At 40.0% G+C, this 72,089-nt stretch overlaps 2 protein-coding genes and 1 non-coding gene across 3 annotated transcripts; 1 reads left to right on the forward strand and 2 right to left on the reverse strand.

Moving 5' to 3' along the window:
• Positions 1-6,434: 6,434 nt before the first annotated feature.
• On the forward strand, positions 6,435-7,166 carry Ct47c1 (cancer/testis antigen family 47 member C1). The gene has a single exon (XM_077106488.1). It carries the CDS (start codon positions 6,435-6,437, stop codon positions 7,164-7,166), a length of 732 nt encoding a protein of 243 aa, XP_076962603.1.
• Positions 7,167-15,461: 8,295 nt separating this feature from the next.
• Kiaa1210 (KIAA1210 ortholog) lies at positions 15,462-57,298 on the reverse strand. The gene is made up of 12 exons (XM_077106489.1): positions 57,238-57,298; positions 51,048-51,216; positions 43,784-43,910; positions 43,325-43,462; positions 38,876-39,031; positions 30,518-30,712; positions 27,641-27,749; positions 23,873-25,499; positions 21,195-23,464; positions 20,059-20,222; positions 17,115-17,220; positions 15,462-15,655 (listed from the first exon to the last, which is right to left on the reverse strand). The coding sequence occupies exons 1-12, from the start codon at positions 57,296-57,298 to the stop codon at positions 15,462-15,464; spliced, it is 5,316 nt and encodes a 1,771-aa protein (XP_076962604.1).
• LOC143639574 (small nucleolar RNA SNORA61) lies at positions 55,974-56,105 on the reverse strand. Its single transcript, XR_013154722.1, has one exon. It is a non-coding gene; the product is annotated as a small nucleolar RNA SNORA61 (small nucleolar RNA).
• Positions 57,299-72,089: the final 14,791 nt, after the last annotated feature.

Raw genomic sequence — 72,089 nt, forward strand, 5'->3', positions numbered from 1 at the left:
AAGTCTGTCATGATTAAGTATGTTTTCAGTGCTTAGAGTTAACTTAGAATTGTTTGCTTTGAACTGATATATGCCTATTGCAGTGCCCAGCATTAAGAATTGCCATTTTTTTAATTTTTAAATTTGTTTTAATTAGTTATACACGACAGTAGAATGCAATTTATGCACTTTAATATATCATACATAGATGGGATATAATTTCTCATTTTTCTGAGTGAACATGTTGCAGAATCATATTGGTCATGTAATCACATAATATACATAATATCTGTTTCATTCCACTATGTTTCCTATTCCCACATCCCTTCCTCTCCCCTCCCATCACTTCTCTCTACCTAATCTAAGGTAACACTATTCTTCCCTAGTGCCCCAGCCCTATTGTGAATTAGCAAGGTTATCATTTCTTGATTAAGAACATATTGAGTGAATTATTGAGTTATTTGAGTGAATAAAACATTGGAAAGGGCATAAATGTGTGGACATTCTTTATTTCTACCCTCGACTACATGAGTTGCACCCTTTGCCTCTCATGACAGTGAGGCACTGAGTTCGATTCTCAGCACCACATATAAATAAAATAAAAGGTACATTGACAACTATATATAAATAAATAAATAAATAAATAAATAAATAAATAAATAAAATTTTTAAAAAAATATAATCCCCAAAGGTATGCCCCCAGTGACCCAACTTCCTCAAGCCACAGTCTACTGCCTACAGTTATAATCCAATTAGCCCATTTAAATCATTGATTGTTTTGATTAATTATTAATTGATTCACTATTAATCTATTGTTAAACCATTTAATGGCTCCATTAGGTTACAATTCTTACATCTAATCATTTCACCTCTGAATATTCCTGCATTAACACAGGAGCTTTGGGGAACACCTCAAATCCAAATCATAACAGGGATCAAAGTGGAAAAATAAGACGTGTGGTCAGAGTGAGGAATACTTGAGACTAAGATTTTGTATGTGATGTAGATTTTCATTACAAAAAAATTGGGGATCCTTAGCATGGCTGTGGGAGTAAGTAGCTAAGGTAGGGTAGATGACAAATCATTGGAAAGTAAGTAGCTAGGAAACAGGGGCTTGGGTGTTCAGTAGTGAAACTGTCAGATCTGGGATGGATGGAAGGTGTAGTGAGGTTGTCAGGGAATCTTGAGTGTGATCATTATCATCATCACAAATTTTTAGTAAACCAAGTCAGCCAATTTTTAATATTTTTAAGTAGTTTAGTTAGGGGCAAGTAAAGGAATACCATGTGTTAAACTGAGATTGTTTTTCTTTCCCTAGTAAAGATGAGCTAAGAAAAGGAACCAAGTGACTTTAACAGTGAGTGTGTATAGTTTCCTGTTGCTGCTATAACAAATTATCACATACTAAATGGCTGAAAATACCACCAGTTTATAATATTACATTCTGGGGGTCAGAGTCCAAAATGGGTCTGACTGGGCTAAAATCAAGGTGTCAGCAAAGCTGTGTTTCTTTCTAGAGGATCTGGGGAGAATCTCATTCCTTCCCCTTTCCATCTTCTAGAGAACACCCACTTTCCTGGGCTCATAGTCCACCTCCAACACCTTCATAATATTGAAGGTCCTTATCTCTTGACCACACCTGTAGGGAGATGGCACTCCTGCATAGGGGCTTCTCTTTGGTGAGCACCCAGAGTATGTTCTAGCTGTGGCACAGTGACTAGGAGGCCATCAAATGTTCAAGTAGCTTCCTGTGGGGGAAAGAGGGAGTAGGTCTCACTTGAGAGGAGAAATCTTCCATTATCATCAGCATCATAGCAATATAACACCTGGCCATAAGGGCAGAAATCTCATGTGAAGCCACTGAGAGGATACAAAGGAAGAAAGGAAGGGTGATAGGAAGGCCCTTGGTAGACAGTCAGGTACTGGGCAGGTGGAAGAGAAATGGCACTAATGATGATGATGATTCCAAAGCCCCTTGATTCATTTCATGAATATTGTCCAAACACCTCCCTTGTGCAGAGCCCCATGACAGGTGCCATGGGCGTTACAAAGTTGAGGAAGGTCTTAACTTTCACCCTAAAGGGGCTGTGCTTTTCTAGAGGAGTTAAACCATGGCCACACATAATTCAGGATATCCTGGGTAAAGGGAAGCAGACACAGAATAGAAGGCTCCTCAGAGGTGGCAAGTTTTGAGCCAGACTGTATAGGAAAGATTTGGATTGGTCTTCCAGGGGTGTTCCCTACCATCCCCAACATTAAATAGAACCCTCTTCAGGTTGTGTGGTTCGAGGCCACACCCCTCTCCCATTCTGATCTGGATGATGGATTTATTAATGGAAAAGACTTGGCCACTTATGTTGACTGACAGAAGAGTAGGGTTAGAAAAGAGAGAAACTTTCCCTAAGAAAATCTGAAATCTTGTCTTGTGCCAACTACCCAGCTTGGAAATAATCATATGGGTGATCTTGAGGAGATCAAATGGGTGAAATGGATAGACATGGAAGAAAGGCACCAACTACACACCAGAAATTGGGAGTGTGACCTCCTGGATGGGTTTTCATCCCCAGACTATCTCAGGCAGATGACTGAGGCTATGGAATCCATCCCACGTATCTAGGTTATATACCTGTCATAAAGAGAACACACATGTGGGAGCTGAGAGGCAATTTTCCCTGTTTCACTTCAGGGAGTTTCATGAAGCTTCCTGAAGGTACACCTACTCAGTTTTCTCTTTCTCCTTTGTTAGTTAGTGCCAAACTTTTCCCTTTCCAGGGTCTTGGAACCACCTTCAACCATATGGGGAAATAGTTTGATCCCACAGTGAAGGAACCATCTGTTTTGGGATCTTCTATACTTCTTTACAATACCTTGTTATGTGACAATCCCAGTGTCCAGTCTTACCTACTAACACAAAGAAGAGAATCCAGGTGTGTCCTTCATTGCCAGAGACTTTAATATTGACAGTAATCAATCAATTCAGTGTTTAGTCCCACTAATCAGTGCAGGAGGAAACTGGAGAGGAAATGATTGAGTATAAACTAGACTTTTGGCAAACATTTCAGAACACTGAAATTCTATGCAGCCAGCAGGACTTAGTTTCCAGAGATCCTAGACAATCCCCTCTCCCAAGGGGCACAGGAATAACAAGGTATAAAGCACAAGGATGTAGACCATGAGCAGTTCTGTTATATTTAGATTTCTTCAAGCAAGCAACAAACAAATCAAAGTTCTAAAGGGGCATTCCATTGATGCATGGAAAACACAAATAAATTTGATAAGTGAATAAATGTATGGTTAAGTGAATAGTTAATCAGTTTAGATAGGAGCTGAAGAGGATGGGAAGGCACTCACTAAGGGAGTAGGGAAGAAATGAAAGCACAAAGAGGAGTATGTGCTTGTATGGAATGCAGAAAGTCCATATAGTAAAGATTATTTGTAGTAATGATTAATTATCAATGGTAGTAATTATGGCCCCCAGCTGCTTTCCAGGTCCATTTGCCACTCTCCCCTACAGAAATAATTTCATTCCTCTGACAAGTAGGTGCACATGCATGGGCACACATATCCAAGTACTGTATTTATCAGAGCTCTCCAGCAAAACAGAAGAGTATATATAAGATAAGGTTTGTATATTATATATAATATGTATTCTATAATAAGATATGTATAAATATGATAATGGCTTGTGAAGTTATGGAGGTGGACAAGTCCCATGATCTTCTTTCTGCAAGCTGAAGACCCAGGAAGGAAGGTCAGTGGTGTAGTTTAAAGGCCTGAGAACAAAAGAACCAATGGTGTAGATCCAGTCTGAGTCTAAAGGCCTGAGAACAAGTAGTGCAGAGAGCAAAATTTCAATGTCCCAGTTAAAGTAGTCATGCAGAGAGAATAAATTCTCCATTATCTACCTTCTTGCTGTATTCAGGCCCTTGATGGATAGGATGATGCCTACCCACATTGAGGAGAGCAATCCACTTTACCTACTCTATTGATTTCTGGAAACATCCTCACAAACACACCAAGAAATAATTTTTAACCAGCCATCTGAATATCCCATGACCCAGTCAAGTTGACACAAAAGATTGTCACACACACACACAAACATACATATGCATGCACACACACATCCCTACCTCTGTTACTATATATCCTGTTCTCCTAATGATGTCCTTTCACTACCAGTTAAATTCTTAGTTTCAGAGCACTGCTGAAATACTTCATCATGAACACACTTCCAGGCACCAATTCACTTCCCTTCTCCCTTTTCCTAGCTCATAATTCTCTCTCTTGTGCTCCCATAGCACTTTTCACTCATCCCCATTTTTTTTCACTTGACACCTGTGCTATCATTATCCAATATTTGTCTTCCCTATAGATAATACAATAGAGCAAGCCAAGGGTGCTTAGACATCTGTGAGTCCGTAGCCACAAGTACAACTCTCAGAACAGGGTAGATGCCCAATAAATGTCAGTGAATGAGTGAATGACTAAGGTCTGAAATGTTCAACATGAAGTTTTATGAGTTGACAGATGTTGTATTTATTGCTAGTTTGCTATTTATTTGAGCAGTCATTGATGCTCAAAGTGACTTAAGAATTAGTATTCATGAGTAGCCTGCATGGAACAAATATAGAGGAAATATTTTTGAAAAATTTGAAAAAAACCTCATGAATTTAGAATAACTTGAAGTAGAATCTGCTAAAATGTGTTACAACTGAAAATGATTAAAAATTATGTGTGGAGCAGAAAAAGGGTTAGTGAACAAACATACAAAAATTTTGAAAATAGAACGTATTTAACGCCTATGGTCTATTCATTGAATTATTTGTCTTCAGTTACATTGCAGAAAACCTTTTAATCCCTCGTGTGCTATTTAGCTAGTAGTGCTGCTGTGGAACTTCATTTATTTTCATGAACTTAACCATTACTGTTCTATGAACTTAATCACAGCAATTCTATGGCTGAACAGTGGTAATGGAAATTTTTGTATGTGATGTTTTTTTAGCTCAGGGCTTATATTGAATTATTTTTGATCAAGAAAAATACCTCTCAGTTATTATTATTGAATACTGAATGGCTTTGGAAATTTATATTTGTTGTATGCCTGTTAATGCTTCTTAATAAATTCAACCTAAAATCACAAGACAAGCAGTGCTTATATATGAGATTTATACTGGTTAAAGTCATCTCAATGGCAATTAATGTTGGTTGAATAAAAGTAATGTCAGGTTACTTTATGTACTTCTCACACGAATGTGCAGTGGATATTTTATCCAATCTTAAAATTTCAGTATTTTTCCCAGACTTCTATATAAGTACAAATAAAATTTCCATATTTCAAACATACTTAACTGTACATTTGAATAACGTCCACCTAACTGTCAATTGGAAGTGATTACTCTGCAGTATAATACATGCTCAATAGCATATGTGAAGAAAAGAATCTAATTGAACTTTGTAAATTGTCTTTCAAGAGATGAATATGTTCAATTAAAATCATATGCTGGCGAGTTGATACTAGTGTTTGAAAGTACCTATCTCTTCGATTTGTATTAGTGTTTTCCAGCATATATCTGTGAAGATATTTTCAAAGATGAACAATGTAAAACCTCATTAGAAAAAAACAGATCAACATTTACAATCAATTTTGATGACAGAGAACATTAATACTGAATCTTAATTAAGCAAATGTCATCCTCCCAAGAGTTTCATTCTCATCTTAATGAACCCATATCATATTTAAAATATATGCAATTATCATTATGTTTTTAGTTTCAACAATAAAATATTTGTGGAAATTTGTTTTTTTCTCCTGTTATACAAGTACTTTCATAATAACCTCAATTCTGCCTGTAGGCCCTGCAGAAACTAATGTTAACTGTGTGCCCTTTACAGAATAAGTTTTCCCAGCTCAAGGTGCCTTCAAGTAAGACCATTATACTTTCACCAATAATCATCAAATCAAAATAGACAGGACTGGCGTGGATCTAAAGGGTTGACTTCATTACTAAGACTTCAAAGAAAAGGTAGGTAATACTGAATAGTCCTAGAACCTCAGAGCCTTGATCATTCATTGGATGTAGGGTATGTCAATCTTCAGTTTTCAGCCAATGAGTTTAGAGCTTGTTATGAAGGGATGCAGTCCTTTATTGACCCTTTTGACCCTGCCCTATCTCCTGTCTCTTGGAAGTTTTCATTCCTAGTGGGGGTCTTCGGAGGCACAGCCTTAGTTGACAACTCCTGGAGCCTGAGATTGACCCCCTGCCCTTCGCGTAGTGGGGCCTCCTTAGGAACCACCGTAGATTGTCCCCTCAGTGGGAGGCTCCTCCACGTTCCCCTCCCCTCAGACTCCACTACCAACGGCCTTCCCTCAACGGCAGCCAGCTAGGCCTCCACCATCTTCACTGTCCACATTGCCCCAGTCCGATTGCAGCCCAGTTGAGGTACCCACTGGTGTCATGTCTGCCACAGGGGATCGAGACCCAACCCAAGAGGGCCTAGTGGGAGAGTGGATGGGGGCTGCTGGAGTGGGTGAAGGGATAGACCTCGACTTGGGCCCAGATGGGGGCAACATGGCACCTGAGACCATGGAAGCCGAGGTGGCGGGCTCTGGGGGGATGGAGATCCTGGAGCCTGAGGGAGGCCTAGAGGAGGAAGAGGGAGCTCAGGGCCTAGTCTCGGCCAGAGCCCGGGAGGGTGGCGACGGCGAGGAAGACTCGGACATTGGGCCGGCAGAGGAGGAGGGAGGGGACCTGGAAGAGAGCCAGAACATCCTCGTGGACGCCCGTCAGTTCCCCATGGTTGGCTTCCGGTTCATGTTCCTGGATCTGGTCCACTCCCTTCTGCACCGTATCTATTACAACGACCACATCCTGATCCGCCCCTACCGTGGCCCTGTGGTGGTGCGATCCCGCTCGCCAATGGCGGATGGGTCAAGCGAGCTCCCGGTGCTGCACATACCCCAGAGGCCGAGAATGAGGGCCCAATCTCGGGAGGTCCAAGACGAGGGCCTTCGCTTGGGTCTAGGCCAGCCTGAGGTGGCCACCTCAGTCCTAGAGTTCCAGGAGCCAACAGACAACGCAGAGGCAGCCCATGTTTCCGTGGAGCGGACAGAGGAAGTGGCAGAGGAGGAGCAGGCAGAGGAGATGATAGATCAGGTCACAGAAATAAGGGGTGAGGAATGGGTGTAGGGGCAACTGCATGGGTACTTGCTTGTGGCCAGTGGCAGCAAGTGGGGATGGTGTGCTGGCTGAGGGAAGTGGCGAGATCCCCGGGCTAGGGAAGTGGTGGGTCCCGACCTCCTCCAAATTAAGGCCGAATGTGCCAGGGTAGAAGCCCAATTCAAAGCAACCTTTTCAGTTTTGAAAAAAATATGCTGTCCTTTTCCAACCTGTATTTAATAAGAGTTGGGACTGTCAATGCGATTTGCCAGAGGACTGATGAATGTCAGGTGTTCAGGAGGGAGCTCAGGAGGAAATGGAAAGAACCCTGGAGGAAAAGAAATAGCAAAGGGTGCACCTCCTCTTTGGTTCACAGCTTTTGAAAGTGAAAAGGGTCTTAGAAAGTTGAGCCTAAAAATGATTTCGGAGCACTTGGTAAAAAAGACAGGTTCTGGGGTTAAGGAAACAATTGGCTTCGCTGCAGAATTTGTCTTTGAGACAAACAAGTATTTTCCCAACAAAGTTCTGACCAAAACATTGAAAATGCAAACTGATCCAATCACTCTGACCCTTTCTTCCCTAAAGGAGAAGTAATCAGCAGCATTAGGTGGGAGATTTCCTGGGAAGAGGGAAACATGTCACTGTGGAAATGATTAAACAGAAGAAATATGAGGGCCATGGAAGGGTAATGTCAACCAGCAGGAAGGTGCCTGGCCACGTTTTCTTAGCTACTTCTTCTTACCTCTCCTGAGGGGAGATGATTGGTGCTGCTGCTGGGTATGAATTGGGCTAGTTTTTCTATGAGTATCTGATTTCACTGTTTGTATTATTCTTCACCAAAGAAATAACTAAATATCAGTATAGTAACTGGAGTGAAGATGATGTAGACTTTGGAGGTGAAGAAGAGAAAGAAGAAGAGGAAGAAAAAAAGATGGAAAATGAAAAACAAGAAGAACCTGAAAAGGACCCAGATCCACTGGATGGCAGCCCCAGAAAACCCAGGTATCTGTGTACAGCTTTGGGTATCACTCAACAGTTCGGGCCTTTATCTGCTACTGACAATTTTATGTTTTTGGTTGATTTTTTTTTTTTTGATTCTGGGAAATTGAGAAAAAGTTTATTTAAGATCACATTACATTTGATTAGCATAATTAGAATGTTACTAGAATACTCATATACCTAGTAGTATAAAATATACCGTATTGTGATATATACTTCATAGCTACTCATCTGTTCTTGTGAGGTCTTTCATCCTCTGGCAACCGCTACAGTGTGGGCTGGACCAGGTACTAGTGGGGTCTTCATTACTTGGCCATTGAATTGAATTCTCCTGTATTAACTAGGAGGCAACACCTTAAGAATGTGACTACTAACAAATAGCAAAAGTTAGGAACTTCAAGTAGGACCACATTTAATGCTTAATACCTAAATATTTGTTTAATTGTTAAGTTTTGTATTTTATGTTAGTCAAAAGGAAGAACCTTGGTCATAGTATGATATTTATCACTGAGATGTTAATTAAGTCTTAAGCTATGTCTTGTCTTTGAGCATATTTAAATCATCAATGTTTTTTTTTCTTTTTTGCATTTCACAGCTGTGTATTTCACAATAGTTCATTTCTCATATGGTAGATGTGAAAACTAAGGATCTGGGAGGGTAAGGGTGTACCATTTGTGGAAACAGCACAGGATTTTAAAGCTTGAGAGATTTATTTAAATGATAGAATGGACTTCAAGTAAAACAAACAACACACACACACACACACACACACCAAGAATGTCTGGTGTTCGGCAAGAGGGAGACAAGGTTGGTGTCATCACATAATTGAAGCCCTCAGTTGCATGAGCACCTTGATACCCAAGGGTTCGAGCTACTAGAGGAAAATGTGTTGTTCTTCTGTACTTGTTGAGATACAGCACAAATGCGGCAGGCAAATGTAGAGCCTATTTTCTTAGATATAGAAAGCAATTTATGTTGTATAATTGTTCTTCTTTCATTTTATTCATAGTTGGAAAGAATAGAAAAGGATGAAGAAAGAAGAAAGAATCTGATCTTCACTCTTTTTATGTGTTTGCTTTTCAGAAGCCCAAGGCAATTTTATCAATATTGGTTTCATTCCACAGTTCATCACCCCAAAAGTGACATCCAATGATACCCGAGTTTTCTATTTATTTATTACACTAATCTACTTATTTATTATGTTTTAATGGCATTTGTTCAAGTGAACAAATAGTTTGTTTTCAATGACTAACTTGAAATATAAGTATATTTTTAAAAAGATAACACTCAAATCTCTGTTTTACCTCTTTATCTTCATTTGAAATGGATCACATTCTACCACTTGGTAAACTTTATTTATAAAGTCTTTTATAGCAGCCTAAACATTTACAATGTCAAGTTTAAAAATGTTTTATGAGGAAAGAGATAGAGGTCAAACCTTTAGTTAAAACTATGTTAGTCATTATATTAGTCACTTAGCCATGTGTGGCCCTTGAGCATGTAAAATGTGATTAAGTCCTATTTAAGATGTACTGTGTGTGTAGAATAAATCTAACATAATTCTCCTATGTACACATATGAAAAAATCTGAGTGAATCTCACCATTGTATACACCCACAAAGATGGGGTCTTAATTAGATATAAGATATACTCCATACTTGTATAATTTTATCAAAATGCATTGTCTTGTATTACTAAGAAGAAACAATAAAAAAGAAAGATCACTAGACTCTTCAGAGTTTGTCCAAAGTGTTTTAGTAGTTCATGGATCCAGGTGATCATGGAGTAATGGGAACTCATAAGTGGGTACTAATGTTCTAAATTCATTTGAGCCTTGGAAACAAGGTTGTGATGGCTAAAATTCCCTCAAATGTTAATTCTCCTATTATAGAAGAGTAGTAAACAAAAAGGTGTAAAAGAGCATACAAAGAAAATAATTTATTCAAGATTTTTGCCCATATTGTTGATTTCATCTATCTCTCAATTCCATTTCATTTTCTTAATCTTAATAAAATATACTTCTTTCAAGCCCTCAAATAAAGATGTACTGTGTGAAAAACAATGTAAAATATCTTAGTAATAGCTAATGGTATATTGAGATGATAAGATATTTGGTTAAACAAAATATGATATTAAAATTATTTTCATCAGTTTCTTTTAAATTTTTAAATGCAGCTACTAGAACATAGATCGAGTTATATGTCTTTTGGACAGAGCTGCTCTAGAGCATGGTTTTGAAGGAAACTTCATGGATGGCTGAAGTTGCCTGGATGCCATGTGTTGCTGTTGATGTTGGGTCCAGACTTTGATTTGGAGTAGTGGCTAGATGTAGTCTCTGGACTAGCAGCAATCTCAGGTCACATGTGTAACCTCTGAATCAGCAACTCTAGGGGAGGGGACCACCTCTGTGTTTTAATCAGTCCTCCAGGAGATTCTGATATATATTATGATTTGAGAACCACTGGTTTAGAGCAACAGGGGAAGCAGATGAGACTCACCTAAGATAGGACCAGCCTTAATCACTGGCTTGGAACTGTTGTAGGTAAACTTAATGGGATGGCAAGGGCTGGGCTAGGAGGAGACATAGAGGGGCAAAGATTGGGTGATAGCAGCAAAAAACACAAAAGGAAAGAAGCTAGTTCCAGAGGGATATAACATGATACCAAACATGCCAAATCTAAAAACCATGCAAAATAATTACCATATATTGATAGTGAATACAAATATCTGGAGTAGAAAGCATGCATAAGAAGACAGCATGGTTGGGAAAGATAAACACCTCATTTAGGATAGGGTTACCTCCAGGGGAAAGAAAAGAAGGCAGATTTTACTGGGGAGGGCTTTACAGTGGATAACAACTGTACTGGTAGTGCTCCATTACTTAACTTGGGTGGTAGATGCATGCTTATAGGTGATAGATTCATGCAAGAAGGATGTATGGGATGAGCTCCCTATTTTGCCTCTCTACCAGCCATGCCCCTACAAAGGTATATTCTCTATACCTTGTATAGATCTGAAATATAAGTTAATACAAAACAAAATAAATAAAAAGAGGAAAGTGGGAATAGGATTAATCTCTAGACTCTGCTGAAGTGGGAAAAAAGGTGAAGTCATATTTGACCAGAGTAGGAGATCAGAAAGAAGGAGAGGGCACAGGAGTTTGAGATAAGCTAGCTTCATTTCTGTATTTAGTGTCACCTCAGGTACTCTCTTGCTAGCACTGATACCTTTGCTCATACTGTAGGAGCATGTCTTAAATTATAACTTATACTAGTATTATTTTTAACTGAATTAAAATACACGTGACAAAATTAACCATTTTAAAGTAAACATTTCAGTGATGATTAGTGTCTTCACAATTCTATGTAATTACCACCTCTATTTAATTCCAAAATATTTTCACCACCCCCAAATAATGTGCCTATTAAGAAGTCACTCTTCATTTTCTGCCAGACCCCAGCCTCTGGCAACTACGAATTTTTTTCCTACTGTATGAATTTACCTATTCTGGACATTTTATATAAATAGCATTTGCATCTGACTTATTCACTTAGCATAATGTTTACAAGGTTCATCTACCTTATAGTATATATCATTATTTCATTCTTTTTATGGCTGAATAATATTCCATTGTATGTACATACTGCACTTTGTTAATCTATCCTTGTATTGATGGACATTTAGGTTTTTTCCAACTTTTGGCTATAGTGAATAGTGCTGCTATAATAATTTGCTTACTAGTACTTGTGCAAAATTTAAACATGGGTGTATCTACTCCCCTTACCACCCTACCCCCTGCACTGGAAACTTCTGAATGATCAGGACTTTAAAGGGTTTTATTTATCTTCCTCTCCCAAAGCCCTAGACACTGAGTTTTCCACATAGTATTTGTTCAGTTAAAGTCTATTAATAAACTAAACTTAGCACATTCAAAACCCCTTTTTATTGTCACTAGTGCTGATATTTTAAAGTCTACTATCATGTAGAATTCCTTATGGCTAGAATTACACAGTGAGACAGAGGCACAGGGCCTCTAACCATCATTACTTAAATTGAAAGGGCAGGCCAATAGATTGTTTTCCATATAGTGTTATTTGAGGGTCTTCAAACTGGTATTTATGTTTCATAAATTGTTAATATGGTATTTCTCTTAGACTTAGACAGGAAGGATGTATGTACTGAGTTCCATACTTTAGAGGCCCTACTTTGGCCCTCTACCAGCCATGACCCTACATATAGGTCCAGGAGACTGTTGAGAACAGGGTTATTTCCTTGCTAGGCCATGTTTCAGGTAGCTGGGACCTCTGAATAATTTCAAGTCTGCTGTCAGGCTCTGCATGCTCTTCTTGGAACTCTCCTTGGGAGGTTGACTATCCTATCAGGGTATCTGCTCCCAGACCTAAGGGGTGGCTGTATGCCTGGAACAGAGCATGGAGCCTGGTCTTGGAGACAGGCCAGAACCAAGATCAGAGGAGCAGGGATGGGAAAGAGAACCATGGCAAGGAGGCGGGACTTTGGGGAGTCTGAAAATTCAAAAATCCAACCTAAGTCTTCAGGTCATTATTAAGGCATACTTGTTATTTGTAGTATTGGTTTATTTAAATGTACATTTGTACATTTGTAGTATTAGTTTTTTAAACATGGATCCCCAACTGAACTCTTATCTTAATCCAGTTAAATATCTAGTTAGTTAGGCTAAATATCTAATCTAAAACCCTTTTCCTTCCCTCATTCCATGCCACACCTTATTGCCTAAGTATAGTGGCCCCATGTTTCCAAAAATGCTGGTTCCAGGAACCCATCTTGCTTTAAGAGTTAGAACTATCCCTGAGCTAGGCTGAAGGACAACCACCAACAATCATGTCCCTTCCATTCATCTAGCTGCACCCCTCCACCCATCTCTCTCTTTGCTCCCCAGATATTCATACACAAAACTTCTTCAATAGCAGTCCCTCCCAATACAAGTGCCCACCTGGAGCCACTGGCTTGGTCAGGCACAACTATGTAGAGACCCTTTCTATGTAGCACAAGGTCTTAAGGACACTTTACTCCTCTGACAAACTTCAGGTCTGAGTTGCCAGGATTCTATTTGACTTCCCTCCCCAAGTCACCAACAGACTGAGACAGACTACCAAATAGGTTTTGTTGAATTTATTTGGTTTGCACATATCAAAAATCAAGAAAGCTAAAAGAAGCTGAAATCTTGCCAAAATGTGCTTTAGGCATTAGTAATTCTTAAACTCTTCATTTTAAAACAGAGCTTTGTTAACAGTGGAAAGAAATTGTTAATGGAAAGTTCTCAGAGTGAGAGTAACCTAATAGAAGTCCACTGTCAGAAAAGTGGGAAGGAAGATATAACAGCTACTCTTCCAAGATTAGCTGGAAAAAGGGCTTCTACTTTAATAAAGTATTCACTATGGGGATACAAAGGGAATAAATCAAGTCAACTGAAAATCTAGTATAGCCCAAAAGGCTAAGCTACAATATCAGGAAAAAAAAAGATATTTTATAGAGAAAATGCAAAATCTAGCATGTATTTGCACAGTGTCACATTATACCACCATCAGCAAAAACCAGCACCAAGTATCTAAATTAGCTCTGGCATCTCATTGCCTCTCTGGACAGTTTTGCACGAAGAAGCACCCCACTCAGAATGTAAAGGCACAGTTAAATTTCTAGGCCTATATTTCTGTTCAAGCAAAGTAGCCCCAGTGACAGAGGATGGTATGGTGATTGCTATCCTGAAGAGTTGTTTTTGAGTCTCTAGGAAAATGAGTTATGTTTACTTCACAGGTATCTAAGGGAGTGCCCCCCAAATGTTTGATGGGATTAGGGGTGGAACAAAGGGAAAGGACATGGAAAAGATTTAAGTGACTTCTGGTTCACCTGGATGAGGCTCTAGGGTGGCCTGCACCTTGGAAAGTGAGCCAATTGAGAAGCCAACTGGGGGTCAAGGTGCCCACATCTTTACTCCTGAGCCTGGGAGTTTAGTGAAGACCATGCCACCAGGATGGGAAGGGAGCAGTCAAAATGTACTAGGCTATTTCCCCCTCCCCTCACTGTGACCAACTCTCTCCTCCTGCTTCTTCCTCTCCCACTCTTGTCTTTTTGCATTTTCTCTTCCTCGTGTTGGGTGTGAGCAGGTCACTGGGGAGGTTGGGGCTTTCTGACATAGTAACTTGGGAGGTGCCTGTCTCTAGGAATGGAGGGTGGGGAGAGGCTGGTTTCATCATTTGTGGTTTCCTAGAAGCAGAAAGTTCATTTCTCTGTGGCTTTGTCATAGCAGTGTTGCTTTGGGCTAAATCCTCATGAAGCAGACTGCTAAGGGGAAGGGATTAAGACTACATGGAGCTCTCCATTATAAGACTGGAGTCAGAGGAGACAGGAGCCCTCTAGTGGCCCCAGACATGCATCAAGGTAGTGAGGTGGTGAGCTCACCACGTGCCTGATGGAAACAGTAGCTTTTGGCATCTGTAGAACATTGAATTTTGACAAGTACTTGGTGCTTAAGCACTAGGATATTATAATAGGAGGAACATTGACATTTCTGGGCAACTGGAGAAGGTCCCAGTGGTGTTGGGATAAGAACCCAAAAACTGATGAACTAACCATCTAGAGAAGTAGGATAACTTCCAAGAAGCATTGTGCTCATAGAGATGGGTACACATCTGCCAGGGCTGCCACAGATTGAGATGGGGCCTGTACTCTGTGTTACTGTCACCCAAGTTGAAAGATTGATAAGTGCTGTGTTACTATCACCCAAGTTGAAAGCACTGGAGGCCCCCAGGGACATGTAGAAGGTGTTTCAAGGGGTAATGGGTTGATTAGAAGACTGGCCTTTGCAAAATTTTTCTTGGAGATGCAGAATTTTCACTTCCACCAACCAAGTAATTCAGCATTTATGTAGGCTCATAAAACCTAAAAACCAATCCCTGGGCCAAATCATCTCAATATTTATTTCCATTAGGATTACTTTATTTGGTTGAGGAAAACAACCATCTTTTAATTGCTCTAACAAAGTGTTTATATTTTCTTCCTTTGAAGGCATATTCTCCAAAGTTAAATATTTCACAATTCTACAGCAGTGCAAAGATTTTCCCATAGTTTTATAGAGGAAATGCTGGGTTTCTAGATGCTGGCAGTGACTGTACTGAAAGTTAGGCATTAATGGCATTTATTTCATTCAAAGAGTTAAAAGTTTTAATTCCCATTTCTAAGGCTCTTTTGCTTAATAAAAATTGTCATAGTAAAGAAATCACTACACAGAATTACTACAGCTATTTGGCAATTATCATTTAAAATGCTGATGCTCCACCCAGGAGCTATTTATTGCATGATCTCTGCTATGTGGCTCCATGCTTTGGCTTTCTTCTTGGCCATAGAGAACCAAACAGGCTCATCTGGCTCCACAGGCACAACAGGCTCCAGTGGCTGTTCGGGCCCAGCTGGAAGACTTGAAGATCGTTTAGTTTCTTTATCTATCGCAGACATACGAAGTGTCTTCTGATCTTCAAAAGCAACTGGAACCACAGCAAATAAATCACAACCAGTAAGAAGTCCCAGAGATGTTGGTGTATTTTTATAACATGAAATAAAATGTTTCATGTTTTCAGATTTCCCCTGAGTCCCTTTCTCTTAGTACTTTCCACCTCCTGCCCCCTTCGATGTCAGGCTTCTAAAAGTCAGTGCCATGACTTTGGAATGTCAAAGGAGTAAAATCGACATGTGGCCATAAGGGCCTGGCCATGGGAAGTCTTGAGAAGTAATTACTATGTTGTACTGCCAATCTTTGGGTAGTTATTATGGGCTTGTCTTACACTTTTGAACTGAGACCAGAAGGGAAACATATCTGATTGATTCTTTTAAAATTTCAAATCAGGTAGTGTTTTTTTGTTTTTGTTTTTGTTTTTTTGCCAATCCACAATGTAGTATGAAATTAAATCACTGGTGACTCAATAGCTCCATCCAATAAAAGTCAATATTAAACAATATTGTAGCAACCACCCCATCCTGGCCAAGCACACTACCTCCCTATTTTCCAGTTCCACACCCTCCCTCATCCTGCTCTATGACTGATTGACTCAGTGACTTAGACTCAACCAGTATTTCTCAATCTTGAATGCACATTAGAATCTCCTATGGCTCTTTTAAAAAATACCAGTGCCCATGTGTTTTCTGAACCAACCTCATTAGATAAGCCAGGGCCATCTAATTTTTTTAAAACTCACCAGGTGATTCTAATGCTCAGGGAGAGTTGAGAATGACTTGACAGCAGTGTGGTGCCCATGAAGCAATGAACAGGTCAACTGTTGCTATTTCATGGCTAAAATAATGGGTTCCTGAATTCCTAGTCTAATTTCTTCATGAAGGGGATTAAGGGAGAAGGCAAAGATGGCATCATTTAAATCCATCCTCCCTTCATCCTACTCCTGCTGGGAAAATCCCTCTGGCACATAACTCTTACTGATGAGATCACATTATTTTATCACATCACAGTGGTCTTTCAGCAGTTAAAATTTCCCCACTTCTCACATCCCTACTGAGAATACAGAGGGATTAAACAGTTAAAAATGGTTCGATACCATTAGGCCTTCATAGTGGATTATTTTCAAAAATTTCATGGGGGATATAGCAGGTGGAAAAACATCACTGTGCCATGAGCTGGAAAATGACTTGGTATTTTTCTCTTGCATAACTTAGCCGCAAGAATGTTTTAGTGAGTGACAACAGTTTTGTGCCTCCACAGCTTCCTCAGTGAGATGAAAGGCTGGAAGAGCTTCTGAAAGTTATACACTGGTCTTAATGTTAGTCATAAGAAATGAATTTTCCTAAAGTAAGCGAACATCTGTTATCTTCTTATAGAAGAGTCATGACAGTGATTTGGGGAATAAGAGACATGTTAACTGAGCTTGCAATTGCAGAAATTTCACAACATTCTTCCAGAGCAGGTTTTTGTGAGATCAGGGGATGTGCTTTTACCTGATTTGGCAGGCTTAGGTGGCTTTGTTGGTGGCATCTTCTCCTGTATATGGACAGTAGAAGTCAAAATCTTTTTTACTTGGCTTTCATTTGCAGAGCCAGCTCCCTTTAATATAAAATTGAAAACAGAAAGCTTGTAAATCCTGACCAACCCCCCCCTCAGCAAATTGCTTATTCAGAAAATATATGGGGCAATGTATTTTGGGGAAGGGGGTAGGGGAACCAGGGATTAAACCAAGGGATGCTTAACCTTGACCACTGAGCCACATCCCCAGCCCTTTTTATGTTTTATTTAGGGACAGGGTCTCACTAAGTTGCTTAGGGTCCTGCTAAATTGTTGAGGCTCGCTTTGAACTTGCAATCCTCCTGCCTCAGCCTCCCAAGTTGGTGGGACTACTGGAGTGCACCACTGAACCTAGCCATATAGGGCAAGTTCTATCCTGGGCACTACAAGTAGTTCAACAGGATAAAAGGGAGAGGGGAGAGAGAGATCGACCATATAATATATCTATATAGACATATAAGAAAAGAAATAGCACTGAACCTTTCGTTTAGAATGTATGTTGACAAAACCTAAGCTGGCTCATGTTTACCACCTTTCATACCTGGAAGAAAAGGTTGTCTGATTATACAAATAGTGTAAACAGAATAACATGATAATTATTTAGCTTGAGAACAACCTTTTCCCCAGCACTTAACAGCAAGCTAGCAGAATGTGATGGCTACAATGAATCTGATCAATTCATTAATTCATTGAAGTGAGTTCCATAGGATTTCTACTTTGCAAAACTTTCTGACATGACTAGAACATTCTTGCATTAGAAAGTGTTGGTGTAAGTCTTTTCTAAATTTTCAAATTAACCTCTCCACAATTGGCACACTTTAATGACTTTATACATACTAGGATATTTCCCCCTGATAAAACCTTTCACCAAGGTGGACTTAACTTTTGTATGGTACTCCTCCCATATAAACACAAATGATAAGAAAATATCTTTAAGCAAAAAATTAGTTTTTCACATGATCCTTCAACAACTTTACTAAGCCCTTAAACGCATAGGAATTGCTGGATGCTATGATGCACACCTATAATATCAGTGACTCTGGAGGCTGAGGCAAGAGAATCGAAAATTTAAGGCCAGCCTCAGTGACTTAGTGAGAGCCAGTCTGAAATTTTTAAACTGAAAATAAAAAGGGTTGGGAATGTAGCTCAGTGGTAAAGTGCCTCTGGGTTCAATTTCCCAGAAAAAAAAAATGCATAGGACTTTAGATATATTTTGATATGTTAATTTGATATGATTTCTTGAGACAGCTTTGAGCAATTTTTATAAGGGAGGAAGGCATCATTCTATCATCCTTGATCCACATGTAGTACTATTAGCCTACTTCATTGCATAATATTTTTTCAAGCTTCAGGTAAGTACCACACCAAACCAAATTAACACCTAGAAATCCAAATGTTGAACACATTAAGGTGAATTGTTATCTACTGATATGTAAAGGTGCCCAGAAATGAAATGCTCAAGAAAAAGTAGACAGTAGGCTGGGGTTGTAGTTCAGTGGTAGAGTGCTTGGTTTGCATGCATGAGGCACTGGGTTCAGTCCTCAGCAACATATAAAAATAAATAAATAAAATAAAGATATTGTGTCTATCTACAACTAAAAAAAAATTTATAAAAAATAGTAAAGTAATCCCCCTTTATCCATGGTTTCACTTTCTATAGTTATAGTTACCTATGGTCAACTGCAGTCCAAAAATATTAAATGCAAATTTTCAGAAATTTACAAATTTTAAATTTCTTGCTTTTTTTTCAGTAACATGATAAAGGTTCAGGTCATCTCACTCCTACTGGGATGTACATTATCCCTTTACCTGGCTTATCTACACTGTATATGTTATCTGACTGTTAGTCACTCAGTACCCATTTTTTTAAACTTATTTTTTAGTTGTAGATGGATACAATACCTTTATTTTATTTATTTATTTATATGTGGTGCTGAGGATCAAACCCAGTGCCTCACATGTGCTAGGCAAGTGCTCTACCACTGAGCCACAACCCCAGCCCCTCAGCAGCCATCTTAATTATCAGATGAACTGTCAGGATATCACAGTGCTTGTGTTCAAGAAATCCTTATTTTACCTAATAATGGCCCCAACTTGCAAAGAGTAATGATGCTAGCAATTCAGATATACCAAGGAGAAATTGAAAAATGCTTCCTTTAAGTGAACAGGCAAAAATTCTTGACTCAATAAGGAAATAAAAAATCATGCACTGAGGTTGCTTAGATCTATGGTAAGGATTCGACTTCCATCTGTGAAATTGTGAAGAAGAAATAAGAAATACATGCTACTTTTGATGTTGCTCCTCAAACTTCAAATATTAGGGCCACAGTGCATGAACAGTGCTTAGTTAAGATGAAAAAGTCACTAAATTATGGGGCTCAGTACTATATATGGTTTCAGATATCTACCAGGGATCTTGTATCCCTGTATAACTATAAATACACTAGTCCCCCCCAGTAAAGGGGGGACTAGTGTATTTATAGTTTGATTCCCATTTATAAAAATACACATATGTATTTATAAGCATAAAATATGTGTAAAGATAGACACTCAACTTTTACCCCAGTGGTTACCTTCATGGGTTGTTTTTTTTTTTCATTGTTGTTTTGTCTATTTACACTTATTTCTCAACCAATTTCATGGAATCCTGCTCTAGAATATTTAGGACAGGATTTGATTTATTCATTACTTTTGGCACACCCTTTAAGAGCATCAAGTAGGTCACATTTGTACAAGTCTTTTCCCCTGCAGAGTCCTCCTGTCTTGATAAATGCTCCCAAAGAGAGGGGACCTGAATATCTGACAAAGTTCTCAGTGCAAACGTAATCAATGACTCCAGAAACCCTTTTGGAGTGTTTTCTGAGCTGCTTCACATCCTACCCCATATCTAGGATCCTTGGTCTCATCCTTGGCTCCAGTTCTACTTGTGGGTTTTAGCTCTTTTTTAGGAACATAGGTCTGGGAGCCTCTCTGTCTCTGCTTTGTCATGGTTATCCAAACTGCCTCTGTGATGGCACAGTCTGGCTGGTGACAAGAAGGCTTTCCTGAGAAAGAAATGAAAGGTATTAGAACTGAAGCAAGGCAGGCACAATAATGTCCCAAGTGGGATTCGTGTTAATTACCAAATGAAATTAAACAGATGTCAAGTAGAAAAGGATTCCTTTCTTTTGTGCCCTCCATATAACCCGGCAAGGCAGGAGTCCCTTGGGTAGTTAAGAAGCTGTTCTTAAAAGTGAGCATACTGTCCCCTTACTGGATCCTTTCCTTTTTTTGTCCATCTCTCTTCTCATCCCCAAATTGTGGCAGGACAATGGTCGTCAGGTGGGCTGGGAAAATTCCTAAGAGGCCATAGGCTTGGGTCATTGGTATCATTCCTCCAACTCCAAAGAAAATCTTTGAATTTCCTGCTTGATAGTCCCTCATGCAAGTGTGTGGTTACATAGGTATGTATTTACCAGACTATGTGTGGGTTGGAATGATGGTAGAAAGGTTTTGGGAGAGACTTGTGCTCACAAGATCACCTAGCTCTGGATTCTTAGACATTTCAGATAAAGGAAGAAGCTGTGTAAATACAAATATTTACAGTAAACTACAATTTCAGGCTGGGAGTCTGAACATCATGGTATTCTTGAATTGGCTCTGAACAATGTACATGGTGGTTTGGAGGGGTATAATACATGTAAAAGTATTTTGATAAAAGTTATAAGTCCATCCAAAAGTATGGTGTACAGAGGGTGGGGAGAGGGAGTGAGGAGGTGATCATGTGTCTATTATAAATGTGGGTAGATATCCAGACCAGTGCCCCCTTGGGAAGGGGAAGAGTCAAAATGAACTACCTCCAAGTCTATTCATCTATATTGAGGCTTTCCCCTGCTCCTACATCCACAACACAGCCCTAGCAAAACAATAACCTAATAGGCAAGGCTAGAACAGACTTCAGACTCATTCAAGGCTTTGCTTTCCCATTTTTCCTCCACATGGTACCTACTTGCCATCTGGAGAGATAAAAGTCTCACCTGGGGGTATGTAAACTGGTGGCCTCTTGAGCATGCTTTCCAATTTATTCCTGTTCTGTTGCTTCTCCGCAAAGTTAGCAATATCACTGAGGTCTTCTGGGGTACTCAGGAACACTTGGGGATTGCTTCTTCTCATTCGCTGTTCCTTGCCCACAGAGTGTGCAATTGGGCCCAAGGGCACTGAAGAAAATTGTGCCAAATTATCTCGTTTCTCATTCTTAAATTTCTGTGGAGAAGGAATTCTTCTCAGTCGGACTCCAAAAAGGTTTTCCACCTCAGCTTCACTGCTGGGTATGCTGGTATGGCCATCATTATGTCCAGTACCACTCTGAAGAACTTCCTCCTTAATGTAAGCACTCCCAGAAATGGGTGTTTTCCCAGGAAGAGTAATGTTGAACTTCCCAGGTTTGTTAGCAGAGACTGGGATGCTCTTAATGAAGTCTTCTGAAACTTGGCTGAATTTCTTGGTTTTCTTTGGAGAAACAGGGCATTTTGATAAGGACCAATTGCCTCGATTGTTCTCAACAATGGTTCCCTCAGCAGCAACATTCGTGGAACTTGAGTGGGTCTGTTGCTGGTATCCAGGATTTCCATATGCCTGGAAAGGATTAACAGGAAAGGAGGCCTCTGCAGGACTGCTCCAATCTACAGGAACATTCCCTGAGCCTGGTGATAAAATTGGTGGCTGCTCAGATCCATCCAAAGTTTGGGAAGGGTGTCTGGAAGGCATATGCTCTTCAGAGATTCTCCACTCTTCTGGGGAGTCATCAGAAACTGAGGAGACTTCCTGCTGGTACTCAAACTTCCCCAGGACCTGGGAAAACTGTCTGGTAGGTACCTGCCCTTTAGAACTGCTCCACTTGCTAGGGACATTCTCTGAATATGAGAGACCTTCTTGTGTGCCTTCAGGCCTCCCCACTGACTGTAAAGGGTGCTTCATAGGCAGCTTCTTCAAAGAAGTGCCTCCCTCAGAGTCAGCATTCTCCCAATCTGAGAAAACGTGGTGTTCCATTTTAGGCCTCAGCAAGGATTTGAAAGGATGACTTAGCGAGAGAGGATCTGCATACATGCCCCCATGAATAGAAGCACTCTCTGAGAAGATCTGCTGTGCCATAAACTTCACAAATGACTGGGAAGGACTGGGAAGCAGTGGTTTCTTAGAAAAATCTTCTTCACCAGCAGGATTCTCTAGACGTGAGGACATTTCCTGAACTTTAGACCTCACTGAGAACTGGGTGGGATACTCAGGAGGCAATGCCCTCCCAGAATTACCTTCCTCAACAGTAGCACTCTCAAAACTTGGGGACCCTTTCTGGACTATGTGCTTCATAACAGAACGGGAATGAGGGTTGGAAAGCAGCACGTCTCTAGTACTGCCTCCCTCAATGGTAACACTTTCTGGACTTGTAGAGGCTTGTTGTTCAATTTGAGGGTTCCCCCATGGCTGGTAAGTATATCTGGGAGGTACTGGACAGCTCCGTTCTATAGACGTGCTCACTGAACCTGAGGAGATTTCTTGCTTGACTGCTGGTCTCTTCTGGGACTGTAAGTGATGTCCAGGAGGTCTCAATTCCATTGAACCACTCCCTTCAGCTGCAGAGTTCTCTGGACCTGCAGAGGTTTGTTGCTCAAGTTTAGAGCTCACCCATGACTGGAAAGGGTTTCTTGGCATTGGCTCCAGAGAACCACTCCATTGTGCAGAAGCACTTGCTGAACCCATGGAGACTGGTTGCTTCATTACTGGTCTCATCAGGGGCTGAGGAGATATTTTGGGAATTGGCGGAGCTTTAGGGATGCCCCACTGGGTAGCAGAGCTCTCTGAATTTGCAGAGGCTGGCTTAAATGCAGAGAACAGCCATGACTGCAAAGGGTGTCTGGGAGACACTGACTCTGTAGAAACATTCCCTTCAACCTGAGGGTTCTCTGCACCTGCAGAGACATTTTCCTGAAATGTAGGGTTCACCCATGGTTGGAAGGTGTGTCTGGCAGACACTGGCTCCTCAGGATTGGCCCATTGTGAAGAAATGTTCACTGAGTCTACAGTCATCTGTGGGTGGAAATGAGGCCTCATCAAATGTTTTCCAGGGGGCAGGTCCATGAATATGCCCTTTTCAACAGCAGTGTCTTCTGAGAACATTTGCTGGACTTGAGGATTTGTTATGGACTGGGGAGAATACTTGGGGTAAAGTGATTCCACAGAAGTAATACCTTCTGAACCCGAGAACATGTTTTGTTGAACTTTAGGGTTTATCAAGGGCTTGGAAAGAAGTATAGTAGGCCCTTCAATAGCTTTGCTCTCTGGAAATGAGGAAGTTTGCTGCCCCACTGGAGGGTTCAGCCATGTCTGGAAAGGGTGTGTGGGAGGCCTTAGATCCACAGAAATGCTCCCCTCCACAGCAGTACTCCTCGGACTTGCAGAGATCTGTTGTTGGATTAGGGGTCTCCTCATGGACTGAGAATGAAGTTTTGGAGGCAGTGTCTCCATAGAAACCTCTCCCACAACTGCAGCACTGTCTGCACCCAAAGATAATTGTTTCTCAACTTTTGGTCTCACTGAGGGTTGGGAAGAACACCTGGGCAGCACCTCCATAGAAATAACTTCTTCCCTAGTTGTAATATCTGAATGTAAGGAGAGTTTTTGTTCAACTAGAGACCTCTTTAGTCGCTTAGAAGCCATTCTGGGAGGCAGTGGATCCATAAAAATGCCCCACTCAACTGCACTGTTCTCTGGACCTGTGGGACCTTTTGGCCCAAATTTAGGGCTCACCCATGGCTGGAAAGGACAGCTGGGAGATACTGGCTCCAAAGAACTGCTATATCCTGCAGAAAGGCTCACTGAACTTGAGAACACTTGTTGCTGAACTATCTGAGGAGGGTGCCTGGGGGGCATCTGTTTGACCGAAACTCTCCAGTCTTTAGGAGTGTTCTTTGAAAATGAGGACACTTCTCTTTGGTCTTGTGGCTTCCCCAAGGCCTGGTCAGAGTTTCTGAGAGATACATCTTCCTCCAAGCTGCTCCAATCATCAGCACTGTTGCATTTTTCGGCATAACTATTTGATTCTGTAGAGAATTCTGTATCTTCAGGTTCCTGTAAAACCAGCTTCTCCTGAGACCTGGAGGCGGCAGCAAATCTTTTTGATTCTGAGAAGACTGCTTCAAGCTTCCGCAAGGATCGGGAGAAGCGAATGGCGGCCATTTCCTCAGGACCTCTCCCCTCCTCAAGAATACTATCTGATTCTGAGGAGGCATCTTCAGGTTGAGGCTTTCCCAAGAACTTGTGAGAATATTCAGGGCCCTGATTCTGTTCCAAACCGCTCATTTCAACAAAACTTTCTGATTCTGGGAAGCCTTCTTTTTCACCTTCAAGCTTCTGTGGGGACTGGAAGGAATGTTCAGGAGCCCGCTGCTCCTGAACACTCCCCTCCTCTGAAGCACTATTTGAATCTGAGGACACTTCTTCATCTTCAGGCTTCTCCAAAGACTGGGAAAGGCTTCTGGGAGATAGCCTCTCTGTAGAAAGGCTTCCCTCTGCTACTGTACTTGCCACACCTGGAATAATGGCTGTAAAGCCCTGGAGAATATTTCCAGGAGACTTTTCTTTGCAGATAGTTGGAACACCCTGGGCTAACTCCATTTTGGACTGGGAATTTTGCAAACCATGGCTGGAAGCTTCTTCTTCCCCTGACTGGACATGTGAAGGATCCCTAAGCACCTGAGCCTCCACTGCCACTGAAAGAATGTCCTCTTCTTGGGCTTTAGAAAGTCTTCCTACCATTGGTAAAAGAGAAGCTCTGCCATCTGGCTTCCTGGCTCCACAGGCCCCATTTTCATGGTAGAGTGGTGGACCACTCACCATGGATTCTACCATGTCTTTAGGTATGGGTTGTGGTGCTGATGCTTTTTTGGCTTTAACTTCTAGGCCAACATTCTTCTTTACCATGTCACCTTTATCTGAAAGCAACTCCTGAGAAGTAGTACTTTCTGCCTGTGGAGTTGTAAACTGCTCCATGGTTTGCTTCTCAAAGGTTAAGTGCCGGAAAGGGCAATCACTGGCCGTCTTCTCCAAATGTGAATAATCATATCTATCACCCAGGATATGCAGTTGACAAGATGGTAGAAGGCATCTTCCTCTGCGCCCATACTCATTTATTCCCGAAATACTTGAACCTTTCCTTCTACGTCTTCTTCCATATGCTGCCAACATTGGGTAGCCCATGCTCCCAGTAGGATCTGTGTTTGAAGCCTGTTCGGCTATCTTCTGATCATAAATCTCAGTTTTGTTGCTCGGGTCCTGGTTCAAGGTACCTGCACCAAATAGAAATTAGGAAAGGAGAAATATGTATGCTTTAGACTTCCTAAAACAGGAAATGCTCTGTCCTAGCCCAGTTAGTACCTATTTGCTACTGAATTTGCTAGCATGAAGAAGCACTGTTCAAAAGACAAAGAATAAATGGGTCACAATTAACTTTCTGTGGTTGAAAATGGTTTCAATCAAAGGGAAATTTCAATTGCATGGACTGATTCCAGGATTAGCTCATCATCATTTAATAATAGTCTGGTCCACCATTAGGTGCACATAAAAAGAGGCAAATTTTGAACTTGTAATAATGATTATCTTTGAAGAAACTGACAGGGGCAGGGGGAAGGGAAATTTTACTTTCTCTTTAGTATTTTTATTTTCTAATATTTATCTGAACTGCTTGAAATTCCAAATTATGTCCATTTATGCTTTATTTTTTTAGAAAGGTATCATCAGAAATTATCTGAGAGGTAAGAATTTTGCCCAGTTTTCTTCTATTTTCTCCCTTCTTATGTTAAAATAATTCTATGTAATATACATGCACAGCAAATGTTTGAATACATGAAAAGCAATACTTGCAACATTTTAATAATTCAATTGGTCCACAGGCTTCAAGTTAAGCACAAGGTAGCAGTTATACAAATTGCTCCTCTCCTTTCTTAAGGAATTCCTTTTTCTAAGAAACTCGGTTTGATCCCGTGGTGGCAGGGCCCCTTGCTGCCTATCCTTCCTCATAATCCACTGCTTCCCTAGTTCAATCCTGTGGTTTTTTATGCAGCATACTGCACTGAAAATAGCAGGTTGTGCTCCAAAACACTTCTATCACATGGAACACCAAACAAAATATCTGCCCCCGTGGGTATTGACTCAGTTCTGTCCTCCTTTTGTAAAAAATCTGAAAAAAAAAATACTTCCTTCTCTCAGATCTCCCTTCTTCCCTCTATCCATTTCCTCCTTTCTGAATTGATTTTGTGGTTTTGTTTGTTTTCATGGGAAAATATGATTGAGGATATCCTGTCTTTGAACCCATGTGTGATTTTTTTTGTAGCAAAAACATTAAATAACTGTTCAACATAATTTGTGGAACAGGAATTTTGTTTTATCAGATATTGCTTGAAATTAGCTGGCCATTAGCTGGAGCCAATATCCACATTCACATACCCATGAACACACAGAGAGTTTTACTCTAGTGGTATCTATTGGTTGGGAATTTGACAGGTCTTGACTGCCAAGGACATCTGCCTGCAGCTGTACAAACCCTCTTTGTCCATGGATATGGGAACTGCTTTTGCTATTAACACAAAACCTTTTCTCTGTACTGAAAGGGAAAGGCAACTAAAAAAAATTATTTCAGGCCAATTCTGGGGATTTTTGTTGTTGTTGTTGTTTTTCTTTTTCTTTCTTTATTTCTTTTTTTGTACCAGGGATTGAACCCAGAGGCACTTAACCACTGAGCCACATCCCCAGCCCTTTTTTAAAAAAAATATTTTTTATTTGTAGATGGACATAATATCTTCATTTTATTTTTATGTGGTGCTGAGGATCGAACCCAGTGCCTCACACATGCTAGGCAAGCACTCTACCACTGAGCCCTTTTTTTGTATTTTATTTAGAGACAGGGTCTCACTGAGTTGCTTAGGGCCTCATTAAGTGGTTGAGGCTGGCTTTGAACCTGAGATCCTCCTGCCACTGGAATTATAGGCGTGTACTACTGTGCCTGACCAATTCTGTTATTTTTATCTGGTTTTATTGTTGAAGGGGAATGCAGAAGGGTAATCACTAGCTGTATTCACTGTACTCTACTCTGATATCTGGGCTCATTGAAGAGCTCCACATACACATTAACCTCAGAGAAAATTAAACAAATTTACAAACACACAAAGCACTTCCCTGATTGGAAATTCATTTAGATAAAACGAGGAACCCAGATATGATCCTTTACCTAATCCCATACAAGTGGCAGCTGTATTAATTTGACAGTTTAGATGGAGAAAACTGGATCACATTAGAACACATTTTAAACTGGAAGCTCTCTGAGGACCAAGGGCACAGTCTCTGGTAATTTTTGTTCATAACTCATGTCACACTGAACTGTGCAATGAAGTCTAGGATATATGTTTCTGGGTGAGGGTGAAGATGAACCAACCTGTACCATCTTTATTCAGCTTCTTTTGATCAATTTCTTTTGGGTTATTTGTACTCTTTTCTCCTTCAGAAATCAGTGAAAGGCTTGTCTCGTCCTGCTTTGGTTTCATCTAAATCATGGAAAGAAAAATATCAAATCTGATTGACATGCTCTCTACCCTTGTATGATTGCTAAAAAAAATCAGGAAAAAGGTCATTGATGCTAGGTTTATAACAGTACCAGTAAAGATGGAAGTTATTTTTTTATTTAATGACTTTATTTTACTTATTTATTTTGTGTGGTGCTGAGGATCGAACCCAGTGCCTCACACGTGGGAAGCAACGCTCCACCACTGAACTACAATCTCAGCCCCGATGGAAGTTAGTTCTAATGACACACATCAAGAATTCCCTAGGGATGATTTTACCTATTGAAAGTGAGTGATCCAGATCTGGGGTTCCCAGTCTCTAAGTGACATGCTGTAGGAATCTACTGTACCACATTGGAAGGACATAAATCTGAAAATGGAGTTGTTGGACCTTACAACAATCATGCTTTGGCAACATTGGAATTCTCAGATTTGCTCACTGGACCATGAACCAAATTCAAATCCTGTTTGGCTCTTCTTTGGGAAATTTAATGAAACCATGAATGATGTCTTTCCAGCTCAAAAGAAGAAAGAAGATCAGGGTTTGGTAAGAGGGAAGACAGAAATAGATGAAGAATTCAGTCCTTACACTGAAGGGTTGCAATTAGTTTAGTATAAACAAGGTTTGTAGAGAATTATAGTAGGGTTCTAGAAATGCCAGGATAGCATCAAACAGAACAGTGTTCAGATATTGCTTAGAATAAACCATTTATGGCAAGCAACTAAAGGCAGAAATACAACTTTTTATCTTCTCATTCATATTTCCTGAGCTCAAAATAATTTATTGTTGAGTAAATGAGATCAGACAGACCTGGGTTCAAATCTCTTCTCCATCATTTACTTGCTGTGTGACCCTGGGCACATTGTTCTATATATCTCCATGTCCACATCTATAAATTAAGAATTAGGACCCCTTATTTCTGAGCAGAGAGAAAGAGGTGGCAGCCCCTGTATCATAAATGATCCTGGAACTTTTTATATTCATTTATGTGTCAGGAAGAGAGTCACAGAGATGAGGCAGATGTCCCAACTTTCTCTGAGAGCGATGCCCAGACCTTTTCTATGCAGAATGAAGAATGTCAGAAGGTTAACACCAAGGTTCCCTTAGCCAATATTCCCTGACTGCCAAGTCTGTGGTGAGGTGTCCAGGGGGATAACATAAGCATAGGGTTTAAAATTGGTCATCCCTTGCTTGACACCAAACCAAGGAGATTGTCTCTACTGATACCAGAGGTTCTCCCTTGACCCCACGCCCTCCAACTGTTCTTTGAAGTCATATTTTGTTTACTTTCTAAAGCAAAGTTGAAATGTCTAAGCAGAGGCAACATTTGGGGTAAAAAAAAATCCTGGGCTGGAATTCAGAAAATTGGATTCTGGCTCTGGCTCTATTATCACCTGGGTGTCCACCTTTGGGCCAGTACCTGAACTATTTGTGTTATAATGTCTTTCCCTGTGAAATTCTTGCACTACACAGTCATTTAGTCTTCCAGTTCTGATTTTATAGCCTCTTACTTTTAATCCAGAATCGCAGAAGAACTGGGTATTTGATCAAAGTGAATCTTCCACCCAGCATTGTTAAACACCAACATCTTTAAATTCTTAACTTTGGGGAAAATTTTTTCCAAAACATTCCCAATTTTCTTAAACAGGGATCAAGGAACACAATATAACTCTTCTTGATTACCCAGACAAATAACACACATGATCTATTACATTGGACTATGATAGAGTATATCCCTGAGAGGGAGATTGAAGTAGAAAAGATTCTTTTTTGTGTGTGTGTGGCGGGGGTGGGTAACCAGGGATTGAACTCAGGGGCACTCGACCACTGAGCCACATCCCCAGCCCTATTTTGTATTTTATTTAGAGCCAGGGTCTCACTGAGTTGCTTAGTGCCTCCTGTTGGCAAGGCTGTCTTTGAACTCGCAATCCTCCTGCTTCAGTCTCCTGAGACGCTGGGATTACAGGTGTGCGCCACTGCGCCCGGCAGGAAAGGTTCTTGATCCCTTATACTAAATGATCTCATATTATTTCTGTCATCTCTTTCTGCTATGAGCTGTCATTTCCCTTTGCTCTCAGATCTGAGTCTGATCTGCAGCCATGATTTTATTGTCGTCGTTGTTGTTCTGTTTTGTTTTTGTGATGCTGGGAACGCAACCCAGGGCCTTATACATGCTAGGCAAACATTCCACCTCTAAGCTATACCCCAAGTCTATTTTTTTGTGTGGTCATGTTTTAACACTAGTTTGCCTAAGTACAGCTCTGTTGCTAGAAAGTTGTGTGGTCAAACTCTGTGATAACTCTGCAGAGGTCTTTAGCAGGGTTAACAGCACTGTTCTTCATACTTGGAGTTGCTGGAGCCTGACTTCCATACAAGTGGAACAGCGCTATAATTTTTAACTCTCAAATGGGTCTCATTTGATTAATAAGTAAAAAATCCTGATCTGGGCTAGGGTTGAATATCCTCTACCAAGCAGACTGAGTGACCTCCCAGATGCTAAGCCAATAAGCAGGTTCTGGGGCTTACATCCCTGCTTCTGCTTTTTCAGGCCCTCTTATATAAGATCCAAATGGTCAGGACCCACCATCCAACAGACACAAGCTTGCTCATCCCTCTGGAGGGTCAAGGCCAGGACAGCACTCTTGACTTTGCCATCCCAACACCATACCATTCCTGGGGGCAGTCTGCAAAGATGGAACTCATCTTTTCTTATTCAGGAGTTTATTCCCAGGTCTCTTGGAGGACTTACACTCGCTTGAAGGCTCTTCTTCTTTTTTTGTTTCCTGGGATTTAAAGCCATTTTGTGTCGAGCAGCTGAAGAATCCAGGCAGCCCTGGGTGGTGGCTGGGATGCTAAAGCCAACAGGCTGCTGGGTAACATTGGAAGAAGCACATGCAGTTGAGGACTGTGAGAGACCGGTTCCAGTTGATGCTTCAGAGTAGTTCTGGAAAGCGTGGGAGAAAATAAATGAGTCAACCTATATGTTGCCACTCGTCTCAAAGTTGGAAATTCTGGCTGAAGAATTCCTCAATTCCTGGCTGAAGAAATTCTCCTTGAACTACTTTCCCTTTTTCTTCCACTTCTGGTCAATAAAGTTCCACAGTTCCACTGGTCACCTTATAGATGAAAGCAAGAAACAGGAAGCAGTTTGGGTTGTTCCCCTACTTAGAAAGCATTCAGGGGTGCCCCATTGCGCTCAGGAGAGGAACACAAGCACTTAATGGATTTTACAAGATTGGAGGGTTTACATGTTTTCTTGTCTCATATCCCCTGCTTAGGGACAGGAGGACATTTGGCTGGGGTGAGAGGTACAACCTGTCAGTGAAACCCAGCAGGGCTCTGGGAGCTTATATTGGCGGGCTGGGTAGTGCAAAGAAAATTAGTTTGAAAGAGGGCCTGCCTGCAAGTTATATTTTCATAGAGACCGTAAGACCTTTATTTATATTTATGGCTCATGGGAGCAAAGTTGATCTGAGGACCCTAAGGAACTGAGGGCTCCCACCTCTAATGGGGTAGAGATAGAGCTTTTAACCTTGTCACATTATGGCTAGTCTCCATCTCTCTAAACTATTTGGTTCTGGCACACCTAGATAGTTTCCCTGGTAGGAACTTTACATACTCTCCTCTAGGCTTTTGGATAATATTTTCCCTGCCTCCAAGAGACCCCCAGATCTCCTTCCATTCCTAATAAGCTTCAGATTTCTGTGCTTACAGATACCCCTTTGAAGACCACATGATAAGCTGTCTCTACCCTGGACAAGAATAACAAGTGATATAATTTAGCAGGTAGACAGAAATTTATCTTTTTGTTTTTTGATACCAGGGATTGAACCCAGAGGCACTTAACCACTTGAGTCACTGAGCCACATCCCCAGCCCATTTTATTTTTTTATTTAGAGACAGGGACTTGCTAATTTGCTTAGGGCCTCACTAAGTTGCTGAGACTGGCTTTGAACTTGTGATCCTCCTGCCTCAGCCTCCTGAGCCACTGGGAATACAGGCATGTGCCATCACACCAAGGTAGGCAGAATTTCCATTTGTGTTTACCCACTAAATTCTTTCAAACTACCTCTGCACAGCAAACAGGGACCCCTTTGGTATTTTCAGCTTTCACATGCCTTTAAATTTCCTACCACCAGTATATGCTGATCCAGCAATGACCTAAGCTGCTATCTAAGTTCCACGAATGGCTCTTTTTTGGCCTGAGATTCCAGTGTCTGGGGACTTAACAGACAGCTAATGGGTCAGGATGATGACAAATGGAGCTCACCAATCTGTTTCTGATTCTGAGAGAAATGAAAAGGAATACTACAGTTGTCTTATGGGACCTATCACACAAATTAAGGATGGTCTGAATTCTTTCTTAACTTCCTTAGGCAACTCATCCATAAATTTATATGACACTACTTCCTGATGTTATCTATTTGTCTTGTGTTATCTCCATCATGTCAACTCAGGATCTGACTTTATTAACAAGAGTCCTAAAGTGCAAGAATTAAAATCAAGAATCAATAATAGACGGCATCAAACTAAAAAGCTTCTTCACAGTAAAGGAAACAATCAACATGAAGAAAGAGCCTACAGAATGAGAGAAAATCTTTGCCACCTGCATTAATCTCCAGGATATATAAAGATAGAGCATTAATCTCCAGATAGAGCATTAATCTCCAGGATATATAAAGAACTCAAAAAACTTAACACTGAAAGCAAAAACAACAACAAATAATAGACACTTCACAGAAGAAATACTATCGGTGTTATGGTTTGGATGTGACGTGTCCCCCAAAAGTTCACATGTGAGATAAATGCAAGAAGGTTCAGAGGAGAAGTGAGTGGATTGTGAAAATCTTAACCCAATCAGTGAATTAATCCTCTGATAGGAATTAACTGAGTGGTAAATGAAGTGGTAGAGTGTTTCTGGAGGAGGTGGGCATTGAGGGTGTGGCTTTGGGGTATATATTTGTATCTGGCAAGTGGAGACCTCTCTCTGCTTTCTGATCATCATGTGAGCTGCTTTCCTCCGCCACACTCTTCCTCTGTGATGTTCAGCCTCACCTTGAGCCCTAAGGAATGGAGCTGACTATCTATGGACACAGACCACTGAAACCATGAGCCCTCAAATAAACTGTTCCTCCTCTATCATTGTTCTGGTCAGGTCTTATTCACAACAGTGAAAAAGCTGACTAAAACAACCAGTCAACAAATATGTGAAAAAATGTTCAACATCTCTAGCAATTAGAAAAATGCAAATTAAAACTACACTGACATTTCATGTCACTCCAGTCAGAATGGCAATAATCAACAATACAAATAATAATAAATGTTGGTGAGGATGTGGGGAAATGGGTACACTCATACATTGCTGATGGGACTGCAAATTGGTGCCACCACTATGAAAAGCAGTATGGAGATTCCTCAGAAAACTTGGAATGGAACCACTATTTGACCCAGCCACCCCACTCCTTGGTAGGACTTAAAATCAGCATACTACAGTGACAAAACCACATCAATGTTTATAGCAGCTCAATTTACAATAGCCAACCTATGGAACCAACCTAGGTGTCCTTCAACAGATGAATGGATAAAGAAAATGTGGTATATAGAATATACTCAGCCATAAAAAAGAATGACTTTTGTCAGAAAATGGATGGATCTGGAGACTTTCTAAGTGAAATAAGGTAATTCTAAAAAAAAAAAACAAAAACAAAGGTTGAATGTTCTTTCTGATATGTGGATGCTAACATACAATGAGTGGTGGGGGGGGAGAATAGAAGTTCAGTGGATTAGACAGAGGGGAATGAAGGGAAGGGAAGGGGATATGAAATAGGAAAGACAATAGAATGAATCACAAATAACTTTCTTATGTTCATATATGAATACACGACCAGTGAAACTCCACATGATGTTCAACCACAAGACTGGGATCCTAATTAGAATAAGATGTACTCCATGTTTAATATATCAATATATACTCTCCTGACATATATATCTAAAAAGAAAAAATTTAAGAAACTTCTTGTACAACATTTAAAAAGAAGAAGAAGAAGAAGTACAGGAAGTTCCTAATCCCACCAAATATCTTAGAATAGGAGCCAGAAATGTATGGATTTCCTCTGGGAAGTAGAGCTCCTTATTAGGCTCTTTCCTCTCCCTCAGCCCTTCTGGTTAGGAGTAACCTAGAAAAGTGAACACAGGAGCCAACCACAGGATTTTATAGTTACCAGAGAAAGCAAACTGAACTTTTCATGGAAAGACTAAAATTGAGTAGAGGAAATGGAACTCCTTTCTCTACCTCTCCTTCCCCAACCTCTGCAACCCTATTCCTCCCTTCCTGTACTCTGACAGCCAAGATGTCCTCTCTGTACCAAATGTGCATATTATTAAGGAAGACTGAGAAATTTTCAATTCTCCTGTGTTTTAGAAGGGGTTTATCACAGACATCTTCTAATTAACATCTGGAGTTAATAAGTTCCTTTTGCTTCAACATCTGCCCCAATCAGTGCCAGGCCTGGCCCTACTAACCCAGGAAACATGGTTGGACCTTGGACCAGGAGAAGAGATCCTTTGGCACTGATTGGTAGGTGGCCATACACTCCTTTGCTGTTAGCTGGGGTAAGGACAGATCTTTGGAAAATTAAAACACATTTTGGCTTCATGTTCTCCTTCTGTCAAGTATCTAGACCAAGCACAAAGTAGTTTAGTCAATTTACCCTTTGGTCATCCTTTTAATATCTTCCTTTTCTATGGCATGATGCTAGTTTCCCCACTTCCTTTCCTGTTGATAAGGAAACACTTGAGAAAAGAGACAGAGCAGGACAGTTGTCTTACTGGACAAAGGAAAACACTGGCTGTTATTTGTGAGCAACACCCGGAGGCTATGTAGACCCAGGTTTCATCAAATAGTTGGTGGAAAGGCTGCTGCTCTGGGGTCAAATACACTCTGAAACTATCTGGGAAGATGTCACCCTGGAATGCCAGGAAGCTGCATTCAGTCAAAAGCTGGAAAGGCACGTAGTCTTGGGAAATCTCCAGCAGAAGCATCTCTTGGTGGGAAAAGTTGTTCTTGTGGGGAGGCTTCTGTGCCAGAAAGTACTGGCACAGGGCGTGAGACCTCATATTGGCTGTTGAGATTTTAATTCTCTAAGTGTATCAAAGTGGCTTATGTGGCCATTCCTGAGAGTGCTTCTGCAGCTGTTACTTTCCTCAAAAACCTCATCACATAAAAGCTGTTGTGGCCAACATTTTTGTCAACTTGAACGTTCCAGGAGTGGAATTTCAGATATTCCCTGCAGCCCCCCTCCCATCATCCCTTCTGAAATTTGCAATGTCTTAACTTTTATAGAAAAAAGAATGCGGGTTTGGAGGACCTGGGGCATAGCTCAGGGATAGAGCATGTGCTTAGCATGCATGAGGCCCTGGGTTCAATCCTTAGCACTGCACACACACGCGCGCGCGCACACACACACACACACACACACACAAGTACATGGACTTTGGAATTGAGTCTGAGGTCCTAGCCACACCATAGATTGGCTCTTTGAAGAAGTTCCCCAACTTCTTTGAGTCTCAGTTTCTATGTCTGTAAAATGGGGATAATAGTAATATATACTTTGGTGTGTTGTTCCAAGTATTAAATAAAATGATACATGGAAAGTACTTACCACAGTGCCTTTTATATAAAAAGTCTCAATAAATATTAGCTGTTATTTAAATGTTAGAGTTTAAGTAGCTGTCAATCATTCCATTGTTTTGGCTAATAAACAGTGCTATTTCTAGGACTGGGGATGTGGCTCAAGCGGTAGCATGCTCACCTGGCATGCGTGCAGCCCGGGTTTGAACCTCAGCACCACATACAAACAAAGATGTTGTGTCCACCGAAAACTAAAAAATAAATACTAAAAAAAAAAACAGTGCTATTTCTATTGATAGGCATTGGTTGTTCATATTTACATAACTTGTAGGAATCACATGGTTCAGTGAAAAGCATTCGGGATTCCGGCAGGAATTCTGGGTTCAAGTCTCAACTCTTTCTCCCCTGGCACCAATTGGTCCTGTGGTCTTGACCAAGACATTTCATCTCTCTGAATTTCAGGGTTTTTAAAAATCTAAAATGGGAATAATAGCATCTTTCCTATCCACCTTACAGAGTTATTGAAAGAATCAAATGTATCTCTATGTGCAAAATCATTTTGTAAACTGCAACTTTCTATGCAATACTTGGGAGAGATCATCTTGCTCTCCTTTGATACATGAGAAGATTAAAAAAAAAAAAAAGATGCCCTGGTCTTCAGAGATATTTTTGTAAAAAAAAATAAAGATGTATTTTGGATGAAGCCATCAGAGGTAACTCAAGAGACATAATAAGAAGGAAGCAACCTTAGGGAAATATAACATAATTGTCATTAGCTGTTATACTTTAGTTATGGAATACCCCCCAATATGTCATATGTTGAAGTCTCAGAACCCAGCTGGCAGCACTACCAGGAGATGGTAGGTTCTTTGGGAGTTAGGGCCTAGTTGGAAGAGGTAGGTCACTGGGGTGTGCCTTCAAAGGGTATATTTTGTTCCTGTATCTTTCCTATTTCTCTCTCTGCTTCTTGGCTGCCATAGGTGAGCAGCTTTGTTCTGCCACACCATCCTCACTGTGATGTTCTGCCTTAGCACAAGCCCACAGTGAAGGGGCCAAGCAACCATGAACTGAAACCTTCAAAACTGTGAGCCAAAATCAATCTTTCCTCCCTTTAATTGTTCTTCTCAGGTATTTTGTCACAGCAATGAAAAGCTAACACATTTACCAATACAATAGAAACAGCACTGAGAATCCAGATATAAACCCATTCATCTATAAGCAATCGATTTTCAACAAAGGTGCCAGGAAATTCAGTGGGAAAAGAAGAATATTTTTAACAATGGTGCTGAGAAAACTGTATCCACATGCACAATAATAAAGGTGCGCCTTATTTCATACCATACAAAAATTAAGTAAAAATGGACCAAAGGTCTATATAAGACCTAAAACTATAAAACTCTTATTTACACAGGAGTAAATCTTCATGATCTTAGATTACATAATTAGATGTGACACTAAAAAAATGAATATCAAAAGAACTAATGGACAAAACTAAACGTCATCAAAAAAATTAAAGTTGTTCATCAATCTGGGCATGGTAGAGCACAGTTCAGGAGGGTGAGGCAGGAGGATTGCAATTTCAGAACCAATATTGGCAACTTAGAAAAATGAATCTTTATACACTGTTGATGAGAATGTGAATTATTACAGCCACTATTGAAAATAGTATAGGGGTTCCTCAAAAAACTAAAAGTAATACTTTCATATGATCAACCACTCCTAGTTATATACCTGAGGAAAATGAAGTCATCACACAAAAGAGATACCCAGTTTATTATGTTATTGCAGCACTATTCATAATAGCCAAGATAAGGAATCAGTGTAGATGAATGGATAAAGAAAATATGGTGTACATATACACAATGGCATATTATGCAACTATAAAGAAGAATGAAATTTTGTCTTTTGCAGGAAAATATGTGGAACTGGAAGACATGATGTTAAGTAAAATGAGTCAGACTCAGAAAGACAAATATTGCATATTTTCTCTCATATGTAGAAACAAAAAGATGATCTGAAAGTAGAAAAGAAAACTATTAGGAATAGAAGGGGCTGGTGGGAGTGGGAAGAGAGAGAGAAAGGGGAGAAATGATGTAGAACAACAGAGAAGGGAAGGTGGACAGGATCAATTCACGATAATACATGCATGGAAATGTCACAGTGAAACTCATTAATTTGTACAATCAATATGTGTTAATAAAAATGGTAAAAACCGGTGAAAATGGTAAATTTTAACACAATAAAAATGTTTCCCATGATTAAAAAAAAATGTTATCTAATTCAGTCCTTCCACTTGAATTTCAGACTGTCCATCCTAACTCATCAATAGGGGCACTCTTTGTATATTCATAAGCTAACTCCATAAATCAATGAGCATTCATCTTCTGACTACGAGTCTGTGCCTTAATTTTGGTCCAATACCTTTTATTTATTTATTTATTTATTTATTTATTTATTTATTTATTTATTTAATGTGGTGCTAAGGATTGAACCCAGTGCCTTACACGTGCTAGGCAAGCATTCTACCACTGAGCTACAGCCCCAACCCCTAATCTATGTTTTTGACATATATAACTGAAGGTTGCTTCTCTTCACAGGATCATTTAACTTTGATATGAGTTTTATTCTGATTGGTCAATTATCTTTATTATAAATTATGTTTTGGTTTACTTTGTAGTTTGTTTACAAACTTAAGTGTTCTAAACATTACATCACTTCAAAAGCCCTTCCAAGTTCCACAACCAATTAAATTGAATACACATTAATTTGAGAATGAAAGAAATGATATGGGCAGAATCTATTAATTTTCCAGTTTTTGGTAGATATTATTTGGTTGACAAACCTAAACATAAGAAATGCATGCACCCATGCTATTTCATGTTTCAGCTGATTTTTCATATGGATATGTGTCTATCTAACAATACTACATACCCTAACCTTTGAGGTTTTGTGTTTTTTTTTGGGGGGGGGGATTTGCAAGTGTATAGGCTTTGTTTCCCTTAACCATCTCTATTTTTTTAAGTATGATTTTTTTTATTTTTTAGTTTAGTTGAACACAATATTTTATTTATTTATTTATTTATTTATTTATTTATTTATATGTGGTGCTGAGGATTGAACCCAGGGCCTCACACATGCTAAGTAAGTGCTCTACCACTGAGCCACAACCCCAGCCCCACTATCCCTATTTTTATTTTGATAAAATAACCAAGAACATCTGTAAACTATTTTTTCTGACATACTGTCCTGCGTTGCTTATGAATTAAAATGGTGGTGATTATTTGGTTTATAGAATTGGATGGAAAGTGTAAACCACCATGCAAATCAAAAGTTCAGAATGACAGCTCCATCTCCAAACTATCACTCTGACTTCCCTCCTCGTGTTTAGCTACAGCAGGAGAAATTGAACACAAGAAGAAATTATGTCTCTGATGGGTTACCAACCCCACAATGCCCCCTTCAGGAGGGGCCTAATACCTTCTTTGCTGCCAAGATCTTGTGTGATGAAGTCTTCATTTGTGGGTTCATAGGTAGCTCATCATCACCAGACATTTCTTCCAAGTCCTTAGAAATTGTGCCAGAACGGATAAGAGGTGGGCTGATGCTGGGCTGGCGCGGGCGCAGTGGTGGGATCTGACAAAGGGGGGATAGAAGGGAAAAGTTGGAATGTGTAGTTTCCCCTAAGATATTGGTATTTTCTTGTTCCTTAATTGCTGAAGGACTAAGAAGCCAAAAAAAAAAAAAAAATGGAAAAAATAGACCCAGGAAACAATCTCCTACCTCTCTGACCTCACTTCTAGGACCAACTTAAATCAAAGGCTAACAGCCTTGGTTTATCCTCTGGATTGCTGCACACATTTGACAAACCCCAAACAGAAACTTCACATTGCTTGTTTGATCAAAACTGAATTCTGGTGTTATCGCATTACTGATGCTAACTACAAATCTTTCTTAATTCTGATCTTTGTTTGAACTTCAGCCATGCCTTTGGAAGCTCAATTCTTGTGGAAGTGATTCTTTGGGTTATGATCTGGGATTGGCATCCAAACTACTGTCCTCGCTCTTGTTATTCTAGGAATTGTCTAGACTACATCTTGGGTATTTGTTTCTTATCTTATCTCTGTCCAGATTGATTTTTCTGGGATTTTTTTAAAAAAGAAAATCTATAGACCTAGGGCTAGAGGAATCACTCATTAGTAGAGTAGTTGCCTAGTATGTGTGAGGCCCTGGGTTCAATCCTCAGCAGAGAGAGAGAGAGAGAGAGAGAGAGAGAGAGAGAGAGAGAGAGAAGGAAGAAAGGAAGGGAGGGAAGAAGGGAGGGAGGGAGAAGAGGGAGAAAAGAGGAATGAAGGAAACAGAAAGGAAAGAAAATCTACAGATCTAGTTCTGGTTTTCTAAGGGAATAAAAATTTGTCATTTGAATTTTCTTTGTGTTTTGGCAGACTAACTTAGTTAATCCCAGTTTGAAGATGATGGGACACTTGACTTCAAGGCACTGGTTTTCTCCAGGGTCCTCTTGGTGTGGTTTAGAATCCATGATTTTATTTTAAACAAATGCTGTATAAGCATCTACAATGTGTTATGCCCAATCCTAGGAGCTGGACCTACAACAACAAACAAAGCAAGATTCTTTCTTTTATGAAGTTAACATGCTTGTTTCTGTTGTAGGCTCTGCCAGGCTCAGGATGCATAACCTTCAGACACTGTAGCCAAAGAAAAATGGCAACAGGGGAGGCCTGCCAAAGTTTTGCCTCTGAGTTTCTTTAGATCAGGGTCTCCAGTGCACCCTTATTACTACCAAGTTCTATTGGGGGCTCTTGAGAAGAGGCCAAATCAACCATCTCCAAACCCAGTACCAATAATAATAATTATAAATAATGACAAATAACTTTTACTAATCGGTTACAATGTGCTTATCTGGGAAAGTTCTCCATATATGTATGTCTTAAAGTTTCACAATTCTTTGAGGTATTTGCTAGCGTGGTCTCCCTTTTATATATGAAGATAACAAACATTGAGAGATGATGTAATTGGCCCAAATTCTCTCAGTGGCAGGGCACACATTTGAAAGGTCTGTCCAGCTTGAGAGCCCGTGTTCTTAACCACTCTAGTCTTTGTGCACGCTAGAGCTGGGAAGGGGAGATCCCATACAGAAGGCCAAGTTAAAAAGAATCAACCAGAACAGATGGTGTGCCTGCCTCCTTAAGAAGAGCCACAGAGGGCAAATTGGTCCTGAGAATAATAAGCAACACTGCTTTGTAGTCTTAGTTTCTTAAATAACTGAATTCAATTTGATTACATAGCAGAAAGATACTATTAATATGCTGTCACATCTTCTTAATCATGTGTGCTCAAATAAAGAGAATAGAAAATGCCTTAGAGAATAATCTATGAATCCACATTCCTAACACTTCAGAGAAGGCATCAGGTAAATATCTGGCAGGGAATAAAATTGTCTCAGTCTTGGTATTTCTGACTCAACTACAAACCTAAATTTCCTCTCTCAGAAGCCTCTAATTGCAATCAGGTGTGATGGCACATACCTGTAATCCCAGCCGCTCAGGAGATTGAGGCAGGAGGATCATGAGTTCAAAGCCAGCCTCAGCAATTTATCAAGGTCCCAAGCAAATCAGTGAGATCCTGTCTCTAAATAAAATATGAAAATGGCTAGGAAAGCCTGGGGTTGTGGCTCAGTGGTAGAGTGCTTGCCTAGCATGTGTGAGGCACTGGGCTCAATTTTCAGCATCACATATAAACAATAAAAGAAAAGTCCATTGGTAATTTTAAAAAATTTAGAAAAAAAGGCTAGGAATATGGCTCAATGTTTAAGTACCCCTGGGCTCAATCCTTGGTACCAAAAAAAAGCCTCTAGTTACTCAAAATGTCATCTATAATTCATTATGGGGAAGGCCCCTTCAAAGGACTCAGCCACTGGGCAATTCCCTACTTGCCCCAGCTTCTATGTAGCACTGGGTGTCAGGAATTTTGGCCTAATGCTATCAACTACCCTGCATTTAGAGTTGTCGCATTGGCACTTAACTGAAAGTTTCCCATGTAGAGGTCAATATAATTGTTGATGGCTCAGGATTTATTGATATCCTCTGCTGTCTTCAGTCCTGTTTACCAGCAGAAAGCCTAAGGGAACAGGCCAAGGTCCTAAGCATTGGCCCAAACCAAACATTAAAGAAAACCTGCCTTTGGGCTACTGTGACTGTAGTTTTCCCCACCCACTTCACGGTGAGAAGCAATGCCCCTAGAATCTTTGTTCCTTAATTTTCACACACACAAAAAAATAACTCTTTGAAAAAAATGGAATATCTCTGTTGTGTGGGACTCTCAGTTTTTGGGATTAATAGAGGAGGCAGAAACTGGGTGCAGTGGCTTATGCTTGTAATCCCAGAAGCACAAGAGGCTAAGGCAGGAGGATCATGAGTTCAAAGCCAGCCTCAGCAAAAGCAAGGCACTAAGCAACTCAGTGAGACCCTTCTCTAAATAAAATACAAAATAGGGCTGGGGATGCGGCTCAGTGGTCAAGTGCCCAGAGTTCAATTTCCTGTACGAGAGAGAGAGAGAGAGAGAGAGAGAGAGAGAGAGAGAAAGAAGAAGAAGAAGGAGGAGGAGAAGGAGGAGGAGGGGGAGGAGGAGGAAAGGGAGATGTCCAGGAAACAGGTATTGTCTTTTCCAAATGTAAGAAATAACCCTGTGTCATTTGGTCATGGTCATGAGGAGGCAGGATGTGTAGCTGTGGAGGCAAGTGAAAGCTGGTATTGATATTTAAAGTTGAAGACTGCAAAGTGCATGGAAGTGACTTCCTGCTATTATGCAAGATGGCAACAGTCTACTGACCGTAGGGGCTTTACAATCATAAATTCATCACCATTGGTAACTATTTCAGTGTTTTCTTCTCCACCCTCCAGGCCTAAAAAACCTAGCAGAACTTCCATGCACTGTACAGAAACTATGGCAATTTGTATGGGGACTCAGGCAGATATGTCATAAATAAGTCCAATTTACTATTTGCCAAATGCAAAGTAATCAGGTCTCCAGTAGAAAAGATGTCCTTCTTGTGTGGCCTTCCCAGTTACATGGGAATTCTTTTAATATTTATTTTTTAGTTATAGGTGGACACAATGTCTTTATTTTACATTTATGTGGTTCTGAGGATCAAACCCAGTGCCTCATGCATACTAGGTGAGCACTCTACCACTGACCCAAAACCCCAGCCCCAGGAATCTTTTTTTTTTAACATGGAAATCTTTAGGCATAATCCCACACATAACTGAGAAAAAGAAGATGTAGCTGCTATGGGTTAATGCCTCAGCAACCCTTAGCAGCTCCATCTGGGACATTTCTGAATCAGAGCTCCAGAAGCATCTGACTGAGCAACGGATGCCTACTATATGATTAGGATTAGGGGGCTGGAGATATAGCTCAGTTGGTAGAGTGCTTGACTCACATACGCAAGGCCCTGGTTTAAATTCCCAGCATCACACACACACACACAAAAAAAAAAAAAACAGGTTAAGATTAGCAAGAAGCAAGAGATCATTCTATATACATCCTGTATTTTATTGGGGCTAAAGCTGTACCTTTTACAAGTAGATACAAAGAGGTTGGGCATCTTAGAAACTGGGATAAAGAAAATACCTCAGTTAACACATCTTAGTCAGATTTTCAAGTCTACAACTTATTATTTAGGTAATCTTGAATGATTTCCTTAACTTTTCTGAGTCTCCAACCAAGTAATTCTTTGATGTAGATATTACATATTATGCCCATTGCAGATTAGAAAAGGAAATCTCTTATACTCAGAGAGGTTAAGCAATTATCCCATTAGTCACATAGTAAGTAGCAAAGGGATAAATCAAGCACACATCTGTCTGTCAGACTTATCTGCCCATGCACAGAACAATTTCACACTATTACCTCAGTGATCTTGGAACCTGCAACCCAGACTCCACTTCTGGGTACATATCGAGGGACAACTCCAAACATAGCTCCAGATAAAGCTCCATGTACATTACTAGTCCCAATTCTAGGCAGAGTTCTGGAAACATGACTTCTCTGTGGAAGAAAGAGAAAAACTTGGGGGTTGGTATGCTGGGACATAAACAGTGTACTGTAACTTCTAAAACTTCTAAAACTTCATAACTTTGTGTATGTGTGAAGAGAAGTAAATATCATATATTAGCCAACACCATGTGTTGGGCTATAGGTAAGCATGTCATATTTAGTCATTCAATACTCACAACCGTTCTGTAGAGTAGAATTAGTTGAGAAGCAGAGGTAAATTCCTCCCTCCTTTTGCAGGGAATGGGCAGAGTAAGAGTAGGGAATGGAAAAATAATAGGCCCATTAGGCACTAATTCCCAAGTCCACCATTACCTGCAGAGATCTGCCTCTCTGGGATTCCAAAGAGGGGTGCATTTTGCCTGTTGATCTTTCAATCTCAGGATCCAACATAAAGATGCTATCATGGGATAGGGCTTTGTTCCCCATGTTGCTCTTGATCCTGAACAGAAAGGAAAGGTCTTGTAAAGCAGGCAATGGGCCACAGGAACAGAAGACAAATGTATACTCACAATATGGCCTACCATAGATACCTCAGAAAGAGTGTTGAGGATGCTTACATGGTGACACAGAAAGCTCTTCTTAAGGTATTAAGTGAAAAAAATAAAGAATATCATTTTTATGTATTTAATATATACACATATATTGCATACATATATAGTTTATGTTCAAAGAAAAAAGTCTGGGAGGACACTTCCTCTGAGGAATGGTACTAGGGACAGGAGGGGAATTGTCATTTTCTATTTTATGTACTTTTATATAATTTTAATTTTAAAAATTATAAACATGTCATATATATGATACTTTTATTGAGGTATGTATTACATATCACACAATTCGCCCATCTAAAGTACACAATATAATAGTGACAATTATAGGGACTGAAAAGGTTATTAAAGATCTTTCACATCCAATTGCTCTCTAGTGTTTTTGTTTTGATTTTTTTTCAATAGCAAAGATCTTCCCAGATGTAAGAGGCTTTCATTTATCATTTTTTCCTCTTTCACACAAGAGTTCTGAGATACATCTGTCCTATTTTCAAACTCATCTTATGTACCATCCATTCCTTCCCTCTCCAGTTTGCTTCCCCCAATTGGAAATACATTCTGATTAGGAATGGAGCCAGGTCAATCACAATTAATCACAATTATGTGTTAGGAGAAATCAAGGAAAATCTAGGAACAAATGAGATCTAAATGCCTAAAAGACTCCTTTTGGGTTGTGGTAATAATTTATTTTACCTTTAAAATTTATCCAAAGGCATCACAAAAAGAGAAAACTACAGACCAAAATATCTAATGAATAGATATCTTAAAATACTCAATAAAATATCAGCAAATTGAATCCAGTAACATGTAAAAATAGTTACATGCCATCACAAAGTAGGATTTGTAAGGAATGCAAAGTTAGTTTGACCTGAAATATAATGCATGTGATACACTACATCAATAGAATAAAAACAAGAACCACATGATTGTTTCAATAGATGTAGAAAAAACATTGTAAAATCTGACACCCTTTTCTGATAAGTGCATGCCAACTTGATAGAAGACATTTATGACAAAACCACAGCAAATATCATACTTGGTGGTGAAAGACTAGATGCTTTTTCCTTAAGATCAAAAACAACACAAGGGTAACTGCCTTTGCTACATCAACAGTGTATTGGAATTTATGGCCAGGGATATTAAATAAGAAAATGAAATTTAAAAAAACATTCAGAATATAAAGGAAGAGTGAAATTAACTCTATTCACAGATGATGCAATTTTGTAAATAAAAACTCTTAAGGAATTCACTAAAAACTACTAGAACTAATAAATTAATTCAGCAAGGGTGCAGGATATAAAATCAGTATACAAAGTTGTATTCTATTTATTGGCAATGAACAATCTGAAAATAAAATTAAGAAAATATTTCCACTTATATCAGCATCATAAAGAATAAAACACTTAGGAATAAATTTAACAAAAGACATGCAAAATGTACCCTGAAAACTATAAAGCATTATTGAAATAACTTAAAGAAAGCCTAAATAAATGGAAGGACATCCCATGTTCATGGATTGGAAGGTTTAATCTTGTCAAGATGGCAATACTCCACAAATTGATTGACAAATTCAATGAAATCCCTTTTGGAATTCCAGGTGAAAGGTAGTATAGCACTGGCATAAAGATAGACATATATATCAATGGAATAGAGAGTCCAGACATAACCCATAATCCATAGTTATTTGGTTTGCAACAAGGATTCCAAGACCATTCAATAGGAAAAGAATAGTCTTTTCAGCAAATTGTTTTGGTGCAACCTGATATCCACATGCAAAAAAAAAAAAAATGAAGTTGCATTCTATCTCATACTATATATAAGAATTAATTCAGTCTGGGAATGTTTCTGAGTGGTAGAGCACTTGCCTAGTATGCATGAGCCCCTGGGTTCAATTCCCAGCAAAACACACACACACACACACACACACACACACACCTCAAAATGGGCTAATGATCTAAATATAATAGCTAGAACTTTAAGACTCTTAGAGGAAAACCTAACAGTAAATCTTCATGATCTTGAATTTCACAATGGATTCTTAGACATGACACCAAAGCTCAAGGAACAACAACAAAAAATAGATAACTATATTTCATCAAAATTAAAAACAGTGTTGGGGTTGTGACTCAGTGGCAGAATGCATGCCTTGCACATGTGAGACACAGGGTTCGATCCTCAGCACCACATACAAAATAAATAAAAATAAAGATATTTTAAAAAATTAAAAACATTTGTGTTTCAAACGTTACTAGCAAAGAGCTACTTTGGATGGATAGTAGAATGAATCAGATATTATTACCCTATGTGCATATATGACTACACAGTTGGTATGATTCTACATCATGTACAACCAGAAGAATGAGAAGTTATACTCCATTTATGTATGATGTGTCAAAGTATATTCTAGTGTCATGTATAAATATTTAGAACAAATTAAAAAATGAAAATAAAAAGACAACCTACATAATGGGAAATATAATTGCAAACTATATATCTGATAAGGGATTTGCATCCCAAATATATAACAAACTCTTACTATTAAGAACTCTTACCAATAAGGACATTTATTATTAAATTCTTAAGTAATTCAATAATAAAAATATAAATAACCAATTAAAATGAAAAATATCTAAATAGGAATTTTTCAAAAATTGGCTAACACACATGAAAATATCCTCAACCACATTAATAAGCAAGGAAATTCAAATCAAAACCATAATGAGATACTATTTTTAAAATGTCTAGAATAGATAAACTCAAAGCTTCAGATAATTATTACTGGTAAGGTCATGGAGAATTTTGAAACCCCATATATTGCTAATGAGAGTATAAAATGGTACAGCCACTTTGAAAAACAGTCTGGTGGTCTCTCAAAAAGTTAAGCATATAACTATCATTTGTCCCAGGAGTTCCACTCATAGTATATACCCAAGAGAAATAAAAACATATATTACCCCAAAACTTGAATATAAATATTCATAGCAACATTATTCATAATAGCCAAAGGGTGGAAACAACCCAAATATCCATCAACTGATAAATAGATAAAATATGATATATTCATGGAATGGTATACTATTTGGTAGGAAAAGAAATGAGGTTCAGAGGCATGCCAAAACATGGATGAATCTTGAAAACATTAAAAGAGCGAAAGAAGCCAGTCAAAATAGGTCAGGTATTGTATCATACCCTTTATGAGAAATGTTCACAATAGGCAAATCCATTGAAACAGAAAGCAGACTAGTAGTTGGTAAGAGGAGGGGGGCATGAAGAATTATTGCTAGTGGTACAGGGTTTCTTTGGGGAGTGATATAATGTTCTAAACTTGGGGAATCATAATGGCTACTACACATGTAAAAGGTAGGATTTATAGCATGTGAATTCTATTCCAATAAAAATACAAAATTATGAAGCTATTCCTATTAGGTGGGGAAGATGCATATATGCATAGCAAAGATGACATTAAGCATGAAAGGAAGGCAGGGGGGCTGAGGATGTGGCTCAAGCGGTAGCGTGCTCGCCTGGCATGCATGCAGCCTGGGTTCGATCCTCAGCATCACATACAAACAAAGATGTTGTGTCTCCCGAAAACTAAAATAAATAAATAAATATTAAATATTCTCTCTCTCTCTCTCTCTCTCTCTCTCTCTCTCTCTCTCTCTCTCTCTCTCTCTCTCTCTCTCTATCAAAAAAAGGAAGGAAGGAAGGAAGGAAGGGAGGGAAGAGGCAAGAAAGGATGGGAGGAAAGGAGAAGGGATAGGAGGAAGGGGGAGGGAAAAGAAAGCGAGCAAGCTACATGCAACAACATTGACGACCCTTGAAAAGATTCCAAGTGAAATAAAGATGACCTTTGTATTATTCCACTTATATGAAATGTTGAGAATTAGTGAATTTACAGAGGAAGAGAGTAGATTCATGGTTCCTTAGGGATGGGGATAGAGGGGAATGGGGACTGATGGTTAATGGTATAAGGTTTCTTCAGGGAAGGATGGAAATGATTTAAAATTAGATAAAATAAATTTGTTTAAACTTGAATACTTTTATGCTTATTACCTTCATTACAAAACAATAATTGTAGGTCGGCACTTTTAAAAATTTATCTACAAATAGTAACTAGAGAAACAATTTGGATATTATAGGGCTGGCATTAGCCCTGCCCCTGTAAGCCTATCTGGTTGTGGGGCCTGCACACAGGTGTGCTTAATCCCTACAAAACTCAGCTATCCAAATGGCCCTGATAATAAAGGAAACACACTCTGCTTTACTAAAACAGCAGTCCAGAAAAAAAGTAGGTGACTCTCTGGATTAACACTTAATGGGCATATGTAACTGATCTAGCACTGACAGAAGATTGTTTTCACATGTGTATATACCCACATAGACTCATTATGCATACATATCATTCATTCAGTGCTGCTCTATGGCCTGCTGGCTCCAATCAGGCTGAGAACCAGTATAACATCTGTGACTATCTTGCCTTCTGTGTTTTGTGCAGAAAAACCCAAAGGAAATCTCAGGCTGCAAGTGGGCTTAGAAAACTCTCATTTCCATGCTGTGCATCAGCCAGAGTGAAGCTGTGGAACTGGTCCTATAGTGCCAAACTTTTCCTGATCAAGAGATGACATTAATATCAGCTGTGGCCAAGTTTGTCAGAAACCAAAATTCTGGGCTGGGGTCATAACTCAGTGGTAAAATCCTTGCCTAGCATAATGAAGCACTGGGTTTGATCCTCAGCACCACATAAAAATTTTAAAAAAGTATTGTGTCCATCCACAACTAAAAAAATACTAAAAAAAGAAGCCAAAATCCTTCCCCCAACATATCTGGTATTCATTGATCTGCTCTCTGGAGGAGGAGGAAGAGGAGGAGGAGGAGGAGGAGGAGGAGGAGGAAGTGGAGGAGGAGGAGGAGGAAGTGGAGGAGGAGGAGGAGGAAGTGGAGGAGGAGGAGGAGGAAGTAGAGGAGAAGGAGGAAGAAGTGGAGGAGGAGGAGGAAGAGGAAGAGGAGGAGGAGAAGAAGGAGGAAGAGGAGGAGGAGGAGGAGGAGAAGAAAGAGGAAGAAACTACAACTCCAAACAAAATCTCAACCTTAATTAAGAGCAATAAAGAACATTACAACACCCATTAAGATATCAAATGAAGAATGGGATTTGTCTATTCTATCAGATACATCTTAATGTAGTCTTGGAAATAGATAACTAGTTCTATTGTACAGATCAGGAGAAAGCTGCCAATACGTTTGGTTATAATTGGTTGTTTCAGTAGATGAAAAATGAAGCTAATCTCCCTAAATTCTTCAGGGTTTCATTCCTAGCACATTAGGCAAGAGATTGGGGTTGGGGTGATCTTCAGAACCCAAGGTGATGTTCTTTTTTGAGAGAGAGAGAGAGAGAGAGAGAGAGAGAGAGAGAGAGAGAGAGAGAATAATAATTCTTTTAATATTTATTTTTCAATTTTCGGTGGACACAACATCCTTATTTTTATGTGGTGCTGAGGATCGAACCCAATGCCCCGTGTGTGCCAGGTGAGCGCGTTACCGCTTGAGCCACATCGACAGCCCTCTTTTTGTTCATTTATGCTCCTTACAGAAGGATATCAATCTCTTTCCCTTTCTCTCTCCCACTCTCATACACACATACTTCTTGTTCTTAAAGATTTTTTTTTCACAATAGTTTCATGCCTCACATGTGCTAAGCAAGTGCTCTACAACTGAGCCACAACCCCAGGCAACACACACTTCTTAATATGGAGAATACATCAGAGTAAATGGATTATTTTGGAGCAGAAATTGCAAGTAAGAAGGGGAGATTGTAGAACTTTGGTAGAGACAGTCCAATGAATTTTCAGAGACAATGAAAATAAACCTGGACACCCCTTCCTCCTCACTCTCTGGTATTTAGCAAGGCCAGTGTTAGTCTTACTTATAGTTATGGTCTATAAAGCAATGGTCTATAATGTCATTACTTATGAGATATGGAAGAAGCCTCTGTATCCAAAACCATCTCTTGCATGGCAAGGCTACCACAAAGTCCTTACTCTGAATGCACTCTTTAAGGTCTTTCTTAAGGAGCCATATATGTTATCAGGCCATTATGTCACAGAAGTGTTGGAAGGAGGGATTAAGAGCAGCATAACATGGTAGCTAGCTGTCCCACTGCCATCAAGCAAAGCCTTGAGAACATGAATGGCAGCACTGGTAAGTTTTGTCAGGAGTCCAGGAATTCTGCAGTTTAAGACCAGGAGAACAGTTCCAAGAGAGCTTCACAGAAAAAGATTCAATGGATCCAGGGACAGCTGGGGGCACTAGATGCCCAGATAAAAAAGCACAATAAGATGTTAAAATTAGGACACTGCAGATTTAAAAAAAAACTGAATAGGAATGGCAGTGGTAGCTTAAAGTCTTCCACATATACCCTTTGAGACAAGTTAGGCTACTGGGGTGGAGGGAGCAAGGGATTGGGCTTGCTTGCTTGCTTATATACTTTTATGGCAATGCAAGGATTTTTATGCTCAAGTCCCACCCCCCTCCAACTCCATGGCTTTAATATCTGGGATTTTAATCATTCATTTTGAGATCTGGCTCCCCTTGACTAGATTTTCAGCTTACAGTCCAGGCACGCAAACCAGACCAAACCTTCTGAATGACATAGGCCATACTTATGGTACAAAATAGGCCTCTAGTTCCTCATTAGCTGTAGGCCCCACATCTCGAGTTACTCTAGCTAGTACAGGAAGGGTTTCTGGATCTGTCTATACCCTCTAACCCAGTGCTCCTGAGGAATGGAGTGTGTGTTGACCATGTTCTAACCCACTGGAATGCTTAACCCAGACAACAAACATACATGTGTGCACAAAAAAGAGGCACTGGACACAGCTGCCTTGGCAATGGCTGCAAGCCCAATCCCTAGCACCGTGGAGGCCAAGAGTCCCTAAGACCAAATATCCATTGGTAATTTGCCAAAGGAGGGTCTAGACATAGCTGTTTGCCCTTATCCCAACCCAGTCCCTTTGCCCACCCCTACCTGAGCTTACCTAGGTTCACCAGGTTGGTCATCATCAACTTGCTTCAGAGAAGAGGTGTTAATATTGCTGTTGGACAAACATGGCTTTAAGAGTCTCCCTCCCTGTAGGTCATCAGGGTCTTTTTTCTTTTTCTTGCCAAAAAAGCTCCTGAAGGCTTTAAATTTGGATTTCTTTTTTCCTGAAAATGAGAAATGAAAGTGAGGCAGAGTGTGATAGAGGAAGGAAAGGTAGGAAAGGAGACAGAGCCTTCAAAACTGAAACAAACACTGTGGCTCTCACCCCCAGGGCTCACTGCACCTTTCATTTGGTTTTTACCTCTCTTGGAAACTCAGTAACCAAGTATTTGAGATGCTGGCAAAAGAAGCAACCCAAACCATAGCTTTATGCAGCCTCTGTTGAAGTCAAACGAGGTATTCACTTGCTTCTCAATTTCAACCATTAATTAATATGCACACTGATAAATCCAAACCAATCAGCAATAGTTGAACAACACACACAGTAGTGAACGCACACACACCTCTTTCTTTTCTTAAGAACTCCGTTTGCGTGAAGTGATGATTGAGCCAATGGAAGCACTTGGCACCTCCCAGATACCACACTGGTAGCTGGAGTGACTGCAATCCAGTGGAAGAGCCAAGTTCACACATGTGAAAACCACTTTCAAACCCTAAGAAATCTAAGCAGGAGCTGATACCACCCAGACTATGTGCTGAAAAAATGCAGACCTAAAGTGTGAGTGCCATTGGCTGGTATGGTGAATGAACACTCCCTTGAGGAAGGAGTTTATGAGCAAGAGAGAGGACTGGGAATGGGAAAGAAGAAAGGGTTTTCCAGGTGAAGAAGCTGCCTGTGCAAAAGCTATGTCAAACTCAGGTAACAAAGGGCTTTTCAAAGTGTGTTTGTCTGTGTGTGTGTGTATGCATGTGTATGTGTGAGAGTGTGTACTGCTGTGCATGTTGTTCAACTATTGCTACTTGGTTTGGATTTATCTACACAATTATTGCCCTTTGCATTTGCAGATAAATGAACGTTTGCTCCATCCTATAATAAGTACTAGGGCAACAGTGAGAAATGTGAGCTTTAAATGTCCCTAAGGCTCTCTCTGTTTGGGCTTTCTTTAATTTCCTAATAAACACATGTACATATCTATATCAGCAGAAGAGAAGAAGGGGAGGGGACTCAACCTACATTCTTCAGAGGGAAAGAATTAGCTCTTATTTTTCTCAGTGCAATGATTTACCAACTCAGGTGTCTCATTTCAATATTCAGCAATCTGGTCTCTGGAAGGCCTCACCAGCATAGCAGTGCTGCAGTGGTGGTGAGAGGTCTGTACTAGGGAGTTTTCAATATAGCTGCCATTTTGAAAAGTGTGATGGTATAATGGAAAGTAGCACCCAAGAATCTGAAATCCTAGGCTTGAGTCTGATATCAGTAGGCTCTGTGACTTTACCCTGGGTAAGTCACTCAATCCCTATGGGACTCAGGAAAACAAGGGATTACACTGGCTCAGCATCTCCCAAAGTGTGTTCAGAGGCATGCTCTAAAATTTTGTTATGTGAAAAGGGGATCTGCCAACCAGGCAATCTGGGAAATGTTGAATTAGACAAAGTTCATTGCTTTCCAATAAGACTTTGCTGAAACTTCAAAATGCTAATGTGTAGAAAAGGGAGGTCAGTTGAATAGAAGAAAGGTACCAGGGGATGGAAGGATGGGAGGAAGGAGGAAAGCGCTTGGGAGAGATATTGGCCAAATTATATTGTTATGTTGTGTGCATGTACTAATATATTACAACAAATCCCACCATTGTGTACAAATTAATGCACCAATAAAAGTGGAGAAAAAATAAAAACAAAATTAAAAAAATTTTCTATGTTTAATGAAGAAACTGGGCAACAATATGGTCTCCCAAATGCACATAAGCAGAATATCTGGCAAAATGCAATTTTGGAAATGCTACCTAGGGTTCCCTCTAGCTCTGAAATGCTATGACCTATTTATATATTAATTACTCCTATTAGAAAGGTTTCTAAGCTGGGCATGGTGGCTCATACTTGTAATCCAAGTGACTCAGGAGGCTGAGGCCAGAGAATTTCAAATATGTGGCCAGCCTCAGCAATTTAACAAGATCTTATCTCAAAAAATAAATAAATAAAAAGGACTAGGGATGTAGCTCAGTGGTAGAGTACCCCTGGGTCCAATTCCCAGTACCAGGAGAAAGAAAAAGTCAGTTTCCTAACCTTCAACGATGCCATTAAATCTAGTTTCCCACCAATCTGTACTAATTCATGCCTCTTTTCTCTAGACAAATAAAACTTGACTGTTATCACAATGAGTTTTGCATCTGAATATTCTCTAGTCTGTCCACTAATTCATTCATCTATTCAAAAATATTTATTAAGGTCAAACACTTACTCTGTTCTAGGTGTCAATGAGAAAGGAATAAGATATGGTCCCTATATCTTAGTTACTGTCCCCACATCTGGGTATATTTAAAATGACCTTTAACCTCATAAACCACCATGAAGATTTCATGTGAAAGTTCTAGGAGGTATACAGCATAGAGTAGGCTGGTTCAAAATCATCTCTATTTTGCTCTTTGGCCTTCTGTCTTAATCTCCTCACCTCCAAATGGTTTCTAAAACCTATGGAATTGTGAGGATTTTTGTAAAATTCTCATTAATATAATGACAATTTCACAGTTTGATGCTAGAAAATACTTCACAACAAACTCTCTGGGAAAATTCCTTGATACCTATTATTTGCCTATTGATGTGGTGCAAATACACTTCCACTATGACCAACTTGAAGCTACCAACATGACATTTGGGAAGGAGATGGGCCCCATCTCCCAAGCCAGCCTGAACCACCTCCAACACACTGGTAAGTAATTCCCACCCAAGGAGGATGAGTTGGGCAGAAGGTCTCTCACAAACAGAAAGCAGCATGCTACATTTTAACCTTGGGAGATACTGCCATTTTCCAAACAGAAGGAACAAGCTTTATTGATTCTTAACAAGTGGGTATCCTCCAGGCCTCCGAACCTTTATGCTCAGAACATAGTATAAAGAATGGTCTGAACATTCACTAGGTTTGGGAACACAGTGACTATTGTCTCTCTTGCTTCAAACCCCCAGAATGGAAGAGAGGAGGGCAAAGCTAGAGAATTTGGAGTTGCAAACCTACTTCTCATAAATCAGCAAAGACAAAGAAAGGAGAATCAACAGCCAGTAGCTCCACAATCTATAATCACTGAATAGCTGAATAAAGCATTTCCACTTACCTCTTCAGGCTGTGAAACCAAATTTACCAAACATGATCATTGTACAAACAGACAAAACTATGCACTAAGATTTTTATGTTTCTGAATTAAGAAAATGGCTTGTGACTTGTGATTGTAGCATGTACTAAAATTGAACATACATATATTCCAATTTTCTCCCAAGTTTTCATTCTTTGTTGATAAGGAAAAAAGAACTTATTTCCCACAAAGATTCAAAACAGCTTAAGCAATGTGTGTCTTTTCAATCATGGCCCTAGAAGAAAAGAATGCTTCCATTCCATATAGTATGGAAGTCACATAGCTTTTGTAAGCATGGAGTTGGGCAACACAGAGAGAAGGTAACTGCCAAACATGGTGGATTAGCAGCTTGTTGATTCAGAGCAGTGAGATCACATCCTTAGTGAACAACCTGTTGCCATGGCCAGGCATAATATGTCAGTTGCAGGAGTCTAAATCTTCATTCTGTTTTTTTTTTTAACTTCTTTTCTCCCAGTACTGGGGATCACACCCAGGGCCTCACACATGCTAGGCAAGCAATCTACCACAAACCTATATCCCCAGCCTCTTCAGTTTGCTTTTGATTAAAACACCCCAGTAATCCTGACTTCAATAGGTCTCCAGGTACGGAGATGAGCTCTGGTCTCAGCTCTGGAAATGAGATGCAAATCTGGGAACAATCCACATGCTATGTTATTTATTTATTTATTTATTTATTTATTTATTTATTTATTTTTTGGTGGGGAGTAGGGTACTGGAGATTGAACCCAGGAGTGCATTGGGTTGAATCCATTGAACCACATTCCCAGCCCTTTTTATTTTTTATTTTGAGACATGGTCTCTCTAGTTGCTCAGAGCCTCACTAAGTTGCTAAGGCTGGCCTCAAACTTGCAATCCTCCTGCCTCAGCCTCCTGAACAACTGGGATTACAGGAGTGTGCCACCACACCCAGTACTATGCTGCTTTTGAAACCCTGATGGAATTCAACATGGTTGACATACATTCAAATGCATTTCTTTTTTGTTGTTGTTGTTTATTTATTTTTATGTGGTACTGAGGATCGAACCCAGTGCTTTACCATGTGCAAGGTAAGCATTCTACTGCTGAGCCCCAGCCCCAGCACCCATAATTAAGCATTTCAAGCTTTCTTTTTAAAGTGTTGCCTTTATACTACCAGAAGTTGAGCCCTGTAAAGTCTGCCTTTCAAAAATTAATAAAAGTACAAAGAATAGATAGGCCTAAACAGCAGGTTGGAATCAAAATCCATATTTGTATTCAGCAATGTTTACATAGGCCACCTATATACTGGGCAACTTATGCCACCAAAAAGAATAGCAGTCATGGTCAGTGAACTGAAAACTGAGAGCTAACAGTTATCTGGACTTCTCCTATAACAAAGCCATTGACTTCTCTGTCCAAGCTCAAGGACTGTGTATTCCCAAACAGCAAATAGCTTTCAGTATTATCACCCATGAAAGCCTACAGCATGTTACATGCCAGAAAATAACCCAAAGAAATCACAGCTAAATCCAAAGAAGAAATTGTTGCTTTTTAGTTATATATTTGCTTATCCACGATACATGTAGGCAGCCCATCTAGGTTGAATTTAGCTTTAAAAATGGAACAACCATTGCTACCTGAAAAGAAAACATCTTTTACCCTGCTTGAAATTAGCTCACATACTATGTACCAAACTGCAAAACTTTGAGGTCAACTTCAGTATGACTTGTCCTTCTTTTGCAAACACCATGACCAGTGTTCAGAGCTGATGAGAAAGGGAACGAGAGGTTAAAGAAAACATGTCTTACTAACCTTTCTCCCCTTTAACCTCCTAGTAGCCATCTTATTCTCTGGCCAGCACTGACTAGTTCTAAAAATATACCTAAATCTTTTATCTTGAAAGAATCTTGAGAACAGAGAAAAGGCATTTCCTTAATGTACACTCACCTTTTTCTGTAGGCATTTGTCTAGCTCAACAATAGATCCATTGGCTTGGTAGTTGGGTCTGCCTTGGTCAGGAGACCTTTCATTCATTTACTCATCCATTCACTTATTAAATATTTTGGAGTGCCTGATCACTCTCTCTGAGACTTAAAACTAAGCAGCAGCATCAAAGAGATGAAGAAGACACAAGTCTTGCATTTAAGGATCGGTGACCAACCTCAGCATCCCTTGACCCAAATATTAAGTGAAGTCAGACCTCCAGGAAGTCACAAGGAGGTTCCAATCTCTCTGTCCTTCTTGACAAAGTCTTCTGCACCATATACAACTAAAGAAAACTCAGCAAAAAGAAAAAACAACCTGAAGAATAACCAATCCACTGTTAAATTCAGTTCTGACTTTAAAAGCAATGTCTCACTTTGTGTCTTTCTCTATTGTGTGTGTATAGCAAAATCTTATCACTATTTGTCACTTTTATCTCCTTTTCTACTACTCCATTTATGACACCTGTCACTCAGAGAAGGAACCACAATTTAGACAATGAATATATATCTGGTAAGTTTTGTAAAAGAGAATTTTTTTGTAAATTGAATCTTATTTAACAGAAGTGTGAGGTGGGATCTTTTGTTCCTATCCCCCTTTACTCCTAAGATCCCAAATTCCTCCATTTGTTAAACATGGATTACTATCTACCATAAAACCTCAGTTGAACCTGTCAAGTCATGGGCTATTCTGATTTTTTTTTTCCAAAGAAGATTGCAGACACACCGACAGACCATCAGAGTTGGAGATGACAGAGAAAAGATTAGAAAACTGAAAAGTATATATGAAGTCAGTCTAATGTTATTAGAAATTTCATATGAACTTATTTTCTTAAAACTTGGTTCTTTTTCCTAGGAGCTTTACAACTTGGTTCTTTTTCCTAGGAGCTGGACACAGTAAATCTAGTTTTAGTTATCATGATTTTATTGAGTGACTTACCCTCATCGCTGGTCTCCACAATTTCTGTACAGCTAGGAACATCAGTTAGTGACTCAGCCATACTAGGATCACTAAAAGAAAATACAGAGCAAGAGAAAGATCATTGTTTGATATCCAGGATCTTCTGTTGTTTCACCCTACTCCTTATGCTTCAGTTAGATTCTGAAACTATTCAAAAAATGTACAAGTAGAATCACCATTAGGGAGAATTGGACTCTTAAAAAGACAATGATTCTGTTAATATGAAATGTCCAGAATTGACAAATGCATAGACATAGGAAATGTCTTATTTGGGGCTAGGGTGATAGGGCTTTTGGGGGTGACAGATTAAAAATCCCTACTATTTTCCTGGCCATTGTAATAAACATGGCAGTATCCCTACTTCCTGTCACTAAGGAAGACTTTTTAGATGTTGGGAAAATAAACTATCTCTGAGTTTTATGGAAGCCCATAGAAAAGGAGCCTGTAACCCAAAACACCAGGTCATACTAGGCTGACATTGCTCTTAACCCACCACATTTGGTGTTAGAAGAAAAGAAAATAACCATTAAAGAGAAAACTCTGGAAGACAAAAGGCAAAACAAAGAGGGCATTGTGACAGCATCCAAACCCCTAGAGCACTAAGAGAACCATTCAATCTAACCCTAGAGTTTAGATTGTCTGAAATTCTTTCTGGCATGCTTGCCTTATTTCCCCAACCAAATCCTAAAGGCCCTAAGGATAACACCACCATCATCCCCTCAGCTGGGACATGTGGAACTGTCTCTCCCCCAACAAAACACACCAACCTCCCTGTGATTTCAATCTCTCTTCCTATTACCACAACAGCTGTCTGCTTCTTTTTAAAGCAAAACTCAACAAAAGAGTTATCCATACTCACTGTATTAGGTCCTTACTTTCTATGCTCTTGATAACTCTCCATCCAACCAGGCTTCCAAAGCCAACTGCTTCCAAAACCCACCACTAAAACTGCTCTTGTTAAATTCAGCAGTTGCCTCACCTTCTGGAAGCTTCTGACTTTTCTTTTGGGCACTCCTCCTTTTTTGAATAATTTTATCACTTGCCTTTTGGAACATCACACTCCCCCAATTTTCTGCTTACCTTATTGGTTGTTCCTTCTCAGTCTCCTTTTCTGAATCTTGAGCCTCTCCCTGACTTTGAAATGTTGTATCATCAAGGCTCTGTCCTTGGCCTTCTCTGTCATTTACAATCATTTCCTAGACCAGTCACATTAAACAGCAATGTCAACATTAGCATAATTACAAGCCATATATGTAATTTTAAATTTTCTAGTGACCACATTTTTAAAAGTAATGTTAATAATAATCAGGTGGGATCACATTTAATAATATATTTTATTTAGTCCAATATAACCAAAATGTTATTTCTACATTAATGATGTATTTTAAATCCTTTTTATACTAAGCTGCCACATCATTTGCATGAACCCCTTACTCAAACTCCTCCTCTCCCAGTCAGTGACTTGTCATTAAGCTCAGAGTAAAATCCCAGCCTCTTACCATGGGTCTTATGTGATCTGGCTCTATGTCCATTTCCCCACTGACCCACCAAGCCTGCTACTCTCCTACCTTGTCCCTTGGCTCCAATATACCAAGACTCTTTCAATCTCAGGATCTATTTTTTTTAATTTGTTCTTTGAGTTATAAATCTCAGGATCTTTACATTAGCTGCTCCCTTGCCTGGAGGGCTCTTTCCCAAGACAGTTGTATGTAGCATTCACACATTCAGTATTACTCCCCTTGGTGAGCACTTCCATCATCATCCTAGTTAGAGCACCCCCATTTCTCCATCCCATTGTCCTTTATCAATATCTTCACAGCACTTCTCACTACCTGAAATTATATCCCATATTTTTAAAATATTTATTTTTTTAGTTTTAGGTGGATACAATATCTTTATTTTATTTTTATATGGTGCTGAGGATTGAACCCAGTGCCTCACACATGCTAGGTGAGCATTCTACCACTTGAGCCACAACCCCAGCCTAATTATATCCCGTATTAATAACTTATTTGCTAGTTTCTCATCTGTTTATGTTACTAGAATATACACACCATGAAGTCAGGAGTTTTGTCTATTCCATTCACCACTGATTCTTCCATCACCTAGAATGGAAGTCACAGGATTTACTGGAGGATTTGACATACAATGCGAGGGGAATAGCAGACTCTATAAATATTTGTTGGATGAGTGCATAAATTCAATAAAAGAAAGGGAAGTAATCTAAGAGCTGCTTCTGTAGTCGGCAATAGAAATAGAGGCATGCTAGTGGAGACAGAGAAGGACTCATTTTGGTGGAGAAACTCCCTTGTTCTCAATTTAGCAGAACCTGCCCTCTTCTCCAGCCAGGTGGGCCTCACCCTTCCCTGGGTGATTCGCTTGTGCAGAACATTCTTGGGTCCTTCTAATCCTTGATGCATAGAGCATATTCCCAGGAGTCCCAGCCATATGAACCCTGGGTGTGGATTTTCATTCAGTTGGACTAGGCCAGGACACTCACAGAAGAGAAAGGGGTTTCTCTTCCTACTTAAAAGCCACCATCCCTGACAGAAGTTCTTTCTTTTTGTTCTCAGGCTGACCTTACTAAATAGAACCTTGCTTCCTGATATGGTTTGGAACTAGACAGTCCTCCAAAGTCATATGTGCTTAAGGTTTGGTCCCCAATGCAGTTATGTCCAGCAGTAAAGTCTTTGGAAGGTGATTGTATCATTCAGGCTCTGATCTCATCGTAGACTGATCCATTGATGGATTCATAGTTCAGTGGGTTTGATGGGAAAGGGCTTTGTTATAAAAGCGAATTTTCTCTTTGCTTCCTGTTCACCATGAACTCAGCAGCTTTCCTCTAGTACATGCTTCAACCATGATGTGCTACCTCAACACAGGCCTAAAAGTAACCAGACCAAATGACCACAGACTGAAACCTCTGAAACTGTGAGCCAAAATAAATGTTTCCTCCCTTAAGTTGATCTTTCTCCGGTATATTGTAACAGTGACACAAAGCTAACACATTTCCCAAGTACTTCCTCATAGAGGCCTGTATTTCTCTTATGATTCTCATTGTGGCTAACATGAATTTAAAACAAAATTGCTCCTTAATTATACCAGTACTCATTAATTATGGCCTTGGGCCTGATTCATCTATATTTTTATTTATGATATCCAGCAAAAACTTTAGGCCCACTATAATCTGGTGTTCCTTGAAGCCCTCCGGTCTCCCAGCAGCCCATCCTCACTCACAATGTCATGGTCTGGTCACCCAAAATCAGAATCATCAGTCATTCGTAAACATAGCATGCTCTTCTTTCTCTGTGATCTATACAGGCTGTCTACTTAGCCTGGAACACCATCCTTTTAATCCAACATCCTTGTAGTCATACACATTCTTTAAGACCCAGATCAAATGTTGCAACTTCTGCTCCAGGCTTTTTTTTTTCCTTTCTTGTAGGTTCTTTTATTGTTGATACTATGCTTCTTGTCTTGTGAGGTTTTTTTTTCTTTTTTCTTTTTTCTTTTTGTGTGTGTAATCTTTCCGTTCTTTTTAGATATACATGACAGTAGAGTGTATTTTGACATATTATACATACACAGAGTATAACTTATCCTAATTAAGATTCTATTCTTGTGGTTGAATATGACATAGAGTTATACTGGTCATGTATTCACATATGAACATAGGAAGGTTATGTCTGATTCTCTACTGTCTTTTGAATTCCCATCCCCTCCATTCCCTTCATTCTCCTTTGTCAATCCAGTGAACTTCTACACTTCCCCTCCCTAGCCTCCCTTGTTGTGTCACGGAGAACATTCAGCTTTTGTTCTTTTGGGATTGGCTTATTTCACTTAGCATGATAGTCTCCAGTTCCATCCATTTACTGGCAAATGCCATAATTTCATTCTTCTTTAAGGCTGAGTATTATTCCATTGTGTATATATCCACATTTTCTCTATCCAGTCATCTGCTGAAGAATACCTAAGTTGGTTCCATAGCTTAGCTATTGTAAATTGAACTGCTATAAACATGGATGTGGGTGTGTCACTGTAGACTGCTGATTTTAAGTCCTTCAGGTATAAACCGAGCAGTGGGATAGCTGGGTCGAATGGTGGTTCCATTCCAAGTTTTCTGAGGAATCTTCATACTACTTTCCATAGTGGTTGCACCAATTTGCAGTCCCACCAGCAATGTATGAGTTTCCCCTTTCCCCACATCCTTGACAACATTTATTATTACTTGTATTCTTGAAATTGTCATTCTGAGTGGCTGCTCCAGGCTTTCCTCCTTTGCCCATACTTTTGCCATAACTGATGTCACCTTGAGGACAGGGACCACATTTTGCTTATCTGAGTATCACCAGTACCTAGCATGATACTAAGCACATAGAAAGTGCTCATTGCATGTATTAGTGAAAGGACGAATACAGGAGCAAGTAGGGAGGAGTATTAGTGTAGCAAATAGGAGGCAGGGAAAAAAGTGATCCCCTTGTTTGAACATATGGGGACACACTTTAAGTAAAAGGCTTCTTTGCATGAAATCCTATGAAAAATCTGGTTAGAAAAGTAAGGAAAGAAGATATACAAGTTTTTTCTTCCTTCAGTACATGATGAGAGACCTTCAGAGCCACTTCCAAGGAGCATAAGCAGTCATGTAATAATGATAATCAGGAAGGCTGTCCCAGCAGAGATATAAATTGCATATCAAGTCACAATTAAACTGCTTCTTGGCCTGAGGTTGTGGCTAAGTGGTAGAGTGCTTGCCTAGCATGTGTGAAGTACTGGGTTCAATCCTCAGCGCTGCATATAAATAAATAAATTTATAAAATAAAGGCCCATTAATAACTAAAAAAAAATTTTAAATAATGCTTCTCTAAGACTGGGGTTGTGGCTCAGTGGTAGAGCTCTTACCTCGCATGTGTAAGGCACTGGGTTCAACCTTCAGCACTACATAAAAATAAATCACCAAATAAATACTTTGGTTCCATCTATAACTAAAACAATAAATAAATAAATGCTTATCTAGGCCAACCCCGAATGCTCAGGTTCCGAAGTTGCTCTTTCCTTTTTAGATATCTCACTTGAGAACTGGACAAGAGCTCTAGAAGTTTTTTAAAAAGGGGGGAAAGAGGGAAACAGGCCTGTCTTCCAAGTCTTCCGAGGTTTTTGAAATTGTTTAACCACATCCTGGTTTAGGTTAAAGGATTCAGAAGACTGTGCTTGACAGCTCTGCTGCCTTCCTAGAATGGGGAGTACTAATAGAAAGCAGCTGTCCTTGTGTTTTTTTTTAAAAAACAATCTAATAGAATGAAACGATTTTCATACAGTTGATGGTATATGGAATTTTAGGTTAGCCTCCAAGATTTTCACCCCCAGTAGGCATGAATGTGGGTGGACCTAACCTAATGAAGTGAGCCCTTTAAAAGGGATCCATGGGTCAAAGAGATTTAACCCTGAAGCACATGCTGTCTTGTTGGCCTTGAAGGGACAAACTGTCAGGTTGTGGAGAGCCACCTGGCAAGCAGCCACTAGTAGCTGAGAGTAACCCTCAGTTGAACTGCCACCAAGAAACCAAGGACCTTGGTGCTTTGGTCTAATTTTGAAAAGAAAGAATTCTGCCAATAACTAGTTTGGAAGATGACCCTGAACCTCAGATAAGACTTCAGCCCTGGCTGACAATACTGACTGCAGTCTGATGAGACCCTGAGCAGAGGACCCAGTTAAATCATACCTAGACTCTTGACTGGTGGAAGCTGAGATAATAAATTTGTGTTATTGCAAGAAATTAAATCCTTTATCACTTGTTATACAGCAAGAGAAAACTAAGAGTCCTATAAGTCCCAGCTGTAATTAAGAAAGAAGCCAAAAGTGGAGCTTTGGAATTATGTAAGCTGCAATATGGAACTGTGTACTCCATGATGGGTTGTTTTTACCCCATTACAAAATTCTTTTTTGATGCAGGGTACCAGGGATTGAACCCAAGAACACTTAACCAAGGAGCCACCTCCCAGCTCCCCATTTTTATGTTAAAACAGGTCCCTCTAAAATGCTTAGGGATTTTCTAAATTTCTTAGGCTGGCTTTGAATTAGGGATCCTCCTGCCTCAGCCTCCTGAGCTACTACAAACACTTCTTTATGAAGAATATATGTTGCCATACTTTTAGGTGAGTTGTCAGCTGGACAGATGAGACCCTGCCAACACGTTAGAACATGTGAAAAGACCTGAAAAGGCTCACCTTGTCTGAGATAGATTTTCCTGCCCTCAAAAGAATGTCTTAAATCCATTTCAAACTATGATTATACTCCATGCCTTCAACAAGGGGTGCATCTGCCAAGCAGCAGATGAAGAGCCCTGGAGTTGATAATAAGTGGAGGCAATTATCTTTTTCCTTGAAACTACTCAGCTAGCTCTACAGGAAGGGTCTGATGCCAGGACACCAATTTATTGAGGAATCTGGGATCCTCCTGGAATGAAAATACCAAAAGAGGGCTTATATAACCATTAATTGTTGACCCAGCTAACCTCTAGTGGAGAGGAGTCTATGATCATACCTCTTTCCTCTTTTCCTTGCATGAGGTTGGCAGGAGGGCACCAGAGGTTCAGTCAGACCTTGAAATGCAGCCCTTGGACACTATAACAAGGAGAGCTGTTCTTCAGAGCACACAATGAGCTCTAGAAGTTCCACTCCAGGAACCCACCAATAACCAGGATGGCTCCATTGTGAACAGTGACCCCACTGTTTTACAGAGTTCATTTGGTTGGGTAGGGTTTTCATATCAAGTTCCATTCAAGATACAACTATTTCCATGCAAAAATCAAGGCTTTGTGAGGGAGTAGGCATGATTAGCATTTTCTCAGCAGGGACCAAGAACAGCAGCCCTCTCAGTAGGCTCAAAGCCAAGTAGTTAGCTTTCAGTTTCTGTTTGATTATGCTCCTAAAAGCAGTTGTGAGTGCCCTCAAGGAGTATGGGTCTCTAGGGCAGTAACTTGAGGTGGGGGTGGGTCAAATAAATGGCAGATAAAAGTTAGCAAAGCTTGTTAGAATAAATTCATCTGGTCTCATCTCAAGTTGATGAGGGTCTAAGGCTGTCTTCAGTGATTAACCTATGTTCCCCTGGTTGAAGGAGAGATGGAATACCATTTCTCTTTGTAAATCTAAGTCCTGCTTTTAGGCAAGTAGAAGGAGGGCAGAGAACTTTCCTGATCTGCCTTTTGTGTGTTTGTTTTGGCACTAGGAATTGAACCCAGGGGTGCTTAACCACTGAGCCACATCCCCAGCCCTTTTTTGGATTTTATTTAGAGATAGGTTCTCACTGAGTTGCTTAGGCCTCACTAAGTTGCTGAACCTGGCTTTGAACTCGTGATCCTACTGCCTCAGCTTCCCAGGGCTGCTGGGATTACAGGAATTCATCACAATCCTGGCTCTGCTTCTTTTTATTATCTTCATCACACAAAGCCTTCATATTTGATGACTCATATTCTGGTCTCCCATAGTCCTTTCCATTGAAACTTTATTTTCAGAAACTTTCATATGTTAAAGTAGGATCCATAGCTATGGAGATGTTTGAGTTAGGAATTTTATAACAGGTTGGCAAAGGCAGAAGAAACATAGATTGTAATAAGCAGAAAACAGCAAATTGGAGCACAGTATCTCATATCTTATTGAATCAGTCTCTTAGTCCTGAGAATAGATCAGTTCACAGAAATAGTCTTGTCTCATTTCAGGAGGTGAGCTCCCATCTATAGGGGCTGGGGTTGTAGCTCAGTGGTAGGCTCGCCTACTACATGCAAGGCACTGAGTTCCATCCTCTGCACCACATAAAAACAAATAAACAAAGATATTGTGTCCATATACAACTAAAAAAAAATTTAAGAATAAAGTTAGACCTCTATATAGTGCAAGCAAATGGGTATTTAATAAGAGACATTCTCTGGAAACAAAAGAAAAACAGCTCAAAGTCCTCATCCCAGAAAAGGAACTGCAACCACCACATCAGTAGCACCTTTTCCTCCATCTCTTCCTCCTTCTGCTCCTCCTTTTCTTCCTTCTTTGTGCCTTTTCTCCCTGCCCCCCAACACTTCTGCTTGAATGGTCTTAGCTTCTCCTGCAGCTCTGCTTTCCCTTCCTCCTTATTACACCTCCCGGTCCAGTCCCCCAGTAACCCTGTAGAAGCTCAGGAAGACTCATCTCATGCCACCTCTAACACCTTAGATCCTGAGAGGGGCACTAAAATGCAAATAGTGTGGCCTAAAGGTTCTTTCTGCTATCCCTCTAGTGTCCTAAAGGCTTAACTGACATGGAGTCTGTCTTTTAATACCTTTAATACCTTTTAATCATACTCTATGATTAAAGGCTCTGTTCTTAAATTTAAAAAAAATAGAAATAAAAATAAAATTTAAAAGACTCTATTCTTGCCTTTAATCAGGGTGATTAATATTTTACAATTAGAGTTGGGGATATAGTTTTGTGGTTTTGCCTAGCATGTGCAAAGCCCTGGATCGAATTCCCAGCACCCCCTCCCCCCCACACACACACAAGGTATGTCGCACAAATTGTAAGTAAATAATAAGTAATAAGGCTAGGACTAAAATCCAGTTCTGTCTGATTTAAAAGGCTGTGACCTGGCCACTATACTCTTCTCCCTCTTCACTTAGTGAAATCTGGTAAATATGAAATGCCCATTCACTCTTGCGCCAAAGAATGTGCACAGGCCTATTACAGGACCTGAAAATGGTGTAACTCACCAGGCCATTATCAGCCCCCAACATCTTTCCCGAGATATACTGATTATTTTAACAGTAAAGAGCCCTGCCATATATTTTTATGAGGGAACTCAAAGGAGATAGATCTGGGGCATGGGACACCTTCAGATTGTCAGGCTAAAATGGTGTAGCAGTAATCGGGGTCAGGAAAGTCTGAGGATACTGGGGAACTCAAGAGAAGAACTAGGCCAGGAACAGTTGGGTGTACCAGTGACTCAGAAGACTGAGGAGGGAGGAGCCATTGAATCCAAGAGTTCAAGGCCAGCCTAGGCAACATAGTGATAACCCATCTCAAGAAAAAAGGAAAGGAAGGAAGGAAAGAGAAGAAGAGCAAAAATGAAGGGTCAGAATTTAGGGGCCCTAAGAATTGATTTCATAGCTTGAATTGTGTATTGGGTGCCAAGAGCTCTGTCCCTAAACTCTCCATCAGTTCTCTATTGCAAGCAGAGTATATCTGAGGTCTCTATTTTATGATTTGTGGTGGTTGCTCCAATCACTGCTCTTAGCAGTCATTAATACATCAGTTAGGGGAGGGGTTGAAAAATCTCCAAAGAAGAAAAAAAGCAAAAGCAGAAGTCAGGGAAGAGCGTGCTGGTGCAGTATAAGAATTTTACACAATTCCTTGGATTCTGTTGGACTTGACACACATTTCCTGTCCTCAGAATTCCAAAGACACTGAGGAGAGGAGACAGTGAAGGTCACTTCCAGGCCAGCGAAGGCATGGGAGATAAAGCAGGATGAGAAATCAGTCTTCATGAATGTGCCCCTTTCCCTGGCTGAACTATCTATTCCCTTTGTGAGGGTGACTTGTAACTTTCTGGTTTCATCTTAAGACCTTTCAACCCCCAGGGCAGGGACAGGGAGAAGCAATTTTAGCTTAGGAGTTATGATAAATAGCCTTTGTTCTCCCAATTCTGGAGTAAAACAAATAGTCTCCAGATGAACTTCATCTTAATGGGGAAGGAAAGGGCAAATAAGGGTAATGCTGTTGTCCCCAAAGGGTACATGTCCACAGAAATAAAAATGCTTTCAAGAATCAGAGTCCTGGACATTTTCAGTCAAGGAGATACCTGTGAGCCTGTAGGACCACAGATTTCCTTAGCCCTTAATCCCCTAGAAAGCTGTTTAGTTGGGCTGCCAGCTGCCTACCCAGAATGTTGGAAGAGTGATTCCCAAGGTTCTCTGGCCCAAAATCATAGGCATTTTCCCCCCATCCTGCCTCGCCTAAAATAGCCACCCCTAGACTCATTCCCTTTGAACCAGACAACAAACTCAGAATATTAATCCCCAGGACCTCTCTCCTTAGCACCCAGAATATTTCTACACATCTACTATATGTTCAGGCCTGTTCCAGGTACTATGGAGGCAGTGACAAAACAAAATAGTTAACATTTACCGGACAATGAATATGTGCACACACTATTTAAAATATTTTCCCATAAATAACCTCATTTAATCCTCAGAGTATTCCAATCGGGTGTGTACTGCTTATTCTCACTTTCTTTCATTCTGTAGATGAGGAAGCTGAATGGCTAAGTAACTGCCAATGGTCATATGGCAAGTATATAGCATATTCAAGTTCAAGGTAGGCTTTCAACCTATGTAGGCAATTTGACTTCAGAGCCTATAAGTGTTACATAAAATAACATACTTCCTGATGATGAAGAAAAAGAATATACATGAAAACTATAAGAATAGTATCAAGGGCTGGGGTTGTGGCTCAAGTGGTAGCGCGCTCGCCTGGCATGCATGCGGCCCGGGTTCGATCCTCAGCACCACATACAAACAAAGATGTTGTGTCCGCCGAAAACTAAAAAATAAATATTAAAATTCTCTCTCTCTCTCTCTCTCTCTCTCTCTCTCTCTCTCTCTCTCTCTCCTCTATCTCTCTCTCTCTTAAAAAAAAAAAGAATAGTATCAAGAGTAGGAATCAGAAGGCCTGGGTTCTTATTCTCCCTGGGAAAAAGGGATGTAAATGAGACAAATGCCTTCCCTGTGCCTTGTTACACCATGAACATCATTCTAGGCCAGAGTCCTCAGGCTCTTCTTGGTCATTTGAGGTTTATAGGTGTTATCTGTTCTCTTTGTCCCCATATCTACCTCACCTATGCTGACCCTCAGTGCCCCAATGCAAATGGTCCATCCTGAGGTCTGCCAAAGAATAAGAGAAGATGAAAGTAAAGGGCAAAGGGCTGGGGATGTGGCTCAAGCGGTAATGCGCTCGCCTGGCATGTGCAGGGCCCTGAGTTCAATCCTCAGCACCACATAAAAATAAAATAAAGATGTTGTGTCCACCAAAAAACTGAAAAATAAATATTAAAAAATTCTCTCTCTCTCTCTCTCTCTCTCTCTCTCTCTCTCTCTCTCTCTAAAAAGAAAGAAAGAAAAGGGTAACAGCAAATGGGAGAACAAGAGATAGGAGGTGGCCTAGCCACAGGAGGGCTGGAGGGTGCTTTGTGGATGGCTCAATTTAAAGGCAGAAAGGAGAAAAGAGATCACTTGGAGCAGGCCAAAGTAACCATGAAGAGGGGAGGCAGACCTCAGGATGGACCATTTGCACTGGAGCACTGAGGGTCAGCATAGGTGAGGTAGGTATTGGGACAAAGGGAACAGATAACACCTATAAACCCCGAATGGCCAAGAAGAGATTGAAGACTCTGGCCTAGAATGGTATTCATGGTGCAACAAGGCACAGAGAAGGCATTTTCTTATTCACATTCCTTTTGCCCAGGGTCAAGTCTGCTCCCACACTTGATTCTTGTACCTCTTTGATCCAGGGCCCAAAGCAGAAGCCAGATGCTTCTGGAGCAATTTGACAGGCCAGAGAAGGAGACTTCAGAGTAAGGGACACCAGATAGTCATGGAGTGAAAAATGGCATGTCCCACGGCTTGAGGCTAGACAGGACACCAGAAGGGCAGAAAAAAAAGGATCACTTGAAAGAGGGTCTAAAGCTGAGCCAGGGTAGAGGGCAGTTGGTGAGGTAAGAGAGAAAGGCTCAAAAAGACAAGGGCACAAAGGAGATTCCTGGTTCTCTCCTTCTGTACAGAAGCAGAGAGAACCCCAAGGGACAGTGCTTTAAGCATTTTTTTAGAGAAAGAGAGAGAGGAGAGAGAGAGAGAAATTTTTAATATTTATTTTTCAGTTTTTCGGTGGACACAACATCTTTATTTTATTTTTTCATGGTGCTGAGGATGAACCCAGCGCCCCACGCATGCCAGGCAAGCGCTTTACCGCTTGAGCCACATCCCCAGCCTTTTAAGCATTTTTATACTCATTCACTCACACAACTCACTTCTTTCCTAGGCAGGGAAAGAAATAAGGCTACCACTTTTAAGAAACAAATGGTGTGCCCAAAGCTCTTCCCACTAGGCAACACTACCTGAAGGGAAAAGATAAGTAAATGGCAAGGAGAAGCAAGAGAACCAAAATCTGCTGTGTTTCCCTAAACATCAGGCACAACAATCCCTTGTTGGAAGGCCCTAGGAAAAGAAAAAGCCACATTGGGAGTGGTGTCCCCATTGTCCTCACATTGCCTAGGAGGAGTGTTTAAATGAATATAGGAAGTGGCTGGCCCCTGCCCACTAGACACTGTTCTATTGTCCACTTGAGAGTGAGAGGGAAGCACACAGCAAGCATATGAGGAATAATTGAGATAATGCACATAAAGAAGCACTGTGCTGGTATAATTGAAGAGTTTTACAAATAGCATGGTTTTACAAACTACTATTACAAGCTGGGCATAGTGATGCACTCCTGTAATCCCAGCAACTCGGGAGGCTGAGGCAAGAGGATCACAAGTTCAAGGCCAGCCTTAGCAACTTAGCAAGGCCTAAGCAACTTAGCAAGATTCTGTCTCAAAATAAAAAATAAAAGGGGCTGGGGATGTTGCTCAGTGGTTAAGTACCCTTGGGTTTAATCCCCAGAACCAAAAAATAAAATAAAATAAAACAAAACTACTATTATAGCAGGAAATCAATCATGGATTTCTTGTCCTCCAGGGATTCTGATTTTTCAGTTGGAGTAGGTCCCAGCAACATGTACTATCCAGGGCTGGGGTTGTGACTCAGTGGTAAAGTGCTTGCCTAGCATGTGTAAGCCACTGGGTTTGATCCTTAGCACCACATAAAAATAAATAAATAAAATAGAAAAAAATGTACTTTCCAGAAGCTCCCAGATGATTTTTGAGGCAAGGGATCCAGACATCATGCTTTAAGGAAATCCTGCTGCAAAGCATGTTGGGTACTGGGCATGGCTAAAACAGAACTGCTGAATTGGGCAGCCATAATAAAAGTTGGAAGGCAGGGCAAGAATGGTGAAGGAAAAGCAATTTGAATGATATAGAGAAATGTGGCCACAAAGGTAGATATTTTAAAACATGTCTAAAATGTCAGCCTCCAATGAGGACTCTAGCAATTTTTGGAGGTGCCACTCCCAGCTCTGTTATTAATCAGCTGTGAGGCCTTTAGCACATCAAGGCCCTTTGCTGGCCTCTGTTTTCTCACCTAAGAACTAAGGGGTGGTCTAGACTTGGAGCCTAGTGTTCCTTTCAGCCCAGGCACTCAGGATTCTAGCTCATCCTAGAAAATCCATATTTTGCAGAGGCTCACCATAAGGTCTAGCCCTCATTTTGAATATCTCCCTTATATGTTATAGTAGATAACTGAATTATATTGTTGGCCAGTAGGGGGCCAGACTTCAAAGCAGGGCCTTCAGAAGCCTGTCAATATGTTCAGACTGTTTAGAAACCTAAGCTATTGTTTTTCTACTTAAAAAATATAGAGTTACAGGAGTTTTGATTCAAATATCCCACTCATTCTTTCCTGCATTTCTAAAGAGATTTTTAAAATATCTTCTCAAGTTGGGAGTTCATCTCTATCAGAAAATTATCATCCCAGAGAAATTCCTCCTTCCTCCAATTATGAATAAGCAAAATAAGCCATTTATGCATGAAATGGCTTTCAGTCATGGGCATTTGGCTTCTAGAGCCAGAGGGATGGAAGAAACAAATATTTCTCACATATAAAAGTAAAGCTATGTCCTTAAAAAAACAGCATAGGGGGCTGGGGATATAGCTCAGTTGATTGAGTGTTTGCTTTGCAGGCACAAGGCCCTGGGTTCAATACCCAGCACTAATAATAATAATAATAATAATAATAATAATAATTCAGCATGGAGGTTTAGTGGGGATTTCCCTCCTCCTCTTCTGGAGACCACTCCAACCATCATAAATGAACAGTGAAATCATGTAGAGACATCTGTCCACATGCTTGATGGCAAGCTCAGTAAAGTAGGCCTTTCCCACTTCGTCCACTGGTTCAAAATACGGATATGCAGATGTCCCTAGGCTCCCAGGATCCTTTCCTTTTCCCCAACCCTCATGGGTCTCAGAAGAATCATCCTTTGGCTTCCTTTACTCTGCATTTTCCCAGGATGGTTGGGTTTCTAGAAAAGGAAAATTTAGACGCAACAAGGTCAAGAAAGTATCATGACCCTCAGTTTATAAAATGGGCTGATATTTGGTCCATAAAATTTACAGGGTAAGAAACAAATAAAGACTTTGTTGATATAAAAATGCAACAAGATATTATCAATCCATAGTAACAATATTTTTCTGAAATACAATGCCTATTCTGTTGTTGACCTTTTCTTATCCATATCTAGAGTTTCCCATGTCTGTATCTTTCCCTTTTCTCATTTCTAGCCCTCATTTTGAATATCTCCCTTATATGTTATATTAGATAACTGAATTATATTGTTATAACTTAGTGTTTAAATTGTTTCAAAAATTTTGTTCAAAATTTTCAAATTAGATGAGGAAAATATTTTGTTTCTACTTTTAAAAATTCAAGTAAATTGTTTAACATATGAAAAACTGTGTTATTTTCCCTCCCATTGAGCCTTGGCCCCAGTAGTTGAAACTCTTCCTCCATCTATCAGGCTTGGAGTTTTTTAAGGACCATAATGTCAGATTAATGCAGATTCTGACAAGCTGGGTGGCCTTGAATAAGCCATATAATATCTTTATTCCTCATTTGCCTGACCTATAAAATAAACACAATAGAACATGTCTGGGAGATG

This window comes from Callospermophilus lateralis, chromosome X, assembly GCF_048772815.1.
Source record: "Callospermophilus lateralis isolate mCalLat2 chromosome X, mCalLat2.hap1, whole genome shotgun sequence".
In the NCBI taxonomy this organism is placed as follows: Eukaryota; Metazoa; Chordata; class Mammalia; order Rodentia; family Sciuridae; genus Callospermophilus; species Callospermophilus lateralis.

What these genes read in the sequence shown, in the direction of transcription:
- Ct47c1 (XM_077106488.1), top strand. Translation starts at nt 6,435, where the DNA reads ATGTCTGCCACAGGGGATCGAGACCCAACCCAAGAGGGCCTAGTGGGA.
- Kiaa1210 (XM_077106489.1), bottom strand. Translation starts at nt 57,298, where the DNA reads ATGGCTGAGTCACTAACTGATGTTCCTAGCTGTACAGAAATTGTGGAG. An exon ending in AGAAGAGCCTTCAAGCGAGT is followed by an intron (nt 27,750 to 30,517) that starts GTAAGTCCTCCA and finishes TCCATGATTTAG; the next exon opens with ATGAAACCAAAGCAGGACGA. An exon ending in ATGGATCCACTGCCTCCCAG is followed by an intron (nt 23,465 to 23,872) that starts AATGGCTTCTAA and finishes AGGGCCTACTAT; the next exon opens with ACTTCTTTCCAAGCCCTTGA.